Below are 72,089 nucleotides of genomic sequence, written 5' to 3'. Positions count from 1 at the left end.
GAGTCAGGAATGCTCACTATCTCTGCTGCTGTTGAACATTGTTCTAGAGGTATTATCCAGTACCATTTAAAAAGAGAAAATAGTAAGAGGCACAGGAATTGGGAAAGTGAAGTAAAACTACTTTCAGATGTTGTGATAGTTTACTTAGAGAACCTAAGAAAATCAATGATACACTAACACAAACAATAAAATAAATGTATTCTTTTTTCAATGCTAAAAATAATGTTAACTAAAAAATAATTTCAAACTTCAGGAAAGCTGCAATAGCACACTTTTTTCTGGAACCATTTGGGAGTAAGTTTTGAACATACTGTCCACGACTAGTGAACAGTTTAGTGTGTAACCCATCAAACAATGAAACCCCATCTCCAGATAACCACAATATAAGGATCAAAATCAGGAAATTATCATTGACACTTACTGACATTGAATTCCCAAACTCCATTCAAGTTTAACCAATTGTCCCAATAATATCCTCTATAGGGTCTAATCTAGGATCATGTGTTGCATTCAGTTGTCACATGTCTTTACTCTTTTTTCGGCCTGGAAGAGTGCAGCGTGGGTGGCCTCTCCTAAACTAATTTATCCTCACTCCTGCCCACTCTCCGCCAGGGGGAGGGAAAAGGCAGAGACTGACTGCAACCAAAACCCGTCCTGCCAGACACATAAAATGAATAATTGCTTGAGTGTGTAGAGAGAAGACTGGAAGTGATGTCATGCTTTTATCTTTTATTTTTACCATAAAAGTTTTAAAGCAGCCTGTAAAAATAGAAATATGTTAAACTGTTACTCTTTGATGAATTCCTCCCAGATAGAATATTCACAAGAAAAAACTGTCTCCTTTCTAAAATGGTTCTAAGACAATCTCTCTTAGGTTAGATTTAACAATATAGCTCTTAGATCAGCATATTCTCAGGTCTGATTGATCTCCAAGTAAATCTCAGTTAAGGAGCCTGTTTGTAGATTAAATTTTACACAGGCACCTAGAGAACATAACCATCCCCATTGTGTTGGTTAAAAAAAAATTCTAATCTAACTCTGCCTCAAAATTCTGTTTGGAATTCTTGGAAATCTGTCAGATTACCAATAATTCCATGGGATGGTAGTTTGAATTTCTTTAGATGTAAAGCCTACAACTACTTTTTCCTAATTATATTTTTTATGGTAATCAAATCATTAGCTTTCATTCACAGTGATTGTCTGAAGGTTTTTGAAAGCATGATGGACAGGAACACAGGTAACCATCGGGCTGGGCTTGTTTGATGGACCTTTGTCTCCATTATGTTTTCTGGTACATTATTGGATATTCATTATTTCTTTAGCTCAGATAGCTTTCTCGAGCTAGAGTAAATACAGTCTTGTGCCACATAACAACGTTTGGGTCAACAACGGACACATATACCAAGGTGGTTCCATAAGATTAGTATCATACCACCTGGGCGTGTAGTGGGCTATACCACTCAGGTTTAGGTAAGTACATTCTATGATGTTCACACAATGACAAGATCGCCTAACAACGCATTTCTCAGAACGTATCCCCTGTCATTAAGCTACCCGTGACTGAAATCATATTGAAAGTTCCCAGTTCTTTTTAAACAGCAAATTCTAGATTTCCTTGAGTGCTTGGGGCCCACGCTTATTGAAATTGACTCAGTGGAAGTATTTATGAATATCGACATCCTATTTTCTAGTCATCTCTTTAGTGGTAGAATACCACCCCTCCCCCTCTTTTTTTGCTACCTTTCTTTGCAAGAACCATTTTTCTCAGAACAAGCTAGAAAGAAGTGAGGGGGGAGATTATGGGAGGGGTCAATTCCTCCTTCCCGCTTCCTGGAGGCAAGGCAACACCAGGGAGCTTTTTGAAAATACAGATTCCTTAACCCCACTCCAGACCTTCTAATCAGAATCTGTGAAAGTCGATCCAGTAACATGTATTTTTAAGAAGTTTTCCAAGAGATTCTTCCTTGACTAACATTGAGAAGTTGTGTTCTACACATTAGTTTACCAGAATGATCCCTAAAAAAACTTAAAAGAGTTTGAGAAATGATGCTCTCTCTATCTCCTTCTTAGCAAGCCGTGGCTCATATTAGCATATGCATTTAAGGAAATGTCCGTTTAATTTTGTTTAATCCAGCATTTCCCAAATTTATTTGAGTGTAGAACATACCTTTTTTCTTGACATAACACATATTGCTATAGCACACCCAAGAGCACAGACTTTGTAGAAATATTGGTGTAGAAAATATGACTCCCCACGTCACCTTCTCCTTATTAACAGAGTCAGCATCTCTTTGATGTTTGGCAACTCAGTAATGAATGTACCCGCAGCTAGTCATCAGGACTATTATACAAGGTTTCATAAGGCTTTCATGTCCAATATTATCCTCTGGCTTTGTCTCTGCTCATTCCTAAACTTTAGATGTTAAAAAAACTGACACTACTTATGATAATTAGTATGCACTGATTGCTTACCATGTGCCAAGCTCTAAGTACTTTGCAGGCGTTATACCATTTAACCCACAGCCCTATGAGTAGGTTTTATTATTATAACAATTTTATAACAGGATTCTGAGGAACAGAGAGATTAAACAGATAAACCTAAGAAAACACACAGTAAGTGTTGAAGCAGGTGTTATGGACATTAAATCCAGGTGTTCAGACTCAGAGCCTGTAGGATTAGCCACTCGTTATTCTGTTAGAGCTTTAGTCATGGGTCTTCCTCTACATGCTCCTCCTAGGCAGTCCCACCCAGCCAAAGCTTCACCTTGTCCATGGCTTCCTAAGCCCTTTCTGTAACTCCTGCTCTGTCTTCTGAGAGAGACTCACCTCACTAACTGCTTGTTAGACGTCTCAATGAAGAACTATAACTGAAACCTTAGACTCAACGTATTTCTAATAGAATCTCATCTTTCCTTCTCTAGTTTTGCCCTTCCTCTTGTGTTCCCTCTTTCCAGTCATTCATGTATTTCTTCACATGACATATGTGAGCACCTACTGTGTGTTTGATACTGTGCTCTTTGGGGATGTATATAAAAACGAGCAGGACTTGGGTTTTTACTCCTAGCTTCTATTGCCCCATAACTTCAGCGAACACATGCTTCCTTGTGCCCTCCTCCCCTTTCTCCATTGTGTCCTTCCAGATTAATCTCCAGCAGCTTCATTTTTTTCTAGCAGCTTATTTATCCTTTAAATTGTTCTTAAATTATATTCAATTGCGAAGGAATTTGATTGTCCTGGATTATCTCCCTATGACAGGTCACTGGCACATCAAAGGTGGCAGATTATATTCTAAGGATGGCCACACCATCCCACATGCTCTTCTTGCCATGTGATATCGACAGCCCTTCATCATGAGGTGGGGTCTACATTTCTTCCCCTTGCATCTGGGTGGACCTGTATCTGCAGTGGAAGGGGTACTATGTGCTTTCAAAAGCTAAGTCGTAACAGGCAACACAGCTTCTGCCTGGCCCTTCAGGGTTGCTTGTGCTTGGAATCCAGGCCCTAAGCCAGGAGGAAGGGGAAAGACTATACGGAAAGTATCCCAGGTGACGGTCCCTACTGAGGACCCAGCTGGTACCCAACCTCCAGGCTAGTGAGTGAGCGAGATTTCAGATGATTCCCAGTCCAGGCCTTCAAGCCACCCTAGCTGATGGTGAGGGGAGCAGAGACAAGATGTCCCCTCTGAGCCTTACCTAACCTACCTCCCTGTGAGCAACATAGATGCTGTCATTGTTCCAAGCGACTGAGTTTTGCTTCTTAGGTAGCAATGGATACCTTTGTTTTAACCAGCTATTGACAGGGGCAAGGTCACATAGCACAAAGCACACTGCCTGGAAGGAGTTGCTGCCAGGGAGGCAAGCACCATGATTAAATGTCAATTACGTGCCATTCTTTTAAAATTTTTAATCCTCTATAACATATAAGAAAGTGTTTTGGATGGAGTATACACGGAATAAATATTTACTGAATTGAACTGAAGTGTGCTGTGATAGTAGGCACATGCATTTTGCCATTAGGTATACTAAATTTCAAACCACAGCTCTGGATGCTACAGCTTTGCAGTAGAGAGTAAATTGCCTCCCCTATCTATCAGTTTCCCCTCTTCTGAAGTGGATGTGAGGATTAAAATATCTAAGGCGTGTGAAAATGATTCATGGTAGATCTCTCTCCCTCCTCACTCTTTCTCAAATTTTTAAATAGGAGAAATAAGGATAAAACGAGAAAGACTGAAGCCTGATTGTGAAGGCTTTTGAATGCATGATTAAGGTTCATTTTTCAGTCAATGGGGACTCATGAAAGAATACAGAGATGTGACACATGTAAGGCAGTTTTTAGGAAGAGTAAAGTAGCTGTAACGGGTAGGACGAGAGACCAGATATACAAAAACCAGTTAGGAAACTAAAGTCAGCGTCTAAGCATGTGAGGGTCTAAATAGTATCCAAAAACTGTAGTCAGGGGGATGTCAGGTCAAGATTAAATGGCAGGATGATATTCCGAAGGAAGTTTCCATATACTTTGAGTTGGAGTCTGCAGAGGGAAATGTTGGTATAAAGGAAAATAGAAGTCCAAAGTTGATCTTGAAGATTTGACAGCATTTATTAAACATTGTTCACATTGGATACCCTATGATCCAGCAATCTCACTTCTAAAAATCTGTCTTGTAAAGAAATAATAGCAAAAGTTATACCTGCAAAGATATTTACTGCAGCCTGTTTGTGATGGCACAGTGTTGAAAAACTGAAATAACCATGAGTAAGGTGATGGTTAAATAAAGTATGGTATATCTATACAATGAAATCATGCAAAAATTGGGTAAACCTAAACAAACTGACCTGAATGGGTTTTAAGTGAAAAGAACAAGTTGTAAACCAATATACATAATGTCATCTGATTTTTGTTAAAAGCAGAAGAAAAGCCCAAGTGTCAGAAAGGAAAGATACTAAAGTTTATGCTCTTTTCCTCTGGGGACTGGGAATGGAAGGGTGTGGGGGTAGGGCGGTCTTAAAATATTTACTTTGAATAATTTGTATAATTTTACCTTTTGTCATTCTTTTTTTTCTTTATATAAATATATATTTATATAAATTTTATATAAATAAAAACATAAAAACATTTAAATTCACAAATTTCACACCATTACAAGCAAGCGGTACCATTAATAGAAACAGTAAAGCCTGAAAAGATTGTTGGATTTGGGGAAATAGAATGATTCAATGTAGATGAGTATGTATTTGGTAGAGAGGGTTGAACTGTGGTTGGACTTGTGGTAGTTGCTGGCAGCGGTCCAAGGTGTGCCTGGGCAGGCCTTGTGGCTTCTGATTCCGGCGGGGCTCAGACAGGAGATGGGGTCGATCTGGTAATGCCTGCTGCTATGACTGCAGAGTCCTGAGTCACGTCGTGGGAAGCAGCAGCAGATCTTTTCTACTTCTGCCTGGTCCCAGGGTTGGAAGGAATAACTCTCTGACTCAGCCTTTTCACCCTAAATGGTATCTTATGCCATCTTTGAGATTCCCTAGTAATTAACTCTAGGCCTTCCAATCTAATATGAATGTTGGTAGGTAGTACAGCACCCTACTGGTGAAACTAGTCTTCACGACTTTACTTATCCCCACCTTGAACTTATTTATATTTTTAACCTGGGATATATCTATATCTACGTCCATATCTGTATTTATATCTATATTCACATCACCTATATATCTGTCTAGATAGGTGGATGGATAGATATAGATAGATATCCCTGTCTGCATATTCTCATATGAAACGATAGGTATTTATTCAAATTTAGCCTTGAACAATACTGGCCATGGGACATATCAACTAAAGGGTAAACACACTGTAAAAATGGATTCCACCTGGGGTATTATAGTGGTATGTTATAGAGCCAGGGTTTTATTACAGGATTACTGACTTCTTCAGATGGATTTAAATTGATGGCTCTAAGAAAATTTTTGCAAAAGGGCCCCTTCTAGCTTATTGACCCTAGAAATGTGCTTATCACTGTTCCTGGGAAGATCCCTTTTCCCTTCATGGCTTCAAAATGCTTTGGGCAAAAGAAACAGTGTGCATTTTGTTAAAGGAACATTACTTCCAAAGCCCAATAATAATTTTTTTTTTTTAGTACATGAAAGCCTCTTTTAAAATCTGTTCAATGTTTAACACACATTGCATTAAATAAGTACTAAATAATACATTTGAAATGTAAAAAAATGCATATGCAGAGTGATTTGCAGAAGTGCCTATAATATTCGTGATTCTACTATCTATAATTTCCTTTTATTTATCCTATCTCCTGTAGATTCTGAACAGATGCAGGGATAACAAAAAACGATGTCACGATGCCTTTTTCTTTTCTTTTTTTTTTTCTTTACAAATCTAGAAAAAAGGCATGGAAGTATAGTTAGTTGCCTAAGATCCCACAGCCCTGACACTGATATTCTCAGATCTGGGATAAGTTGCCTCTTTCTGCAATTTTCCTTATTCATGACATTTAGAAACAAAGGATTTATACACACACAAGAAGTTATATATATTCATTTTTTGTCACTACTATGAATCCATGGGCTATCTCCTAAGTCAATAGAAAAAGTGCTGCATTTCAGGTAAAGAATCTTAGGTTGCTTTAACTTTGTTTGTGTCTTTTTTTCTGAGCAGAAATACCAGCCCCCGATTTCCTGCTTGTGCTCACGCAGTCCATGCTGCCGAGCTATTCCAAAAGGATAATGGAAGTTCCTTTAGAAATTACTTCATGCATTTTCTATTAATCTAACAGAAGTATGGAAGCGGGAGGAAGAAGAGAAGCCGCTTTTCTGATGATCAGGAATGATGCTGAGACCGTGGAGGCCTGCTCCAAATTTTAGTAGCTTTATGTACATCATTTAATGTAGCTGGGGGGAACGAAATTACAAATTTTTCCATAATGGTTTGGCTGAAAAGTTGAAGTTGGGAGTAAACCCTGAATCTGAATCTCTTAGGAATTAGAATCATATCTAATCCCTGATTCTTTTGAATAGTTCTGTACATTGGTGATAAGAAGATATAAGACAAAATGAAGTCAAAACAAAACAAAACAAAAAAGCTATTCTGAATTTAAGACCTAGTGAAACCATATGGCTAGTCTTCCAGAATCTAGTTAAATAAAATACAAATAGAACTCTTAGAAATATAAGACGTCAAGATTTTATTTTTTTTTACAAAAGCATAATGGAGGATCCGGGAAGCCAGGATAAGAGAGGAGTACATATCATGCCTTCGTTCAGGGAGGTGAAACAATCCATCCGCTAGTGTGAGTTGTTTTTCAGTTGTGGTGACGGATTGGAATAATCCATCTGAACCCTTTCACCCAGTTCCCCTTTACCAATTGCAGGCCTTATGAGATGGGGCAATATGGGCTATGAGAGAAGATAAATAGCTCCTCAGTGGTTTCCATGACCTTTATCATTAGTGTCTTGGCTCTAATTAATGCTGATGATAGCAGAAGAGAAATGTCTTAAATTCTGGGTGAACAGTCATTTAACTACTCAGAAAAACATTTGGAAATTAGAAACGAACTTGTAAATATTTGTCTCTGCTTATTTGGATCTCATAAGTGACCGAGTTCATTTTTCCCTATCTACGAGAAAAGACCAGGTAGATGCTGAGTGGATTGTAAACTCCAGAAGATCGTTCTGATGTGTTCATCTTTATACTCTACTGTGTTTGGCACTTGGCAGGGTCTCAAGAAAAGTTTACTAGGTTTCATTGAATTAATTGAGGAAAAGAGGAGGTATAGTCTTTTAGAAGCCAAAACAATTTTAAAATCCTGGTAAGAAGTTGATCTGAGTACGTCATTCAATCTGTGTTCATAGACCAACTAAAAAGTGGGAACTAGCGAGGGGAAGTCAAAAGATAATCCATTGACTGAAATGTAATTTGGGGGTATCTTTGTGAGCCACACTTCCTGTCACTTGTGAGAAATATCACCAGCATCTAAATCAATCTGTGCATGTGAGGATATTGGGGAAGGGAGCAGAGCGACTTCCCCTGGCTCCATGTTTGCAAGTCCAAGTGACATCAGTCGCTGTAACCCTCTTGGCCTCTCTCCCCTACTTGACTCACTCTGTCCTGGAGGAGAAGAGGCAACTCTCTCATTGGTGCATTTGGGAAACAAGCTGGATCTGCAGAGTTTGGAGCCAGTTGACCTTAGGAACTGCACATTCTGCTCCGCTCCTTCAAGTCCTAAGTCGTGCAGAGGCAAGTCCTCTAGCGGGAAGTTGTGCAGTGGCCGGTGGGTAAATCTACCTAATTCTGGAGTGCAGTTTTGGGAAGTCTGCTGTTGTCATGCACCTAAGCCATGCCCTCCTTTATCAGCTTTATCAGATGACGATAACATTTTTATCTCTTCTGCCAGACTTCCATGTGTACCTTTTCATTGTTTTCAAACTTGATTGGGAAAAGAATGTTATTTTTTGGTCTCTTTCAAGCCCTGTAATGCTACCTGGCTCCAGCAACTCTCCAAAACTGTATACTTTGCATCTGGTTATTTGATGCATATTCATTCATTTATTCATTCAACAATTCATTCGGAAACAATTATTGAGGTCCTAAAATGTGCCAAGCACTATGGTAAGTCCTGGGACCCCCCCCCCCATAAGTAGCTCACAGCATAGTGTGTTTATAATGCCATTTGACAAGTGAGTGAGCACATAGCTTCCCAGGACGTAATAGTCTGGGCTGAGTTGCTCAGTTTTTTGGTGTTTTCTTAACCGAGTCATAACCGAGTAGGATTTGGCCAGAAGGTAGCCAGGTCTACCTGACTTGCTTGATCTGCTCTGGTCTACCAGATCAGAGCTGAGGCTGGAGGGGAAGGCAGGGGCTCAGTTCTCAAAGATCCTCCCTAAAAGCCAGAGCAAAGGCCCTGGACTCTGCCCAATAGGTAACAGGCACCTGTGTGAGACATTAGAGGGGGGATATGGTCAGATTTCTGTCCTGAATAGGTCACTTTGGTAGCTTGGAGGATCGATGTGAGGAGGACAAGCCTGAAGAGAACAGTTTGCAGATTGTTCTAGGTGAGAGATTATAAGGATATGATTTAGCAGCACCTCTGCTTATTTTTGCTTTTCCTTTCCTTTGTTCTCTTGGCAGTCTTGATATTTTGTAGGATGAGCAGTTAGGGAGATATTACCACCTTTGGTGGTGATGATGATGATGAAGAAAAAGAAGATGATGATGGCCAACACTAATAGAGTTCTTGCTATAAACTGCCACTAGGTAAAACACTTTTGTGCATTAGCTCACTTCATAGTCACTGAAAATACAGGAGGTAGATGGTATTATTCTTCTCCATTTTACATATGAGAAGACTAAGGCTTACAGTGGTGTAATAACTTGCCCATAGGTGTACAGTCAGCAAGCACAGACCTGGGATTTCAGCTCCAGCCTGTCTGACTTCAGCTTCCATTCTGATAACTCTGTGCTTTAAAGAAAGCTTCACAGCACTTTACCAAGCACTTTCTCACCCACTGTCTCTCTAAAGCTTTAGCAGGATCCTTAGGTTAACCTTAAATTCACTCCAAATGGAGTTGCTTACTCTCCTTTAACAGAACCATATGCTCATGAAAATAGTTTGTGATGTATTTTGAAATCACAAAATATATCGCTTATTATTTGTACATAGATTATCAATTTAGTGCCTTCTTGGCCAAATTTTAATAGTCAAATGTCTTCACCTGACCATCAAACAGATTCATACAGAATGAATTTTAATGTTAACTTTAAATAAAAAAGTAAATATTCCATAAAAATCAGAAGTGATTTCTGGTTTATCTTTTGCTATGGGTTATTCATTCAATGTTCAACAAACACTGAGCACCCAGTGTGTGTTAGGCACTATTTCTTGTAAGACTTTGGAAGATAATCAATGGCTTGTTTAGGTTTGCTGGATCGTGCAGAGCCTAGCTCAGAGCCATCGTAAAGACGTCCCTAATATCTGCTTTCAGAACAAATAACTCCAGTGAAAGACAGTAAAGGAAGTACACAGTACAGTCCCAAGCATCAAATAATTAAATCAATTAAATTAAATCACTGTACTACCTTAAAATTCCTGGTTCTATTCTTTGGAAATCTTCAGATTAGGTTTTTTTCTTCCCCATCCACATTAATGAGGTAAAAGGTGATCGTGTTGCTTTACATTCACTGAGCATTAGCTCAGATAAATAAGACATCTATTTATCCAGAATTGTGAGTGTTTCAACATCTGTGTTAGTGTTACTTCCAAACCTCCCACTTTTGAATAGAAACCCTGAAGTACCATAAAGAACAACTTGTCGTTCTCAGGGAATGGACTTTTACGTGTTACAAGTAAAGGAATTAACGATGAAGGATGTCCTTGCTGGAATCAGCCCTACAGTGAGAAATTACAGTAGCCCTGCCTTGCTCCCGGAGTTAGGCCCTGTCTCCCAGAGGGTTCTGGTTCATCTGATCTTCACTCTCTGCCCACACCCCCACCCCCTCACTGCATGACCGCACCTCCCCGGGCAGAAGTGCCAAAGCAATGTGGGATGGCAGAGTTCCTGCATTCCTTTCTTGGCCATGGAGCAAAATTACAGCACTACTGCTGGGCTTTAAGGATTTCCTCTTGTTCTACTATTATGCTTTTTTGTGTTCCGACTCTACCTATTCTAGAGTAAATGTAGGGTCCCATTCTCATTTTAGCTGCCAGGACTCCTTGGTGCTTAGGCAAAGGAAGGAAAAATGGCACAAGTGTTTAAAACTGGCCATATGCCTCAGAAAACTACACTTTCTAGATGTGAATAAAGAGTATGTGGGTAAACTTATCCCCAATGTGTCAGGTTCATCCCTTTGAATAATTGACTAATTCCAGCAATTACCACATTGAAAGAGTTTTGCCTGACTGGTGTATTTTTAAGGCTTCATTTAGAATACTGTTCGACAAGACAATCAAATATTTAGTTTTATATTGTACTAATATTAATAATAATAAACGTACTAAAGAGAGATGACAAAGATGAACTTTAGGGTAACCCAAATTTTGTTCCAGAAAACTCTTTCCTAAATTAAGCTTCTTAAAACAATCAAAGAGAAGTCAATTGATTGTATTTCAACGTTCCTTTCCTTTTCCAGCTGTCTTATAGACTAATGATTTAAGTGAACCAAAAACTGAGAACATTCAAGTGAAAAAACCTTCATAATACTGTAGCACTTAAGGGGTTATTTAAAAGGAAGTGTGGTTTGTGTGTCCTTCCAATGGAAAATGCCTATTTATCTTACTCTACTCCAAGAATTTCCCACTATACTTGGCTTCATTAGGAGTTCAAAAAGATGAGCATCTTTTGACACTATTAAATATCTTGATGTATCCCTGCAGATCTCTCCTTTTGATGGTGTAAGAATCTTCATATATCACCAAAGTAGAAATGTGTTGACTGAGTTAAGAATCTGGATCCAGTTTATCAGAGAAGATCTCAGGTTTGTGTATGTTTGTTGAATTGTTCTACAGTGATTCGTGTTTGTGACAATTACCTAGATTATGGAAATTTGTGGGTTTAAGCAAGTCTTTTCCTTTTCAGTATTTCTGTTTTCTCGTCTATGCATTGTTCATAATGCTAAAGCTAAGAAAGCTTCTTGGGAGTATGCCATGGGATAGCCATTCTTTTAATTTATAGGTTAGATGTTAAGTTCTTAGTGTAAGCACATGAGGCTATCAAGGGATGGTATAGGAGGGTAAAGACTCTAGAAGTAGAAATATAAGGAATAAATCTTCCATGGTTTCAAGAACACCCAAGCTGAATGAATTATTTATGCCTCTATGACTGAAAAAGCTAAACTGATCGGTGGCTTTTCTTCTCCACATTGTGCGTACTCTAATAAGGGTTTGTATCTGTTAGGATACTCTCAATCACAAGTCCATCAAGTTAGTTTAAACCGTATAGAAAGTCATTGACTCATATAACTGGACATCACGGATTCACTGGGCTTCAGTTCATGGACTGAGATGCATTTCGTCTCTGAGCTCTGCTAAACACAGGCTTCATCCTAAGGGCAGTTTTCCTCATAATTGCAAGAGAGCTGCCACCTGCAATCAGGGCTACATGCTTTTTTCTTCCATTTCCAGTTTAAAGGAGACTCGCTTTCTGAGGCATCCCCTAAGGACAAGGATACTTTTTCCCTGGAAATCTCTAGCAAAAGCTCTTTGAGCCCCATCAGTCTTATGTGGGTCACATGTCCACTCCAGAACCAATCATGGGAAACAGTTATGGGATAATCCTTTGACCTATCAGGCCACTGAGGGACATAGGCTGTGTCTGCAAGGGGTGGACACCTAAGCGGTATCACAGTTCCTTTGGAAAGGAAGAAAGGACAATGAATGCTGTAGACCAGTAATGTCCACTCCAGAGTTCCTGGGAGGAACATGGCTATACAGGAAGTACAAAACCATCATGACCATTAACACACAGTAAGATTGGGCAGTTGAAGCTAGCAAATGAGTCAGATAAAAAATCCATTTATAGGGAGAAGTAGTGACCCTTATTCCTGGGGAAGCCCGTAGCTGACAGCATGCTTGTGAGGCTGTTTCTGGTCCAGACTGCCAGGGGAAAGTGCACACACCAGCAAATGGGTTGGAGGATGAGAGGATACAGCTAAGGATTTCTTCAGCTCTCAAGGAAAGGAAAGAGCGTGGTTACAAGTTGTCTGCAAATGGGGAAGTAAGAGAGCAACGATTCTGTGACCGACTGCTCTGCTCTCAAGTATCATTTGTGTCCGAGCTTCTTGCATCACAGCTACATGTGACGATCCTTCCACGTGCGTGAGACAGAATTGTAAAGGTGATGAGACGGTCAGTGACCAGCTTCTGACATCCCAAACGGGATATTTGAGTCTGCAACAAAGCAAGAGGCTCGAAAGCCAGATTTTTTGGAGAAAAAAGTATTTTTGAAATTTCTTTCTTTCTTTTTTTGTTTCCTTTAAGACATCAAGAGGTAAGGCCTGGTGGATTCGATCATACAGTTTTAGAAAAGGGATGTTTGAGTTAGGAGGAAAAGGAAGTTGAGTCCTGCTGGACTGTCTGGAGAAGAGGGAGAGAAACGTGTGGAGAGCAGGCCGGCAGTCAGCCCTGTGCCTGGCCTCCAGGGCTGCAAGGTGGTGGGGGTGGGGTGTGGCAGGGCACTGTTAGACTGAGGAGAAGCCCAGGGTCTGTCCTGCTTCCTGTTCTGTTTGGGTTGCTGGAAGGAGTTCCCCCCACAGCGCCCAAGAGATCCCAACTCCATCCTGGGGTAGTGTACTAGTTTCCTGGGGCTGCTGTAACAAAGTACTGCAAACTGGGGGGCTTAAAACAACAGAAAGTCATTGTCTCACAGTTCTGGAGGCTAGAAGTCAATAATCAAGGTGTCAACAGGGCTGTGCTCTCTCTGAAACATGCGGATGAGAATCCTTTGTTTCCTCCTGGCTTCTGGGGGTTTGCCAGCAATCCTTGGTGTTCCCTGGCTTGTGGCTGCAGCGCTTCCGTCTCTGCTCTTGGTGCCACATGCATTCTCCCCTCATGCGTCTGTGTCTCTTATAAGGACACCGGGCATATTGGATTAAAGGCCCACCCTATTCCTGTATGACCTCATCTTAGCTAATTACATCTGCCATGATGCTATTTCCAGACAAGTTCACATTCTGAGGTACAGGAGGGTAGGACTTCCAAATATCTTTTGAGGGGGACACAATTCAACCCTTAGCAGGTGGTCACATGAAAGTAAAAGTAGTGCAGATTAGACAGAGACAGTCCTGGAATTTAGCTTTGTTCCCGAGTGGCATAGATAGACTCAAAAATTCCAACTTGCCCCAGGAGGGGAGGTGAAATTTTGCTGAAAATCACCAGGTAAGGGCAAAGCGGCTCTGGAGTGGGGGGTTGCAGAGTCAAACAGCTGACCTGGGAACCATCGGGGAACAGTCAGACCTCGAGTGGGATGCACAGCACCCCTGAGGACTGAGGAAGGCTTGAATCATCAGGAGAAATTCCGGGGCCCAGATGAACTGAAAGAATGGACCATAAATTATGAATTACACCAGCTGTGGCCTTCAGCAGCAGATGCCAACACAATCGTCAATCTAGGGAGCAGCTGGGATCAGCCACTCCACAGAAGAGACCAGCAAAGATCCAAACAGCACAGTGTAGCTCCTAGAACCAGGCCTCCTCTCAACTACCTCGATCTACACGTCTGCATTCAGGTGGCATATCGGAGATTAACAGGGGGAGGAAATGGGGCTCTGAAAGACTGAGTATTTTTGTGAGTAACCAAGCTGAGACCAAGGTACCTAAAGAGACAGATAAGACTACTGGACTGAACTAAATCTCCACCCTGTCCTTCACCATCCTCCCACCCCCGACTCCTATATGTACACACACACACACACACACACACACACACGTGTGCATTGCTACTCAGAGGCAAGGGGGCTGGTGAGGAACATCAGGCCAGTCACAGAGAAATCAAGAACATACACATTTTCTTCACATCTCTTAGTGGTATATGAACCCAGCATACATTTCTCCATTATGTAATGACCAGGTCATTCCAAGGATCCAGAGGATGTTAATGCATACTGATCACGATTTCACATTTGTCCCCAATTTAAGTTTTCTGTGAATGTGTCTATCTAGGTGCAGGTGTAAAGAGACAGGCCTTTGCTAGTTTTATGAAAGCCTGGAAGACTGTTTGGTCAGTGTGGACCTGAGGGCTAGCGAGAGAACTTTTGCAGACTCTACCCCATAGTTCTAGATGGCAGAGTCACTGGCTACTCTACAGATGATGCTTGAGATTAGTGATTAGGGGCATTATTTGCCTTGAACCCTTATCATCTACAGATACATGATTCTACAACTGATTCAATGATAAACGTCTTTTCTGCGAGCATTGTGACATGGCGCTGCTTTATTTGAAATTTCTGAGTTGAGTTGCTGCACATGAAATACTATCTAGAAATCTCTAAAAACATCAGAACAAGCATTTTCTCAGGCATACCAGCCCAAAGAACAAATGGGGTACAAATTGCAGAACATCTACCATATCTCAGCTCTCATTTGTGGAAACTGTTGGAATTTCAGTTCTTTAAATCAATAACCAATATCTCTGGTCTGAAGTGGAAGGGGTGATCAGGGTATTTCACAACTCACATCTTCTTCCTCGTCCCTGAGGACACCTGGCTCATAGGCTACTCTGGAAGTTGTCCTGGTTGAGCACCCCAGCATCACCTGGTGATCCCATGGGCCACTAGTCCTACTGCTGCTCCTCACCATCCAACAGCGACATCATCTTGGAGGCGTCTCCCAGGAAAGTGAATTTCTTGGTGATCTGAAGCCCTTTCTTTGCTGCCATACTATCCACGGCATAAATCTGCTTTTCTACTTAACCAGATATATTATAATTCTGTGTATATTTGTTTTTCTCCAGGGCTAGACAGCAAGTTCTATGAGGGCCGGGGCTGTGTCTTTTATTTCTTTATTTATACAGTCAGGCATCGCTTAACAACTGGGACACATTCTGAGAAATGTGTTGTTAGGTGATTTCATTGTTGTGCAAACATCATAGAGTCTACTGAAAGGGAACAATATTTGCCACCTCGAAATGTGTCTCTTTAACAGAGGATTATTTTAGGCTGATTAGTTTTAAGAAACAAAAGACTCAGAAAGTTTTTCTTGTTATCTTCCCCCTTAACTGCCTAAAAAATTTAAAAACCCTGTCTCAGGAAGCGAGCTATCACCTTAGCATGGCATGAACTAGGTGGTAGACAAGGAGAAACCTAGAAAAGCCTGTTTGTTGAGCTTCCCTCTGTGTTCTTCTGTTTCTGTGTGGCTAAATAAACACTTGTTTTTCAAATTTGCTCCTTTTCCCCTACTTGTGAATTGCCTTCCTTCCCTTTGAAGCCCCTGACTCTCCCCTCCCCCAACATCTTGTTTTGTTTTTAGCTGAGGATGTTATTTAAGGTGAGAGCCTTGGCTGTTTTGGTGAGTTACTTGGGTTTCCTGGGTTTCTCCCATGTACACGTCATTAAACTTTTGCTTGTTTTTCTCCTGTTAATTCGTCTCATTCAATTTAATTCTTCGACCAGCCAGAAGAACCTAGAAAGGTAAAGGAAAATTTCTTCCTCCCTTACAGTACTTACACAAACCTAGATAGTATAGCCTACTATACACCTAGGCTATATGGTACTAATCTTATGGGACTACCGTCATATATGCAGTCGGTGGTTGACCGAAGTGTCATTATGTAGCTCATGACTGTAATGCTATGTCAGGTACGGAATATGTGATCAATAAATGAAGGAAAGGATAAATGAAGCAGGAAAAGTTTTGGTGATTTTGGTATTGGTCCTTGTCACTGATTGGGACCAAGGAGGGGAGATAAGAGTGAAAAAAGAGTGCAAATCATCAACTTAATCCCTCAGGCTTCCTCTTCTGCAACTTGCCAGTCTTTTCTAGAGCTCATAGGAAAGGCTTCTGTATCTTGACTTTGGTCTTTCTTATTGGATTTTCTCTGCAATGGGAAAAATTCCCACTCTTTAAGATGGAGTGAGAAAATTCCAGAAACTTGAGGTGGCCTGGAGACTGCTCAGTGGGATTTTCAGTTCTGGGAGACAAGGCTACTTTATACGCCCACTGAAGCTTCCTGAGTTTCCTTGACACTCTTAGAATTGAGAGGAGTCTGAGAGGTGTCTCTTCGGCACCTGCCTTTCATTTTTTGAAAAGAAACAGCTGCTTGTATCCTGGCAGAACAAGTTGTTTTCAGTGTTCAGTAGGTCGTTCAAATTTTCTGAGTCTTAATCTTACCTTTAAGTGGGAGAAATGACACTTACTGTCTTGTATTTTAAACTAGAAATAATGTATACATAATGTGCCTGACAGTGTTTGGCATATAGAGTTGGTGTTTAACCCATGCTATTATCATTATATTTAATATTCCCTTCGCATCCTGTAAATTTCTTTCTCTTTCCTTCTTTGGTTGGTTTATGTTGAACAGATGACATAGCCCCTGTGACTTCTAACTTGAGTGTCTATAAAGTATGGTAAATTTTATTTGGATTCTTAGAATCCTTAGTGAATCCAGGCTATTTATATAGATAGAAAAAAAAGTATCTTTCACACTTTATATATATAAATAAGTTTATATATAAATAAATTTTGTGTATATAAAATAAAGAGGATATTTTTTTCCCTGATGCACAGCACAAAAGAAATAGAGAAAAGCAGCCTGAGAGAAACTAATACCTAACTTTACTACCAAAGGTTCTGGCTTCAAAAAGTAGACTGGAAAGATAATCAGTATAGTTATAAGTAACTGGGCCTGTTTTTATTTATGGGGCTTGACATACCACTCCAATTTGCCAAATATAGGATTTCCTGACAATTGAAATTCAAACTCTTCCTGTGGAAATTTGGGCATGCCCAGTAAAGCCGTTACCCCATGGAATCTATATGTCTTTTCAGTACTGACATTTTTGCCTGCCAGTAGTCTGGAATGGGAATAAAACCTAGAGTTTCTGACCACTAGACAGCCTCCCCTAGGTTACTGATATTTTCCTAGGTAGAGTAATAAGACGGACATGTTCAAATGCAACTTTAAAAAATGTAGTAGCACTTGGCAAACGAGGTCTTATTTTTATATTGTTACTGCTGTTGTACCTAAGAACAGATTCACTGTCAGGGAGCCTGTGATGGTTAATTTTTTGTCAACTTGGGTAGGCCACAGTATCCACATATTGGGACTGGATGTTGATGTGAAGGTGTTTTTCAGAAGAGTAGACTTTGAGTAAAGCAGCTTACCCTCCATAATGTGGGTGGACTTCATCCAATCAATTGGAGGCCTTAAGAGAAAAAAGACAGACTTCCCCTGAAGAAGAGGGAATTCTGCCATCAGACTGCCTCTGGAATTGAGATGCAACATAAATTCCTCTCTGGCTTTCTAGCCTGCTGGCCTATACTGCAAATTTTGAACTTTCTAGTCTCCATAATTATGTCACCCAATTCTGTAAAGTAAATCATATATATTTATTTATTTTATGATAAAATAGATCATACATATTTACACTGAACCCTTCCTTGAGGACACACCAACCAACCCTGAGCCGGAGGCCTGGTCACTGCTCCCTTAAAGCCAGTGACCGCTCCTTCGTGGTACTCTGCCCACCTGGCTGGTGACATGGCCATCGGTCCCACTGGTGCTCAACTCTATCTCCTGCCCACGGGCCCCCTCCCTGGGCCTGTGACACCCTTCATTCTGGAACTCTTCACAGTGCGTGTTTCCAGAGAGGGCCCTGCAGTGGGTGTTCTCCAGGGCAGCTGCAAGTCTGCTGTTCTTGGAGACAAGGAGGGGAGAGGGCTGTGGCATATAATATTATATATTATATTATTATATATATTATATTTTATAATAATATTATTATGTATATTATTATATATTATAATTATATGTATTATATATTATATGTATTATATTATTGTATGTATTATATACACATATATAATACAATATGCATAATTACATGTAATACAATATAATATATAATATACATTATATATGCTATATAATATATATAATTAGATATAATATATATAATACAATATAATACTATATATAATATATAATTGTATGTATTGTATTATTTTATGTATTGTATACACACACATATATATATATTGCATGTATATAATATATACACATATTCCAAATGTTCTATTTCTCTGGAGAGCCCTAATACAGAGCTTTTACACATTCTCTCCTTGGAATCATGGAAGAGCCAATCTCTTGGCTCAGGCTCCCTGGCCCAGCGTCTTGAGTCTTAGAAGAACTTTGAGTCTAGTCCAGCCCAGAGAAATTGTGCAAAATCCATCAAGGTGTAAGACATCTGTTTCTTTGGATCCTATCTTGGGAGAGTTGCTGAAGGCAGATCTGATTCAGCTCAGACTCACACTGGAAGCTCAGAATCATTTGGGATCCTAAAAAGAGACCCATGTGAGATGTGAAAGGAGACTTTCCCTGAAGTCTCCAGGAAAGGAGAACTTTTGTGAAACAGATCTTTTGTGAAGATGTATTCTCTCAAAGATACATACATCTGGGTCTGAGAGGTGGCCAAAGGGCAACTGCTTGTGGGTGCTGCGGGTTACTTGTAGGTGTGGGCTAGAGTGAGGCACAACACAGTGTTAAACAGATCTGGGATTGAAAAGAGAAGGGTCTCAGACTGGGCCAGGGCTAGCTTTCCATGCATTGCTATGTTCTGGAATGGAAATCTAAGGGGTCTGAGAATTCTACATTGAACCTCATTTTCCAAGTAGTTATGAAGGTAGTTTTATCAAGGTTGGAAGATAGAACGTATTTACTGAACCATTTTTTATCTTTATTTTTAACTTTTAAATATTTAGACATTGTGGTATTCATTTTTACTCTTGACCACCTGTGTCAATCATTACAACAGTGAAGGAATTTGTGACTCAAATAAAGGTTTACACTTGCTGATCACTAAGTCCTCTGCCAACTCTGTAATTCTACATGTAGTAGCTAGAGGTGGAAGAATATGGTCAGACTCTCTCTGGAAATCTCAAGAGAAACAAAGGAACAACCTCAAGCCAATAGGTCAAGGATGGTTTGACGTTAGTGCAAGTTTCCGTTTGGTTAGACTTTCTACTTGGACGCTCGTCTTCTTCAAAGCTTCATGACCACTAAAGCCTGAGAGACATTTCATACCATGCCAGATGTGGTTGCTAAATGAGGTCTGACAGCCCTCATCAACTTTGCCTGGTTTCCAGCTCAGTAATTTATGTGATAACCATGGATGCATCTTGAGAATTAAATTTGCAAACCCCATTGAGGTTTGTCTATCTTTGGAGTACACAGATAAAACAAAATCAAAATGAGCCATGGTACAATAGTGGGTATCTTCTAAAGGATAAATAACATCAGGGTTGAGAAAATAGTGGGTTTGTTTCCTGAGAGGAAGCATAGTATATCCACAGAGAATCTACTAATTATAATTCTAGGACACCCACTTTTGTTTTTTCGACATTTTAGGCAGCTTCTCAAAATTCCCTGTTATATACATTTTCCAAAAAAGAAAAAACAAACAAACACACTAGAATTTGAGATGAGGCTCTCCTGTACCCAGTGTCCCCTAAGTGGAAAGCAGTCAGTGTAGTGGGATAGCTCTGACTATTACATGAATTAAAGATGCAGACAGGCCTTCCACTTCAGATGATTAGACGTGAAAGAGGCTAAGTGGCCTTGAATTCAGATGGGTTATCTACTCTGCTTTTTTCAGATTCTCATGCAGAAAAATTGGTTAGAATTCCTCATCTCTGAAGTTAAGAAGATTTATCATTGTGAACTAGGATAGACATGAACACTGGAAGGTAAATTGGAAGGGAAAAGCAACAAGATCTGTGAAATAAAACTAACTTCGAGGAAAAGACCATTTAGTTTAGTGACCAGAGTTTAAGATGTGTAGGAATGATTGCGGCACCGCGTGTAGCTGATGCCAGAATTTCCTCGAGATTCAGCCAGTCTGCACTGGTGTCAGCCTTGCGGAAAATGACACAGGAGAGCTGCAACTCTGGTGACTTACTGTTGGGCATCACTGTAGCACTAGCAAAGGCATAACTACAAAGAGATGTGAGACTTTGTAGGACCCATCTCAACAGCGACAGTGTGTGATATGGAGAAAACACGGCAATTGTGGTCCAATCTGACTCTCACCTTAGAGATGGGAAGCGGGACTGGACACTCGGGGTAAAGTCAATCCCTAGAGTTCTTGGCTAGTGGGGCGAAGTAGGAGACTTGAGTTGATCACAGTAGGATAAAATGGACCTAGCACTAATAGCTCATGTTGGGGGAGAGGGTAAAATGAGAGACAAAAGAAAAACTATGTGACCATATTTTGTGAACATATTCGAACTAAATTTAGGAAGTAGATTGTATCATTTATCTAACATGTGGCCTCCAAGAGGATCTCACTTTCCTGGTTTCAAACAAGGGCCACCATATCTCCATTTGCAAGGCCACTACATCTCTTTCTGATTCTTTACTGAGTAGAAACACAAACACACATGCAGTTGTTTTTTATTTCATTTCAAGTGAGAGTGGCTTCCAAAACTCATTTCTATGAGTCAGCTTATATTTAACAGGAACCACAGATTTCTATCAAAGGCTTTCACAATCTCAATCAATCTCAGAAAGAGCATAACTGTATTAAAAAAGATGAGAAAAACATTACTGAATAAAAATAAGGCGTCATAGCGCATCAAATAAGGAATAAAGGCCTAATGGACTACAAAATTCAGTTTGTCTGGTACTTAATAACTTAAATAATCTATTACCAGCCTATCTTCTCTCCTAAGAGACCTATTACTAGTAAAGTGGACAAAAGTCACTATCCTTTCTACTCATTCTGAATCAATTCTTATAATTTAGTCATCTAAGCAGTGTTATTATTAGTCTGTCTATAAAATCTGAGAAGCTACGGTCCCTGGCGGTCCAGATAGTCTGAGCCTATTTTTATATGCTGGGCTACCTCCACCTGGGGAACCATGGTGCTAAATATAATTGGCTATGAGATAAGAGTTTGGAAAGGTACAATAGAAATGCTCGAAAATATGCGAAAAGAATTTCGGTCAAGGGATTCAAATTGTTCTTCAGCCTAATCTGAAGAGTAAAGAATTAAAAGGTGGAAGTGATAAAGGGTTTAAATGTGGCGTCCTCAGAAAGTGACCTTTCCAATGATTCACTTCTATTATGGAGAAAGGATAAAGAGCAGCAGCTGTGCTAATTTTAAATAGCCATGGAATAATAAGCCTGTATTAAACACTTTCTATGTGTTGGGCACTCTGCTTAGTTTGCAAATATATGAATTTAAATATATATTTATGTATGTATATATTACATATATAATTGTCCCAAACCAATAAGCAGTAAAACCAGCCCATGCCCTTAACCAATCAACAACTCTTGGGTTTTGCTGTTTTTTATATGGTCCGTAGAAAGAGAAAGAGGTTTTTGCTCCCCCTTATACCTATAAGACAGCTGGTATGTAACCTTGTTCATTTCTTGGGTACAAGAAACGCTCCTGCTCCTCTTGTGCATAAAATAACATAAGACATCAAAGCACAAAACTTAACATCATGGGGTACAAATACAAAAATTTGTTTTCTAATTTTATTCTAAAGACTGCTCTAACCTGTTCATAGTTCTTTATCTACTAGATGGTTTTTCCAAACCTTTAGTCATTTATTTGCACCCTTCCTGGTTTTTACCATACTATATTACTACCTGGACCATTATTTTGCTTTAAATTAACTCACTATTTAATATTTAAATTAATACAAACAAATTTTATATCACTAGTATAAAATAACTAGAAGCAAACAACAAAAATAAATACATAGAAAATCATACAATTTATTCCATTCCAGTTAAATATTCTTGCTTGAGAAAGTTGTAACCTGAAACCTACTCTCTCTTTATTAAAAAAGGCAGATTGGGAAGTGTTAGCGAGGTGGTGGAAGACGCGTAGCACCTCTCTGAGACTCACTTCTTGATGTAATCAGAAAGACAGAAAGAGAATTGAAAAGAACCTCACTTTGTGACTCGTTGTTATTTCATGCCACATGAGTGTGCCATTTAAAATCATCTCTCCCACTGTCAACAGCCAGTACTCTACCTTTTAGGAACCATTGATGTGAGCCTATTACCTATTAACTTGGGGTATTAGTTATTTAAGCTATAAACCCATCACAATTACTGCAGTTAGACTTGGCTAGGTACTAATTTCTGCACTAGGTTTTTTAAAGCACACACCAGGTTTAAAGTTGATGCAGTTGGGGTATTTTTCAGCCAATGGAAAAGAGGCACACACTCTCTAATGAGGCTTGAAGCATGGTGAAAACAGAGGCCTGCCCTGAAAGCCCTAGGTACTTTTCTCTGCCCACATAAATGCTGCCCCTGGTTTAAGGGCAGGATTCTCAAGCTTCATGTGCCTAAGAATCATTCAAGGAGCTTGTTAAAATGTGAATTCCCAACTTCACTCCCACGGAGTCTGATTTGGAAAGTCTGGAGTGAGGCATCTGGTGATTCTGGTGTACAAGGTAGAAGAGTGACATCCTGAAAGACCCAGGAAAAGGGAAAGTAGGTTTCAGTTTGGAGGGTGGAGGAGAGAGTCAGATGGCCTGGATGGAGCTGGTGCTATGAGTGCAGGTCACAGGGATGCCCCAGGGGTAGAAAGAAATAGGAAGTGAGAGGTGGATCCAGCACAGATATGGCCTGGCCTTTTAAGTGGGCTTCAAAAGCTTTCTCCTACTGGAGTGAGAAGAAATAAGGCTAAATAGAAGTGTCTCTAGGGACTTTTATACCAATGTATACCAATCTGTAAGGCTTCTAGAACTCAAGAAATGTTTAGGATAAAATAATAGGTTATATTCTACTGAGATCTGAAGGGAAACAGTTAGACTAATGTTTGGAATAAAAGACAATGTTTAGTCAGAGGGTTATCACATTATGCTAAAGTATTTGTATTTCCTTAAAGTGTACTGTAAATTGCTATGAATAATGACAACTTTCACATTTGGTACTTTAGGTACCAAATTAGTTACTTTAGGAGCCTCACATCTGCCCTGCAAGGTAAGTGGTGCAATTCCAGTTTTACAGAGAAGGAAACTGAGATTCTGCAAGGTTAAGCTACTTGTCCAAAGTTACATAGCTGCCTCTCTTTATGATTATTTTAGAAAATGTTTTCCCAGTGATAAACTTATATTTAGGTAGCTGTTCGAATAAATAGTTCTATTTTTAATAGAAGCAGCATAATTGGGCAGGGAAAGCAGGCTTCGCTCAGCTGCCTCCCCTCTCAGTTATGTGAGCTATACTTCTTTCAGACCAATGGGATGTGGCTCAACTGTTCCCTCCATGGGGTAGACGCTCATTCAAACAGGAGGAGGTAAAAAAGCACATATATTGATGAGATAATTCTAATAAACTAAATGAGCAGTCATCTGAGTGCTGTAATGTCCTCTTCAGCAACAGTGTCTCCAAACTTGAGGCCAGTCTCTCCCATTTCCTAAGTCAGTTATGACTAAGCCCAACCCACGTTAGGGGCCCCTTTGGATAGATGAGCTGATCTTTGCCTCCCTCTCCCACTCCCACGTGTTCTCTGAGGCCCTCAACTCTTGTGCTATTCTCCTGGTCTGAGCCACAGCTGGTTTGATGTTCTCACTCTCCTCACCAGTTCTCACCTCTCCTTCTGGCCTGCACAAAGACCGGGTCAATGTGCTTCTCATCATTCACTCATTCACTTATTCATTCATTTATTGACTGCTGGCTATGAACCAGACTAGATCAGAGGGCGGGGATACCACAGTAAACCCCGTTCTTGCCCTTAGAGAATTTAGAGTCTAAGAGGGAATATTGCATAAATAATAACAACGGTGTTATGGGAGCTGTGAAAGAGTAGGCTATGAGAACATACACCAAGGGCACAGGTGGAGAGGGAGGGGAGTTTAAGCTGAGACCTGAACAGTGAATAGTAAAACTTAGGGAAGTTTTGTAAAAGGAGAATTTTCCTTGCAGACAATAGCGTGGGTAAGATGTCTGGGAGGGATGCATAGAGTGAAATTTTATCCACTGTCATGATTTCAATCACCACCAATATGCTGGCAAGTTCCAACAACCCGTTTCCAGCTCATATGTCTCTCATCACATTTAAATGTTGAAAGATGCCATAGGAAGCTTTGCTTATACATTAATTTTCCTCAAAATAGGAGTAGAGATAGGATACTAGGTGGTTGTAAGTTGGGAGTTGGGTGGGGAATATTTGGGTGGAAAGGTAAGTGGCAAAGACTTTTATCCCATTTCCCCTAGTCAACCTTGTTGAATGGGATTTCATAGCAGGTATATCAAGACAGATTTCATTTCCTGAACCACCCATTCTCAACCCATCCTTCTGTCATATTATCCATTTCTGATCATAGACTTTGGAGTACTTCTTCTGTTTATTTCTTTCCTTCCCCTTCTGCTTTTTGTATAGTCTTATACGGTCTAACCATATGTCTGAACCAAGGGAGTCAGTGTCTCTTGGTTTTCAACCCCTGCTTACCCCTGGCCAAGTTTTCATCTTGTGTCCTTGTCTTGGCATATTCAGACAACCTTCCCAACTTTAGCAAGTTCTTGGGCTCTTCCCTTTTCATTTAGGGATCATGAAGCTATCACTTCCTAACTCGTGTTTTTGGCTTTCAGGGAAAACCTAAATATGGGTGGAGTTTTGTACCACCCTTGCCTCCCATGATTCCTTGGATCAGGAATGAACATGTGTTGGGTCAGAACTTCTAATTCTCTTATCATTTTGGCTAATGGTTTTGTCTTGAAGATTTTTTAATATTTCTTTTGTTCATAGTGACACATCACCTATAATGTTATTTAATTGGTTCTTTGTTATACTTAAATTCATTTTTAAAGAAAATAACATCGTTATAAATAAAAACTAGTATCACTCACAATAAATAGATCATCTAAAAGTAAATACAGTGAAAACAAAGCAATGTTATTAATTTCAGCTACATTAAACACTGTGAGCTAGAGATCCGTTATGTGTTACGGGAGATTAATAACTGTTAGAAAGGTGATAAAGATAATTTAGCATCTAAATCCAACTTTCTCCTTGTTGTGATGAGATGTTACTTTGTGCAGCATCCTTTGTCCTTTGTGACCCCAAATCAGATTCTCCCTTGGTCGTGTGTTCCACTTTTGGGAAACACTGGTCTGGGCCATGTCCTCATAGCTGGGCTGTGATTGGGTCTGTTGGAAGCAAACTTATGTTCACTTCAGGCTGGCACATTGTGGGAGTCTTATTAAGATCTCCCTTTGAGCACAATATGGAACATTTTGAACAAAATATACAGAATAAAAAGAAGCCCCTTAGTAGATGGATATGGTTGGGTTGTCTGAGACAGACCTGGCTTAGTGTCCCCCTTTCACTTGCAACAGTGTCCCAGTTTGGATGACAAATTACACATTCACCCTAATTAAGTGGCTTAAATATCACACTCACATAATGAATCATAGGCTTGGGAATACATAACTTCTTTATTCAGTTCAAAAGCTGATGGCAAAGAAGAGAAAGTCCAAACCAGGTTGGGGCCTCAAATACGCTTTATAGTTTTTCCAATTGGTTTATAGTCATTAGCAATTTCTGGCACGCTTCCACCTCCCTCTCCTTTAGCTGTTCTCTCCACATCTTTGGATAATTTCCAATTTTGTGTACCATACTATGCTTTGGACTTTCAGTCAAAACATTTACATTCTAGCAGAAGGAAAAACATCATAAAAACACAGAGCCTGATAGGTTTGCTTGAGTCTTAAACCGTGACTTTTTTTTTCTCTCAATTATTTTACATTTGTTAAAGATTAACCAAAGACCGAAGGAGAGGAGACCCGAATACATGGAAAAATGTCACTGCCTTTCCCCCTTTTCAAAAATTTCTGAGCTGCTGAGACACCACAGAAAGTATTGTACATTTTTTCTATGCTTGAATGGAAAGTTTCCATCAGCAGGAGTTCTTTTACTCACATCTGCTACAAACTACCGTCATAAGCTTGAGTGCTCTGCTAGATTCAAGATGATTGAGGACTTGGCCTCTCCTTTAGAGAAGCTCCCAGTCGAATGAGGGATAGTTATGTAAATAAGCATCACAAAGCAATGTGATAAAGCTATTGGAGAAGCATCCTGCCCATCTTTGTAATGTTTTCCCCCCAAAACCTCCTTTTTAGGGCCACATCCCTTCACCCCTAACTATGGCTATGAAGTCTGCCCAACTGTCCTCCCTCTCTCTAAGCTTTTGGGACAAGATTTAAAAATTGACAGAAAATGTAAAAAATTAATTTGTCTGACTCCAAGCTATATTCATTAACTTTCTCTCCAGAAAGTCCAAGGCAAGTGGTATTGGATGGAGCCCCAATCTGAATCCTTCCCTTGGGGACCTGTCTCCATGAAGTTGCTTGGAACAGTCGGGGTGAAACCAGGCAGCAAGTGACGGTCCTAGGATGATCCATAGTAAGTGAACTCTTATCCTAAGCCTGGAGATGGCCTCATAGGGTCGAAAAGGCCAACTGAGAATGTCCTAATGAGGTCATTACTCCTCCCTCCTTCATTGATGCCTTCCAAAGTTTAGCAGCTGCATCATTAAACCTTGGATTATGAAAAAATCGGTTCCCTGGTTCTTCCACTGGATCATGGAATAAATTTACTCAGATAAATCAGACACCAGGTGTTTATGCTCTGCTCCCCCATTCCTCTTCCAGAGTACTGTTCTTACAGAGTACTAACTTTTGTATTCACTATAACTTTTCTAAAGACACAATCCATGTACAGCATCCTTCCCTTCAAGAAAACTTCTTAAGTTCCATTGATATCAATTGAAAACAGACAGTGATCACAGAAAGATGCCCTGGGTATACAGATGAGGTTCTAGATGACTGGCAACATCCTCAAAGAGGATATAGTGTTTAAAAAAAATCTATCTAGGCTGAAGCACACTAGTGACCTTGGAAATGGAATTGGAAATAATAGACAGCAAAGAGGTCCTAGTTTCTTGTCTGAGTACTGGAATTCGGGTTCTGAAACCTCACAGGGACATGGTTGGTAGCAGGGTGAGAAGGAAGAGAATGGAGAGTGCTAAAGGAATATTGCAAGTCTCCCACCTTGGGGCATCATTTTGAACACACAAACTGGAAGTGGAAAATCACCAGCCTACACAGCATGAAGGTGGCAAAAATGAATACTGCTCAGCATCATTATTTCCTCTCTCTCCTGGACTTTATCACAATGGCAAGGTCCAATGTGCTTAGAGTGAGCAAAAGATGTTTGTTTTTAATAATTCCGCTGCAGATAGAGGTCAGAAATGTAGGTCTAATATCACACTTTGCTTGGATGAACCTGAGAAAGGTAGAATTATAGGATCTGAAAGGTAGAAAGAAGTTAAAGATCATCAGTGTTTCTTAAAGTGTGTGTGTGTGTGGGGGGGGGGATGGCAGGAATCTGTTAACTGCCTGTATCACAATCAACAGGCTGTCAGTAAATAAAAAAAATTCCTAGATTTTACCACAAAACAACTAAATCAGAATTTTGGAGGAGCTACAGATCAGAAAACCTATATTTTAAATAACCTGCCAGTTAATTCTTATATACATTAAAGTTTGAGACTAACTGGCCTAATCCACCCTTTCATTGATTGATGTAGAAGCTGGGCCATTTCTCCAACAAGGCTAACTGGTGCAAAATATGCATGAGACCAGAGTTCTCTTGACCCTGGTCCAATACATTTCTTTGTGATTCGGTGAAGAGACTTGGACTCTGCTCTAGAAATGATTACATCCTGTTTGCAAAGCTTCCAGTTTTGCAGGTACCGTGATTTTATCAGCAAGATGCTGAAGGGTGTACATTCTTTCAAGAGGCTTTAACTTGCAAGACCAGTTGCTTAAATCCCCTGAGAATTACCCTGATGACTAAGGATGAGACACTCTGGTTGAGTCTCTTCATGCAGCCAGGGTCTTGTTTGACTCCACTCTGTTCCATGGTAACCACAAGGTACAGCTGCTCTTACAGATTCTCCTGTGTGATAGCAAAGATGTTTCCCCTGGCGGTTTCACAGGGCATGTACTTGAGCCACATGCCCAGGATGACAGCTCCGTGAAATCTCCTGTGTGTTTTCTCATAGGGCTGGTTTGGTGCAGGAGCAACTGTCCACTCCTACACAGACTGAACACATTTTCCAACCTTACCTCCCAGTTTATTTGGCCTCTCATTTATTTCATACTATATACTAGATATCTTTCTAAAATTTATTTTGGACAAAAGATTCTATTGTCAAAATCAAGGCATTTGTAAAATGTTGTATTAAAGAGTAAAACTGACTTCTGCATTTGGGGATTTTCTGTGTGGATTGCTGGGTGATTGCTATGGACTGAATTGTGTCCCCCCAAATTCATATGCTGAAGCCTTAACCTCCAATGTGACTGTATTTGGCGTTAGGGCTTTTAGAGGTATTGACTGGTAAAGAGGTCATACTGGGGGAGTCCTAACCTGATAGAATTAGTGGCCTTATAAGAAGAGGAAGAGAGCTCTCTCTCTCTCTCTCCATGCACTCAGTGAGGATAGGCCATGTGGGCACACAGCAAGAAGGCAGGCTGTCTGCAAGGCAGAAACAGGGTTCTCACCAGAAACTGACCCTATTGGCACCCTGATATCAGACTTCTGGCCTCCAGGACTGGGAAAAATAAATTTCTGTTGCATAATCCACCAGTCTATGGTGTTTTGTTATGGCAGTCCAAGCAGACTGGATAGTTATGAAGAGAAAGCCTGGTTTCAGAAATGCACATGGAAACACATAGTAGTCTGGCCCCAGATGGCTCCCTTTCCTGGAACACATATTTCCCATCTCAGATACTCTCTTTGGTTGGTGTGTATGGCCTCTTCGACTAATCTGTTATTTGGCCTGTTAGCTTCCAGCTTCTCTTAGACAGCTCCATGGCAGTGTGATGCTGACACCCCAATAGGGTTTCCTTGGGACTGTCAGGAATGACTTGATACAGTCAGTCCTGCCTTACTATGTTCTTTTTTTTAGTCTTAACAAATTTTTAAAGTGCACAATACAATCTTGTTAACTATAGGTGCAATATTGTACAACAGATCTTTGGAACTTATCCATCTTGCATAACTAAAACGTTATACCTTATTATATCCTTAAGGCAGTTTCTAACCTCTTTGTACACTCTTTGATTACGTCATGACTATTGTCCTCAAACCCCTACAAGTGAGTAGACCAAGGAACTTAATTTAAGGTGACTCTTACTTCAGGTAAATTATTTCATTGGCCCACCTTTCTTCCAACCTTAGCACCACCAGAAAGCTGAGCTACCATATGACTGGTTGACCTGCCAGGCCGTGCCTTAGAAACAAGGAAGGGGAAACTTATTAAAGAAAAACCAGGGACAAAGACCTGATATATAGTTACAAATTGGCATTAAAGAAAGAAACTCTGTCTTAAGAAACGAGAGAGTGAATGAGTATATAGATTTTGTGGAGAAAAGAGGAGGAAATCACATTTGTAGCTGGGAAGTGGCCCATTGCCAGACTACGGATAGGCTCTCGAGAATTACTGACATGCCACAAAACCACAGGCTTGGAGGTAGCATTCTCATAAGGGATGAGGTTGAGCATAAGGTCACCCAGAGGCAGGGGAAAATATTTATTTTACTATTTGGAGTTGTTTCTCTTTCTTTAAACAAACTCTCCTTTAATTCCATAGCAAGAGCTTTCTCCTGGAACTTCTGGTTTATGTGGATTTATTAGTGACTTTCCCAAGAAGACCCAGCATCACACAAAGGTTCCTGAGCATTTCACCAGGTAATGATTAATGTTACAGCACCACTCTGCAAGACCATGGTTGACCAATTAGTAAATCAGTCAGGGTTCTTTTATTACCTTATCTGTAAAGGATCGTAATTTATTAATGTAGCCTTTCCTCGATTACAGCTGTCAGTGCCTTCTGGAAATTATAGACTGAGCCATTCTTGGGAAATGTAATTTAAATACACTGCTCAAAGATCAAATATATCATTTATGTGTATGTGCTAATGACTTTCACAGAAATCTAAACCTTCATTTTTGGAGTTATTTAGCATTAGTAATAGAGTTGTAGATGAGACCCTACATAAAGAATTTGCCCGTTATTATATTAGTCATGAGAATTACAACCATCAAATTACAGTAACTTGAAAAGACCTCAGAGTTCATAAAATAAACTCCATTAATTTTGAAAATTAAATATTTGAAGATCAGAGAGGGTAGAAAACTTACTCAGGCCTCCTGAATTTTTAGAACTTTTAAGTTAGAGCAACAGTCCACACAGATCTTATTTGTCTTCTTGAAATTGTTACTCACGTGAGACGTACTTATTGCTCAAAAATATGTGTTTAAACGCCTGTTTCTGACTGAAGAGAGAAAAGTGGCAGCGTACGATGTGGAGGTGGAGGACAGCCTCCTCTTTCCAAGCAGAATGACATTCCAAGCTAATGTCATTCATCCAAAGCCCTCACGCTTGATTGCACAAACATCCAACACTGTTTAGAAAAATGAGAGGAGATCATCTGTGGACGGGACAGCCGGGTGGGGACAGAGAGGCTCTGCGGTTTGCCTCTTCCGAAGGTGTCAGAAGTGCTACACCGTAAAGACAGTTTAATCCACGATTTTGAACCGATTCCCTAAAACCCAGGAAACAAATCAATTTTTCAGTTTGGCCCCAGCCTTTTCACAATGGCTATACATTAACATTGCCAGGGAAACCTTTAGAATCCCCAATGCCCAGACGGCTCTTCAGACCAATGAAAGCAGAATTTCTGGGCTGGGTCCCAGGCATTGGTAATTTTTAATACTCCCCAGGGGACTAATATGCAGCCAAGACTGAGAACAATTGAGCTAGGCATAAAATCAGGCAAAAGGAAAAAAAAAAAGATTATTCATAAAATGTTCTTCCTACCAAGGAAATAAAGCAACATTTCAGTTAACTACATTTAGTGAGTTATTCCCAACTTTGCTGGCACTGTCTTTGGTCTGTGGGATTCATTTTTCTTTTAAAATTTAAATAAGTCAATGTTTAAACCTTAATCTTCAATTACCAAAGTGTATTACTTTCCCTCCCTCTGTCCTTTGTCTCAAGATGGACTGTGCTTTAAGAGATTTTCCAGTCAACAATAATTGCCATGTATTAAGCTCCTCATGTTTGCCTAGCCCTGTCCTACGCATTTTGTACCCTTAATTTCTTCCTCACAACAGAGCTATGCGTTAGATATTGTTATCCTCATTTTATATAAAGAAGAATTCGGCCCCAGAAAAATTGAGTTAGTTGCCTAGAGTACACAGCTAGAGGTGACAGCAGATCTGATCCCCTGAGCCATGTTTTTTTCTATTCTGGCGAACCATGTCCTGACAATAGCATGGGGTTGTAGAAAAGTCCTGGACTGAGAATCAGCAAATGTAGGCTCTTGTCCTGGATCAGCTACTAACGTGATCTCAGACAAGCCCCACACCCACTCTGGACTTGAATTTCTTCATCTTAGAAGAGAAAAGGAGAAAACAAAACAAAACAGTAAAAGAACATGAAAAAGAAGCCAGTCACAGAAGACTACATTTTGTATTAGATAAAATTCCATTTATATGAAATTTCTAGAAAAGGCAAAAGTATAGAGACAGAGAGTAGTCTTGTGGTCACCTGAGGCTGAGGGTGGGAGAGAGGAATGAGGGAACCGTTTGGGGCGACAGGAGTGTTCTTAACTGAATTGCGGTGATGGTTGCATGACTGTATAAATGCTTCTATGAATACAGTTTGTGGCATTTTCACAGTCGGTAACTTTAACTGCTACATTTTTAACATTTTGGCCTACTTTTTAATGCACATGTTAAGTTGCTAACTCTTGACAAACGTATGCCTCTAAGTAACCCTCACTACAATAGAGATATAGAACATTTCCATCATCCTAAAAGTTCCCTGTATCCTTCCCAGTCAACCCCCTACTCTCCATCCCTGGCCCCAGGCACCACAGACCTGCCTTCTGTCACTATAGATTAGATTTGTCTTTACCAGAGTTCCATAAAAGTGGAATCAGACAATATGTTCTCTTTCGTGTCTGGCTTCTTTCACTAAGCGTGTTGTTTCTGAGATTCATCTATGTTGTTGCATTTATCAGTAATTGGTTCTTTTTATTGCTGAGTAGTATTACATTGTATGCATATATCACAATTTGTTCTTGGCCATTATGAATGAAGTTGCTATGAATATTTGTGTATACATCTTTTGTGAACTTAAGTTTTCATTTCTCTTGGGCAAATACCTATACCCAGGAGCGGATTTGCTGGATGGTATGGTAAGTATATATTTAACTTGTTAAGAAAATGCCAAACTGTTCTCCAAAGCAGTTGGATTATTTCAATTTCCACTGGCAGTGTATGAGAGTTTCAGTTGCTCCACGTCATCCCCAACACTTAGTATTATTCTATTATTACTGTCTTTTATATTATTTCCTTTAATTTAGCCCAAAGCTGATATTGTTCTATTATTTATATTAACAAATTTTTTTTCTTAATGAAATTTATGACAAAATTTTGACGTTTTCTCAAAATAATAAGAAATGTGGCCTACTCTTTAGAAGCTCAGTGTGCAAATGAAGTCCTACTGGTTGTTATCAGAGTTGTTCGAAAATTCAAATAAATACTGCAGTTTAGCAAAATTCTCCTATAAAAATTTCAATTATATGCCTTAAGATGCAAGTGGCATAAACTGTAATTTTAAGTGAGGAATAAAAGTTTAATTGGGCAAAATCTGGACATCATAGAGTAGAGTAGAAACCAATTTGTCAATTGATGTGGGACTAGTTTTTGAAGGTTTAGCTCTATTATCTGTGTACTCGTGCTGCAGATGGGATGTGATAATGTCCTCTGAGCTGGGAAAGACACATCAGAGCATTGGGACCTAGCATGATTTAATTTCCTGCACCCCAAGCTTCTTCCTTTATTTCTGGCATGTTGACCTGTACCTTGGAGGCTAATCATAGGAAATAAAAAATTCGTTAAAACTTAGCTAACTCTCTTCTACCTCTAGTAGTTAGGCGATGGTGGTAGGAAGAGTGTTCTGAAATAGAATCCAATAACATCTTCCTCCACAGGCTTTAAAAAATATCTCCTCATAAATTCTTCTAAGACTTTTACAGAAGAGACCATGCATTCTCCACGGAGGCAAGACTACCCCCAAGGGGGTGAAAATTAGTTCTTGGCCAGGAGAGCGAAAGAAGTTTACTCTTTTTATACGTAAAGCACAGCTATACATACAGTACATAATCAGATATAACAGCGTATCTGTGGTATTAAATTTCATGAGGGAGAAAAAAAAGAAAAAAAGTCTAAAAAGGCTCTTTAGGGGTCTGATAATGAACAAAAGTTTAGAGACAGTGGAACAGACTGAGGACAAGAAAGGCCATATAAAGAGTTTCAGGGGGCTAATTAAATCAAGTATCTTCTAATGACTATATGCATTTGGCCTGGGATTGATCCCTCAGAACCTCCTCGTCTGAAGATAGCTCTTGGCCTGAAATTATTAGCTTTGAAACAGAAAGGAAGAAACCTAAGATTTGTTAAGAAATACTTGTAAATTGAAATTTTTTGTTCTTTATCTCTTTTTCTTTTAAAACAACACTTGCAAAAAAAGATATTGACATGTCCATTTTTTTATGAATGACGAAACTAAGATTCAATGAGGTGAATACTTTCAAATTCTACAAAGAATACAAGGCAGAGTTGAGATAAGATTCTGGGTTTGTTTGGTTTCGAAGCCCATGGTTTCCCACACCCCATATGATAGCCATTTCTTGCTGGTTGGTGGGATGGTGTCCCATTCAGTTCACTGAAAATTGATTCAAGTGCCTGAGTCAGGAATTGACGTGTTCTCACAGTTCAAATTCCAGGGATCACTAGCAAGTGGGGGTGGGGCTGTCACTGAGGTATGTGTGGGGGAAGGTGGCACGGTGGGGAGGTGGCGGTCCTCAGGGAGGCTCAACTGGACAGGAACTAACAGGAATCCAAGAGGTTTGGCTAGAACAGAGCCAATCTCAAGACTGCAGCAAACCCATTAGTCACAAGCTTACATTCCATTCTATATTGGTCTGTGAGGGAGAGGCACTCTGATCCCAACCAAAAGTTGAAGAATTACATGAGTTTTGGCTAGTTGCCTATTCTCTCTGCTTCACAGCAAAAGGTGGACCTTTTGTCCTCCATGTTCTCCTGTTTTCTACTCCCAAGTAACACGTGCATCGAAGAATCACTGCTGAGTCCAAAATGAGGTCGATGGCTGGGTAATGATGAACATGTGGGCAACATTTCTGCTTTATTTTTGTGCCTAGAGATTAGTATAGGACTTTTGGTATAGAATCTCCTATACACATTTACAGTTAAATCTTTAATCTCCTTGGTGCTACCTGATATTACATATCTGCTTTATTTTATATTTCTGCTTTTCTGTTCTTTTTCCAGTGACAGGTTGCCATTTTAACTGTGATTAATTATCTATCTTTGGGAGCAATGCCTTAACCCTTAATGTTTCCTGGGAGGACAAAAACCACATGTCCCCATCACCCACCTTCCTTATATCATACTCCAACCTCTGGGCAAAAAAAATTCAGTGCAAGAAAGACTGCTTGATTCCCTTGGTGGGAAAGAAGAGAGGATAATGAGCTCAGAGTCAGAAGATGGAGGTCCTGGTGCTGCCGTCACTTCCTCTTCTTTAAAAGAGAGATAATGCCTGATGTTTCTGTAACATTACCTCACTGCTGTAACAAATGAACGCCTGTTCAATATGAAAGAAACCTTAGGATACATTCACATATCACCCACAAGCAAGGACCAGCTGTGGTTGCTGTTATTTTATTATTAGCCAAATTAATAAGCCTAACATCTGTCCTGAAGGACAAATACCAAGCGTTTCACAAGAGGTTATGAGTCATCTTGCTCTAGCTAGCCTGGAAATAAATTAGACTTGAGAAAACAGGAAATAAATATTCTAAGGTATCGTGGAATACAGCAGAGGCACAATGGAGGCATTGGCAGTTATTTTGGATTCTCAAGCAAGACTTGAGGTGCAAGGGCTACTTGGGGGGCATCTAGGACAACAGAGAGGAAATAAGGAACCTCTTGGAAGGTACTCTGCCCTTGATCTTTCTCTTCCCTGCTTGTACAGTGATGTGCCCCTGAATGGCAGGGTTACATTCTGAGAAATGCGTTGTTAGGCAATTTTGTTGTTGTGCAAACATCATAGAGTGTATTTACACAAACCTAGATGGGATAGCCTACTACACACCCAGGCTATATGGTACTAACCTTATGGGACCACTGTCCTGTATGTGGTCCATCGTTGACCGAAACGTCGTTATGCAGCACATGGCTGTACTACACCCCTCACGGGCCAGAGCCTCAGGAGTCAGAGTGCAGTGACTGCTGGGCTAACACTTGGCCCAGCTGCTTCCAGTATGTATGTACAGTGCTCTGTGGAGCCTTAGAGAGAGCTGGTGGTGCTGCACATTTCGGGGTGGTAGCTTGACGGACTGGAGAAAGCCCAAGCTAGGAGCCTAAAATCTTGGTGTTAGTCTCAGAACTCTGCTTCCTAGATATTTGAACATTCTTTCTTTTTTTGTGTGTGAGGAAGATCAGCCCTGAGCTAACATCTCATGCCAATCCTCCTCTTTTTTCTGAGGAAGACTGGCCCTGAGCTAACATCTGTGCCCATCTTCTTCTACTTTATATGGGACCCTGCCACAGCATGGCTCAACAAGCAGTGTGTTGGTGCGCGCCCGGGATCCGAACCTCTCAGAACTCTACTTCCTAGATATTTGAACTTTTAATCTAAGGTACTTAAATTTCTCAATCTTGATTTATTTATCTTAAAAACTTTTTTAAATTGAGGTATAATTCACATACTGTAATATCCACTCTTGTTAAAGTACATACGTCTAAAAACCGTATCAGTGGTTTTTAGTGTATTCACAAGCTGTGCAACCATCAAGACTTTCTAATTCTATAACTTTTTAATTGCTGTAAAAACACCAAAACATTCATACCCACTAGTCACACTCCATTCTTCCCTCCTCCCAGCCCCTGGCAATCACTCATCTACCAACATTCTGCCTCTATAAACCTGCTTGATCTGGACATTTCATACACTTACAGTCGTCCCTCAGGTTCCATGGGGGATTGGTTCCAGGACTCCGACAGACATCAAGATTAGGAGATGCTCAAGTCCCTGACATAAAATGGTGTGGCATTTGCGTAAATCTATGCGCATCCTCCCGTATACTTTAAATCATCTCTAGATTACTTATAATACCTAATACAATGTAAATGCTAGTAAATAGCTGTTATACTGTATTGTTTAGGGAATAAGGACAAGAAGAAAAAGTCTGTACATGTTCAGTACAGACGCAACCGTTGTAGGCCTTTCCATCCGTGGCTCGTTGAATCTGCCATGCAGAACTCTCAGATAGGGAGGGCCCACTGTAAACAGAGTCATACAATATGTGGCCTTTTGTTTCTGGCTTCTCTCACTTAGCATAATGTTTTCAAGGTTCATCCATGTTGTAACATGTATCAAAATTTCATTTCTTTTTATGGCCAAATAACATTCCATTGTATAGATATACCACATTTATTAATCCATTCACCTGTTGAAGGACATCTGGGTTGTTTCCACTTTTTGGCTCTAATGAATTATGATGGTATGAACATTTGTATTCAAGTTATAAATAATATTCCACTGTGGTTCTTTAGTCACTCATTCGTTCAGTCATTTATTGTCACTCATCTTTCATGGAACACCTGTTGTGAACCAGCCTTATCTTAGGCTCTTGGGACACATTGATTCATATTTGTTGTGTAAATAAATGGAGGCATACATTTATTAATTAATATATACAAATAATTATGAGACTGTCAGTTAAAAAAAGCAAATTTAGGTGAATGGATTATTTATGAGATTTTTAATTTTGAGAAGTCTTTGTCCACATAGGTAAAAGAAGAGCAGAGCATAGCCTTGTTAGAAGCATGCTTTTCTGTATTCTGTAGGGCTTTTTCTTATTGTAATCATTTTTATAAAAATGGCATTATAAATTCATCTGTTTTTTTATAATATGCAAAAATAGAAAGGAGAAAGGCAGAATTCATGACCCATCCCATTTCTTAAAGGCCTGGGTTATTTAGCAATTTGAGCAACTGGCACAATGTGATTTTGTACGTTTCTTAACACAATTATACAATAGTGCGCAGGAAAAATTTAAAAAGATTAGCCTCTAGGGCCGGCCTGGTGGCGTAGTGGTCAAGTTTGCATGCTCTGCTTCAGTGGCCCAGGGTTCGTGGGTTTGGATCCTGGGCACGGATCTACACACTGCTCATCAAGCCATGCTGTGATGGCATCCCACATACAAAATAGAGGAAGATTGACACAGATGTTAGGTCAACAACAATCTCCTCAAGCAAAAAAAGGAAGATTGGCAATAGATGTTAGCTCAGGGCCAATCTTCCTCACCAAAAGAAAAAAGAAAAAAAAATAGGCCATGTAAATTATGTAGCTGGTCCTCAAGGGAATGAACATTTGTTAAGTGTCTACTTTGTTCTGGCCACTTAATCTGACCCCATAGCCCTTGCATTTTCAAAAAGTAATGTTTCTTTATTTTTAATATGAGAAGATTAGACTTCCTATTCTTTAAAGTTGCTTCTACGTATATAATCCTCTACTTCTAGGTCCTGTAAAAGGCAGTGTGATTGTACCAACTATTTCTTCTTTTTCAAGATTCTTCTTAATTGTTATGTTTTCTTGGAAATCTTCCTTGATCCAGCGTAATTTAGTAAGCTTTCATCTGCTCCCCCAGACTCCCTCTGTGTTACAAGATCTTTTTATGAACTGGGTTATATAGAGTAAAACTAGTTTCTATCTCTCCCCTGGCATTTTGTGCTCCTTAAAATCAGGTGCTTTGTCTTCATCAGCTTGTAACTTGGAAAATGTTAGTATTCAATGCTCCATAAAGGTAGGTAGAATAAATGATTAGTTGAAAGACTAAGGGTCATGTAAAACTTTAAAGTTTGAACTTCAATTTAGCAGGAACTTTAAAATGCACTATTTTAACAGATTTCTGTGAAGAAGCTAGAAGGTGCTTCTTAAAAAAAGCAGGATTAAAGAGTTTAGTGGCAGAAATGAAAAGTCAGATTTGCCAGTGCGTTACGTTATCAGAGATGGGAAAAACTAAGGCAAATGCACAGCACACAACAGAGTCCCTGGGATGTAGAAACTGAAGACATACAATGAGAAAAGAAGTTAGGACATTTTCTCAGGTAACTTCAATTTAAAAGCACTCTAGCTTTAAAGTGATTGATGTATAATAGTCTAAGAATCTAATAAACAAAAACTAATACCTACCCATGATTTAAAAATAATCAAAAGGTATAGAAGGGTATAAAACTGAATAGTAAAAGTTCTCTTCACCCCAAGCCACACTCTGATTTCGCAAAGATATACCCCAATAAGAGTTTCTTGAATGTCCTTCTAGAAATGCTTTACGAATAATATATTTATACTATCTTGTTTTCACATGCATAGGATTCTATATATACATAGTTTGTTCTTTGCCTTTTCATTTAGTAATATTTCTTAGACCTCCCATGTCGGTGCCTGTAGATCCTCTTTATTCTTTTTCGGGAGTGTATAATATTCTACCAAATAGGTTGAACACTGTTAATTAAATCAACCCCTTCTGAAGAATATTTATGTTGTTTTAAATTTTGGAAAATTACATAAAAGCACAATGAAGATCTTCACATAGGAACATATCCAGAGGATAAATTCCCAGCAGTGAAGGTGTTGGAAGTCTCTATGATCTTTTTGAAGGAAAAACTAATTCAGGGCTCAACTTAATGACTTAGAGACAACTTCAAATTGTTTATTCTTGTCCCCCAACTGATTTTAGAAATATTTTCCAATTGGTATGACTTTTTTTTTTTTTTGGAGTAATTCCTGGTTTTAAAAAAATAATTTCTAAATAATCAACTGAAACCTTCTGCTTCCCTAATGTGAAGAATTGAAGTAAGATTTAATTTTCTTTTCTAATACTTTTTTCCCAAAGATAAATTCAGAGACTACTATGATTTTTACATTTATACAAGTCCGTTTTCAAATTGCGCCGCCACCATGGTAGATTTTGGGGTGAGTTTTTGGCCATGTGGGTTATCTCCCGCCATAACAGAGTGTGAGTTCTTACAGTCCTGACTCTGCTCTAGCTCACCATCCTGGCCCTCATGGGGCCCAGTAAACTCTCCTTTGCATAACAAGAGTTCAGTAAATGTTTTATAATTGTTCATTTTTATTGGAAAAATGAAAAATACCAGAAACTAGAATTGTTCAGATTAAAGAGAAAATAACATTTTAAATAAATGCTTTGGTCATTTCATTGCAGTTTTGTGGTCCAGATAATTTTCACTTCATCTGACTTGACTACAGAAAGCAATATGAAAAGTAAGTGCAAGCAAGCCTAGAAAATGTGAAGATTTCCCTGCACAGAATTTTTTTTTTTTGTTTTTTTTTTTTGCTGAGGAAGATTCACCCTGAGCTAACATCCGTTGCCAAGCTTCCTCTATTTTGTATGTGAGCTGCCATCACAACATGGCCACTGATAGACAAGTGGTGTAGGTCCATGTCCGGGAACTGAAACCAGGCCATGGAAGCAGAGTGCGCCAAACTTAACCACTAGGCCACTGGGGCTGGTTCCAGAATAATTTGATTTTCAAATATTTTTAGGTCTTGCTCCTTTGGTTTCTTTAGCTTGATAGTAACAATTAACTTTAAAAAAAATCCTTTGAAAAAATTAGAACACTTTCAGATTTCGAATGTTCCTTGCTTCTTTTTTTTTTAAAATGGAAAATTTGGGAGCCAATTACTGGCACCATGCTTGTAAAAGCTCCCCTTGTTACCTGTTTTCCATTTCTTTACAGCTGTGTAATCACATCTGAGCGGCCTTGGGCAACCACTTCATCTTTCTGAGCCTTGGTTCTGTTGTATGTAAAGCTAAGAGGACCTAAAACGTCCATTCCAGTTCTAAAATTGTATGATTCCAAGGTGGGGGTGGGGGTGGAGAGGCGTGGTGGAGCAGACATGGTGAAAGGGGAAAGATTATAGGATGTACCCCGGAGGCTGATTCTTCTTAAAGTTGATTAAATGCAAGGACAAATATTTCTCAGTTTGCACTTGGTAGTAAATAAGTATTTATTTCTGACATATTCTTCTATTATTTCAGCTTGTCAACATATTTGGTAGATTTACAGAGGTCTCCCGAGCATCAAAAAATGCCGCAGAGTGGATGAATTTAAAAAGGCGCAGATTGTAGCAAATATAGAACCAAGGCATTTCTGTTTCCGTCTCATGACAGACTGTCTCATCAAATCCTTACACATGGACTAAATTTCTTTCAAGTACGGCAGTCAACAATAATACGAAACAGAAATGCTGTGGTAATGGCTGGGTATCTAGTGACCAAGCATCTGAGCTAAGAATTAGAAAAGGGTGGGGCTGTTCAATAATCCACAACAACTACTGTGTGTGTGTGTGTGTGTGTGTGTGTGTATGAATACCTGCCTAAATAGAACTTAAGCCATTTAAGCCTGCATATCTTTCTCTTTCATTCGTTAATTTCTTGAGTGTCTACTACTTCTTGGGCACTGGTGATATGTGGTCAGTGGGGGAAACAGATATTGAATACATAATCTCACCAACAATTAGATAATGAATTGTGATAAGGCTAAGAAGGACAATAAAGGGTATAATGAGAAACTGAGACGGGGTCACTCATTTAGATTGTGGAATCAATGAAAGATATCTCTGAGGAAGTAGCACTTAGCTAAGACATGAGGCATGAGCAGGAGGTAGTCAGGAAAAGATTTCAGACAGAGGAATAGACTAAGCCTGAGGTAGTGAAGAGCTAGGGAGAGTTTGAAAACAAATGAACAAAACTAGTTGTGTAAAGCACCTAGAGGAAAGCAGCAGAGAATAAGGCTGGAAGGCTTGTAGGCCTTGTAGACCTTGATAAGGATTTTTAATTTGAATATATTATTATTTTTATTATTTCATATCTTACTAATTAGGGATGTAACATATCAGATTTGTGTTTTTAAAATCCCCCATAGGCTGCTTTGTGGAGAATTCATTAGAAGTGAGAAAGTGTGGATTCAGGGAGATTTGTTTATATTTGTCATTATACAACAGTCTATATAAGAATGATGGCGACTTGAATTAGGTGACAGCAAAGGAGCTGAAGAGAAGTGGATAGATGTTTGACATATTTTGAGGGTAGAATCAACAGGGCAATGTCTTAACACCTCTGAAATGTTTTTTTAAGATATTAGTTTGCTTCATCTTCACTACTCTAGAAGATTCTGGAAAGATGGAGAGGTATTTTTCCATTTCCCCTCAAGAACACAGGCCTTTATTTATTAAAGCTAAGCAAACTGAGGCATGGTGAACTATTCTCCAAGAGGAGGAGGAAATGCAAGTATTGGAGGAGGCGGTGTGGGTAGGAAAGAAAGTGGGGTTTCCCAAGACTTGAAGATGTGTGGAGGCGGGTGGTTTTCTCAAATGCATACTTACTTTTAAACAAATACGGTGGGATCTTTGTTCTGCTCCCGTGTAGCTCACTGGAGATGGATAGATCTTTGATGGAGGCCATTGTGGAGGCCGGTGTGGAGAGCTTTAACTAAAGGTCACCAGTTCCAACTTTCCACAGAGAGAATAGAGGCAACTGTATTCAAATGGACACAGGGCTAGGATAATGTGCACTTCAGTGATGAACTGAATTTCCTAGTTAGGGTACCATCCTCTTTTCAGCCATTTCTATTCTCGTATCATCTTTGGGAGGGAAAGGCACTCCTAAGCATTGCTGAGATGCAATTTCCCTTGAGTGGAGGGTGGAGGCCTAAGCATATCTTTCTGATTCAAAAAAATAAATAAATACTAGTATATCTGAGGGTTGAGGAGCTACTCTTATTTCTATACGTGACACTTATGGCGTCTTAAACAAAACCAGACATTAGTTGTTACCATTAATGATGATAGTGGTGGAGAGAAGGCGGTTTTTAGAATAGTGTTGACAAATAAAATTTGAGAAAATGTTACTGAAAAGAGGACTGTGGCTGGAGTAAACATGGAGACAGCTGGAGAGCATGTGGTTCTCTTCACATCTGGGAGCCATCGAAAACAATGGCAATAGAGGCATTCCATACGGTTCACCCCTCAGCCAAATGCCACAGCCCCTGCTTTGTATCCCATCTTCTGGCACCAGACCAAAGTGGGCAGGCCTTCAGCAGAGATGAGAATGGTAAAGGTTGACCAAATGCCTTGCCATTTATGGATCAGGGACCAAGGTTCATTCTGTATATTACAGCCGAGGTGGATCAAATCCAATCACTTTAGCTTTACAGAGTAATTCAAGATGCAGTGAAATAGGCACTTGTACATTTTGGTGAGAATATAAATTGTTTAATCTTTCTTGAGTGTAGACCTGGTGATATCTATGCATAACCTTAAAATGTACATTTCTTTCCCTCTCCTCACTGGAAATGAATTAATCATAATCTTGATGCATTACATACACATAGTCTTTTGTTTGTTTACTTTCTTGCTTATTTATTTGTGATAAATCCTTAGAATGCGTCACCCAAAACAATTGCTTAGATCTTGATGGTAACTGACATCTAACACTAAGATCTCTGCATTACATCCTGTGCTTCCCTCCCATCGGAGGGAACCTGAATCTCATAGTCACCACCCCACGCTTTCCCTTTTATAGAGATTTTTTTGCAGCATTTGTATTTCCAAAATTTTATTTTTTTATATATGTGCATATATTTATGTAATATATATATATGTGGGTGTGTGTAAAATAAATAAATATAAATAAATAAAATATCTCTATGGACTTATTTTTTTCATTTAATAGTATATTTTAAGATATCCGTAGTTTGCATCTTACTTTGATTCACTCATTTCAGCTGCCAAATAATATTACACTTTATATAGCATGGCTCATTTATGCCCTCTTTTGATGGGCATATGGGCTGTGTTCAGTTTTTACTGGCTTAACTCCAATATCCCAACAGAAAAAAGTCAAAATGGATGAACATGCATTTCAAAGGAGAGGAAACGTATGTGGCTAACAAAAATGTGAAATGCCACTTAACATCAACAGAGATCAGGAAGTGTAGATCATGATTATAATAAAATAGCATTTTATAACCATTTGATTGATAAACCTGAAAAAATCCAACACCACCAAGTGTCAGAGAGGCTGGATCTTCAGCATCACTTCCACATTGTTGGGGAAGTTTGAGTTCGTGCAACCGCTTTGGAAACCAGTTTGCATTATCTTGTAAAGGTGAGCATTCGTTTACCCTCTGACTAGGATGTCTGTACATTGCCTAAACCAAAACACTTATGAGAATAAAAAGGGGCATTAATAGGATGAGTCCCTGGGTCAGCAGGAATTACCTGGACTGACCTGGGAAAACTGAGCCATATGATCATTTATCTAAGGCCGGAAAATCCACTCCCAGGAGACAAACCATCGTGTCTGCTCAATAGGAGTCCTATATAGGAAAGTTCAGAGCAGCCTTCTCCACATGAACAAAATCCTGGTCATAACCTTTTACTCAAAAATATCTATAAATTTATTGTAAGGAAATGATACTAGCTAAGAACAAACATTTGTCTAGAATGTTATTCATCAAAGTATTTTCATAATACTGGAAACTATCCAAATATTGACAATTCAGGTTTGGTTAAACGATTGTGGTATATTCATAAAATGGATTGTTAGGCAGCCAGTTAAGATTATATTACAGAGGAATATTTGTGGGAAATGTTTATAATATATTAAGTGAAAAGCATATTACAAACCAGTATGCTCACTGTACCATTTAAAAAAATGATTATGTACATTAAAAAGAGACTAGGAGGATGCATTTTACAGCATTAATAGTAGATATTGGTAGATTTCTGGGAAATGTTTAATTTTTTAATTTGCTTCTCTATGTTATTATGCTTCCCTACAATAATCATGCATTTTTTTTACAAATAAAAAGAAGCAAACTAATGACAAACGAATTCCATCATTCCAGAGCACGGTTTGGGCTAGAAGCTGTTCTACTACTGTTATTCTCATTATACGTCATTTTATGTCCAGAGTGCCCTGGATAGGGAGCTTTCCTTACACTAGGCTTGCTTCACCAAACAAAAGTCTCTACGGTATCCATGACAGGACATCTCCCTCCGTCAAAACACTACTTAGGTGGCCACAAACATCAATCAGTTCCCTGTCAGAGTCTGGCTCCTTAATTGCAATCCCTCAGCAACCTACTGAGAGAGTCCTACTGCCTTAAGTGCTGTGAAGAGACTACTAATTATGTGGATTAGAAACTTCTGGAAGGTAAAGACTAAACTTTTCAAGGACTTTGGAGCTTGGTTCCTTATCAGGGGAGAGACATTTACCTGAGAAGTTTGAGTAAATCTGCTTTAGTCAGAATGGAGGCATTTGGAGCCTGCCTGGAATCAAATGGCAACAGAGTAAGTCCCCATATTGCTACAATAGCAGGGGTCTCTCTCTTGGCCACTCTCTAAATGGAGAATAGCCTTTAATTCTGATAGGGGATGCTGAATAGTCAGGGCTATGCTATGAGGTCTTCAGAATTATGAAAATCCAGAGTCTGGCTAATTTCTGAGTAGGAACAAGACTTCCACCTCCTAGTAGCTGACTGAGCTGAAACACCTCTGAGGTGATGGTAAGATCCGGGGCAGTTTGAAGTATCCTGTCCCCCTACCCCTCATTAGGCTCCTCAAGCTCATGGAGACACTATAGCAGCTATTCTGGTGATGGAACTCCATTCCAAAGTTCTCAGATGGCTTTGGCTGGATAGACTCTGACTGACCAGATCATGGACTTCACAATATGGTGGTGGTGAGAATCAGAGAGGTCGTTGTTTCCAAGATTTTTCAGGAACTCAGTTTTGCATTGTTCAGTTGGCTAAAGATAAGGGTCAAACAAAAATGCTCATAGCACATAGCCCCAGTGACAGTAGCTTGGCCAATCCTGGCAGAGTTAGTAGTCATTGTCACAATGTTAACCACCATTTATTGACCCATTCCCTATAGCGTCAGACATTGTATGAACTAAGTGCATAATACACATTATCTCATGTAATTCTTAACAACCCTGCAAAGTGAGTTATTATCATTACCATTTTACATATGAGAAAACTGCATCTCAGAAAGGTTAAATAACTTTCCTGTCTACAAACCTAGTAAAGCAATTTGAAATCAGGACCACCTGCGCCCACAGCTGTACTCTCCTTTGTTAGAGTACATGGCTTCCCATGTGTATATGGCACAGCATTTAATTCTTTCTCTTTTTTTATGTGTAATGTGCTTATTTGTACTTATAGCAAAACTATTTTATTCTTATAACCTCTAAAATCATCCAGATAGGAAGACACATGCTAATTGTATAACCAAATATGAATGATGTTTCCTTAATTGTTGGTTGACAAAATGACAGCCTAGTTCCCATAGAAAGTATATTATCACACCTTCTAAGGAAGAGGGCTAATAAGAAGTTCTATTGAAGACAGTAGTCTTTTCTTCAAAGGAACTCCTAATCTGATGCCAGGAATCTGATAGAACCTTGAACTACAGGCATAATTTGTTGTTTAGCAAACCCTTTCTGGTTGTGAGGAGCATTTCTTTGTCCAGAAACTTGCAGAGTGATGACTGGGAAAGACAAAGCTCAGTCTGCAAAAGAGTCACAAAGGGATTTGACGCGTGAACTTTGACGTTCCTTTCTACAGATTTGTCTCCAACAAGGGGAAGAACCTAACGCTCATCATGACCCTTCTCTGCCCACAGTCTTGCAATGCTTTCCCTCTGCCAACAGAGGAAGAAGAATAAGATATTCCTTTATTGAGCATCTATCATCTATCTGTCTGTTGGGTGCTTTCCCATATGTTATCCTTTTAATCTTTAAAGCATCGCTGTGTGGTAGGTTTATCCATTCCAATTCTGCCTCCTCCCGTCAGTCTCTTTTCAGAGAGAAAGAATAAAAAGTAGATAGATTGGAGAAGCAAAACAAGAGAAGAATCAAATGTTTTAGAAGGGCCTTTTCCTTTAGAAAGTGTTGAATTAATGTCATTTAAAATAGTATTGACATATCTTTTCTCTTTCTGGACTTTTCTACCTTTAGAGGATGAAGGCCTTGCCCTTTAATAGCGGGACCGACGCTCATGAGTTCCAGACCTACTTCTGATCTGGACCGAGTCTATCACTACGTCGGTCTTAGTTTTCTGTCAGAGGAGGGTGAGCATGCAGATCTACCCCCAGTGCATTCATAAGACACAGAATAACACCTACCCACATTGCCACTTTGAAATGGCGTTAAAAATAAAAAGGCATCATTCTCTCCACCCGCTAGCTTCTTTGCCTGAGTTCCCACATCTAAGGCTGTAATATCCTTTAACCACATCTAAGGCTGTAATATCCTACCAACTGTCTTCCTGGAAACTAGTGACCTGCTCAGGCCAGAATGCATGAGGCGATCATATTGGCTCAAGTGAGGAGCCTATTTGTGACTAGGAGTCTTGGCCCATTTGCCATTCATGCTCCCATTCCACTCTTTGTCAGATTAGAGGATTCCTCACCATCTATTTCTAATATATTTACTGAAAAATTTACTGCTTTATTCTCAAAGGTTTATTTTGGGGGTCTACAAAGTATATATTTGTTTAAAAACTGTAGAGAAAAAGTATTGTATCTTCAACTTGATGTTTTATTTTAGAGAAATATGTAATAGGGTTGGATCCACCCCAGAATAGTCCGGGTGGGCTGCCAGTGGCTCTACCCTGGGCTGGTCCTTTCTTCTTGACTTTGGCTGTGGAATGCATCCTCTTTCTCTCATGGTGGCCTATGTCTTCTTTGAGGTGAGGTGGACCTGAAGGGAAATGGCAGGGTCAGAGGCAAAGCCCCAGAGAACAAGGGAGACAAAGCCCAGAGTCAGCCCAAGGCCACAAGCCATGTCTTTGGAAATGAACAGAAGCAAATTGAGCACAACGGTTCCAGCTTGAAAGTGCTCTGATCTGTGGCAGGTGCTCGGCCACAGTCACACATCATGAAAAGTCAGGAAGAGAGTCTATTGATGACACAGTGGAGAGAGCCCTCGCTTCCAGCCTTTGAAACCCAAGAGAAGAAAAGTATCCAAAGAGAAAGAAGAATATTTCACTTATAAGGACCATTTGATTTTAAATTAACTGCTCTTGAAAGAAATTCTGATAGCGTAGCATGCTATAGAGAATACAATAAATATCCACAAATGGTGAATTATTGAACTATTTAAACAGAGAACACATTCACCTTGAGCAACTGGGAGTCATGAGGATAAGAATTGTAAGCTGGAGTTTTTCAGGTTATATATGGAGTAATGTACCTAAAGGCCAAGTAGCTCAGCTCCAGTAGACTATAAAGGCCAGGAAAACAGGAGAAGTAGGATATTCCTCAGGAGTGGGAGAAACACCCGTAGTGTGAAGTGTGACATCCTGATGGATTGTGTCCTTGTCTTCCCCATGCTGTGTCACATCAGATCACTGGTTCTGCCTACTGTGGATGCTATCCACTTATACCATACATCTAAGGTCTTTATTCTAGTCATAGCTTTTTTCTGGCCTCAGAAGAACTCTTTATTTCTAGTCTTTTCTTTGTTCCATTTCTGAGAACTCTCTAGGGGTACCCTTAGTGGATATAGAAGCCTGGCTTGGCTTGGGAAGTTCTTTGAGATGGGAAAGCATTTGTTAAGCATCAGCTAACTATCTTCTAGGGCAGTGATTCTTGAAGTTTGGTCCCTATACCAACACCATCAGCATCACCTGGGAACTTGCTAGAAATACAAATTTTTGGGTACTCAGACCTACAGGAATCACAAACTCTGGGATGGGGGTCAGCACTCCATGTTTTAACAAGCCCTCCAGGTGGTTCTGAGACCACTATTCTGAGACATGATTTTCTCCCTTGCATACCTGGGGATGTGTTCTTATTGGAAGTCTAGTAGTGGGAGAAACAATCACACGTGTCAGGGTCCTGTTTAAATACTCTGTTCTGTCAGCTAGTGTAGTTTCTTTTCCTCTATTCTTGATCAGGTACTGCCAGGAACCTGAAACAAAAATTGGAGTTTCGTAATGTGGGAGAATCTGAGGGCTTAGTGCCGTACAAAATATAATGTGAAAATCCTTCCCCAATAGTTTACAGGCCCTAAGAGGCAGATCATATAACTATCTCTGCAAAGGCCAACTTTAGATACTAGATGAACCACTTCCCAGCATCACTTGAATCAGCACTTTGCCATTACAATCGCACACGAAAACATAGCTACTTGTTAATGGTACAGATGTCATTGGACCCTCTCCTAAAACAAAACGTGCCTTTACTGAGCAGGTTACTAAAGTGTAGAAAGGATGTCTCCTTGGGTTTTATTTATACCATACTAGGACCTCTTAGATGAGCCAGCACCATGGAAAATGTCTACAGAACGTAATTGTCAGGAGGGATTTATGGCGGTTGTTTGTGGTTTGCTTGATTGAGACTCCAGAGGCGGCTTTAATCTTAAACAGGCAGTAGTGATTGAGTCTCTGCCTTGAGCCTTGGGGGTATTGCTCAACACGTGTCTTTACAGAACTATTGGTTAGTCCTGGTGAAGTGGGTATGGTGGGCCAGTCTTTCTCCTGATTTAGAAGCATGTGCATGATGTAGAGCTGGAAGCGTCTTTAGACATCATCTAGACCTAGTGTTCACAGACTTGGATAGAAGAGGCATGTCTCTGAACCTACGGGAGTTAAAGACTCTCAACACAATTATCACATTGTATTGGAATCATTAGTCTGCTAGGCTGTCATCACTACTAATCTGTGAGATCTTTGAGAGCACAGACTTCATCTTAATCATCTTTGAATCTCTAGTACTTAGCATAGTGCCTGGTACAAAAGAGGTTCTTAAAATTTTTTGATGAATAGTGAATGTAGGAACCTTGGATTTAACCTCTGGATTTGCTTCTAGAGGCTTTCAGTCAGTTAAAGCATTGAAATGACCAAGGTTTATTAGAACAGGCATATGGGTTTTTTTGGGAAACCTGATTATGTAGTTTGTTTCGCCTATTTATTAAACATAGAATTATAGTACCTTGGACTTTGATGTCACCCTTAGATCATCTAGTAATGATATTTTAGTTCACTTCTCTCATTTTAGGATGGCAAACTGTAGTACAGGCAAGATAAGTGACTTGCCTAAAGTTCTACTGCAAATTACTGGGTGGTAGGGCATGGCTAGTGCACCAGTGCCCTGAGTTAGTGCTCCTAATGCTCTGTCTTATCCTCTTAGTGTAATCCACTTTCAGAACTCAGGCCTAATTTTATGAAAGCAACAAGGCTTATTTATTAGACCATTTTCTTCAGGCAGGTTAAACATAGTTCAGAATCATAAAGTCTTAGATTTCAGAAGAGGCCTCAGAAATCATTGGTCCAACATCCCAACCCAAGGCAAGGATCTCCTCTACAAACTTTCTGATAGAATGATGTTTAGTTATTATTTGAACTCCTTCAGTAGTGGGAATGCCAATACCTTGTTTTGGAACATATCTAATTGATAACAAATTCTTCCCTTTATTTAAGTGAAATAAGCATTGCTGTACATGTCAATGCACCACAGGCTGACATCCTGAACTACACAGAATGAATGTAGTATGTCTTCATGGCAGTCTTTCCTAAACCCGAATCTAATTTTCCTCACCAACATTAATCTCTTCTCCAAGTAAAACATTCCTTGACTTATTCCTCAAAGACAAGGTTTCCAGAACCACCACCATTCTGTTTGCCCATCTTTGACTACCCTTCAATTTGCCAATATCCCAATTTAGATGTAAAACACAGATCCAAATATTTTAGGTATGGTCTAATGAATAGAGAATGCAATAGAATTTACTTCCTTTTTTGCCCATCTAGATTTTTGTTAAAGCAGTTTAAAATTGCATTAATTTGTTTGTCTGCCTCACTGCTGCTTCTTGTATTTTAGGTCAGTTAAAAATTCTAGGTCTTTTTTTGAGGGGAGAAGAAAAGCTTCCTATTATATTCAATTTTCATAGATAAATTCCAGATGGATTAAAAATATATACATAAAAAAAACAATGAGTACTAAAGGAAAATGTTATATTTTATTTAGAGATTTGAGAAGATATTCTAAGCACGACTTCCAAAGACATAAGTCATACAGGAAAGACTGCTATATTTGAACCAAAATTTAAAACTTCAATATGGAAAAAAAATCATAAATAATATTAGAAAATAGAAAAGTGAGAAGTAGATTTCCAAAATATATAATAGGGGTTAATAGACTTAATATCTCAAGAACCCTTGTGAATCAACTAACACAGACCAAAGAAAAAGGCCATAAACAACTGAGTAACAAAGAGAGAAATAAAATGGCTCACAGACATGCAATGAAATATTCAAACAAACTAGCTACCAAAGGTGCTGGCAAATTTAGACTGGTAAACATCAAAATAGCCAACACGCTGTGTAGAAAAGTATCTGGCTATACAGGCTTTCTCACACCCAGCTAGTGGGACTATATATTTGTATTACTTATTTTAGGATAATTTGGAAATATATGATGAAAGTCTAATAAAGCAATAACCTTTCTTCCTATTATACTACTTTTCTAAATTTATCCAAGTAAAATAGTAAAGATGTGTGTGAGGAGTGTCCTCATAGCATTAATTGTGATATAATAGGGAAAAGAAAGTTCTAAAAATAGGAATGGTTGAGTAATGCATGCAATGTCCAAGTGATAGACTGTTATTATGCAGTTATAAAATACACGTTGGGGGCCGACCCCGTGGCGCAAGCAGTTGGGTGGCGCGCTCCGCTGTGGCGGCCCGGGGTTCGCTGGTTCGGATCCCGGGCGCGCACCGACGCACTGCTTGGCAAGCCATGCTGTGGCGGCGTCCCATATAAAGTGGAGGAAGATGGGCACAGATGTTAGCCCAGGGCCATCTTCCTCAGCAAAAAAAAGAGGAGGATTGGCGGATGTTAGCAGAGGGCTGATCTCCTCACAAAAAAAAAAAAAAAATACACGTTGTAGAAATATATTTACTTCACAATATAATGAAGTGAACCAATATGTTACAAAAGGGAGTGGTGACATTTTCGTAATTTATTTGTATATGATACATATGTACTAAAAATCTGGGAATTAACACACCACAAACACATTTCTTCTTATTTCTGTGTTCAGAAATACCAATCTTATCAGTCCAAATAAGTTAGGTTTTGCTGTAGCAAGAAGTAAGCCTCAAATCTCAGTGATTTAACACAACAAAAGATTAGTTCTTGCTCATGCTACGTACCAACCTGCTCATACCCACTCAGAGACACAGACAGATGGAGGCTCCAGAAGCTTCCATTAGCACTGAGGCAGGTATAAAGGATGAGACAACTTGTGCACAGTGCATGACACTTCTGCTCTTTTGTTGAATCACAAGGCCACGTCTCACTTCGAAGGTGGTAAGGAAGTACAGTCTTACAATGCGCTTGGAAGGAGAGGTACAATTTTTGCAGAATTCTAATGACTACCACATTGACAATTTTTTCTTCTATTTGCATGTTCGTATTTTCGGATTTTTCTAAATCAACATATGGAATTCCTGATTTATAAAAATTACTGTTCAGACATGTGTCCTTAATCATAAGTTTGTGGAATGTTGGCTATTACATTTATTGCCTGTTAAAATATTTCTCAATCTTGATCTTGATTCTATTAACCAACATATTTTCCCTCCCAGTTTAGTGCTTTTGGCAGTTTTGAAATATGTCATCTAAATCCTCATCCACGTGATGCCAGGCAAGGTGAGCACTCAGACATGCCCGGGAGACTACTCCTTCCAAAGGACATGGAGCCACTACCCAATTCACTTTAATATGTTTGCTCAATTGACTCTGAATCCACACCACTATGTTTTCATAAAGTCTTCAGTTTACCATCTTGTTCTTAATAATATGATAATAAACTTTGTCAAGAGCTTTACTGAAATCAAAATTGAATTCCTCTCTGATATTCATCTGATGTAGTGTTTTGAGTTTGACAAAACCTGATTTTAACAAAGCTCCTTTGGAACAAAGGCAAGATATTCTGACCCAATTGCCCACAAATTGGCTATTTAATGTTCAATTCTAGAATCTTGCTAAGGATCAACAGCACGTTTGTCAATCTCTAAGTCAGAAGACTACTTCCTGTCTCTGGAGTGCAGGTACGTTCATAGTTATGTGTGCTTCTCTCAGACGTGTTTCTCTTCCTGTGTTTTCCTTGACTGATCTGCAGGTTTGTTCTGAATAATCTGGACATGGAGACTTGAACACGCTTAAAGGAGATGTTTGTCTTATCTCCTAACCTTGATCATGCTTCAGTTCATTCCTAGCAATGCTTGTTCTAGTCTTTCCTTTTAAAGAACTTGTCACTGCTAAGAAAAGTAGAAGTAAATTCCAAAGCAAAGTGGACATTTTAGATGCAATTGCCTGTTGAGGCTACCCAATTCAAAGAGAATGATTCTAAGCAAAGGTAATCAGGAGTTGGCTCTTCTCCTATTACCCAATAGAGGATTTGCATATATTCATTGGAGGACTCCAGGAATGTCCTTCCGAACAGTAAGGATTTTCCCATGACCTTGACGCTGAAGCCACAGACCTCAGAACTCCCACAAGCACAGTTTCTAGAAATAAACATGTAAAGCAAGAATTCTCAAAAATTTGAAGTACAGAGAGCTTTGGAATTTCAGAAAGTGCTGTCCTGGAATAGCCACTGGGGACAGAGGAGGGGAAAGTAGATAGGAACTAAGAAGAAAAACAAAAAAACAAAACTGGAAGAAAGACAAAATTATATTTGACATAGTATGTAAAGATTAATTCAAACTATGCAATAATATGAAAATATATATGTAGATAATCCTGAAAAAGAGGACATTGTGTGTAGAAGAAAATTTCTCTTCTTTCTGAATATGCTGAGAACAAAAACAAAGCTCTGTATATCATCTCATATGTGCTAGGCCCTTGTTCAAAATGGTGGGAAAGTAGAGAGGGTCATTGCCCTCTCGGATTTACCACTGATCAGAAAGACAGACAATCACTAAGCAGGAACAGAAGATCTGCTGGGATCAGTACTTGGTGCTACAGAAGCTTTAATAGAATTTTACCTAGTTTAAAGGGGAGTAGAGAGGGTCAGGGAAGGCTGTCTGGCATAAATGGTGTTTAAACTGCAACCAAAAAGATAAGCAAGAATTTGCCACGGTGGAGAGGAGGGTGGAGAGCATTCCAGACTAAGGAATGATAAAAACAAAAACTTAAGAAAATTAATTAACTATGAAAGCTTGAACTTGAACTCTTGAGCTCAAAGAGTGGTCAAAATTTCTGGGAGCTCGTGCAGGCACAGAGCATCTCTCGGTTTTCCCACTCTCACTTTATGTTTTGCAGCTGGGGAACATGAGCTTTGAGATTAGCTCAAGGTTTGACACAGTTGCTGGGAACCTGGTGTCCTTTCCAACACTGACCATTTAACTTGGAATAGGAGGCCCCATATTTACCTAAAGTAATTTTCAGTAGAGATCTGGACATTCGCTATCAAGTGCAAGGGCAGTCATTGCCTGTCTCCACATTCTATTATTATTGTCATTTGGATGCTAATAGTGAATAGTGACTTTTAGCTTTATAGTTTGTCTCTCTCACCATATCTTGGCCCTGGCCTTGGATCCTGTCCCATTCCCAAGATGCTAAATGAGTGAACAGAGTTTTTGCCTCAGGGAGATAGAACTTAAGTCATTCTCTCCTTGCTTATCAATTCAAAATAGGCAGGTGGCACCATGGCCCTTTAATAGGGCCCAAAATAGGCAGGTTGCATCCACAAACTGGGGTAATTTGGTGCTAGAGGCGATACTGCCTCTGTCTACAGCTGCCACTTCATACTTCACATCCAGAGGACTGCACTTCATCTGCACTAAAGGGAGTATTTGGACCACTTGAGAAAAGCTTGCGAAGTTCTCTGGATTCTTTTCTAGACAGAAAAAAAAAAAACCCTCAAAACTTCTGTGCTTACGAATTTGAGAGTTGAGAGTGTGGGGAGCAAGGAATGTATGTGCATAGCAGAAGGCTGGGGAAAACGAATGATCATTTCTACCATGCACATGAGCCTGATCTTTATGTGAATGTCCACAAAGGAGAGATTCAATTGTGATTTGATAAAAAAACTTAGAAAGTAGAAGGAAAGAATCCTAGAATGAGCTTTTGGGATGAGGCCATTGTTATTGGGGAGATCCTGATAAAACCCCCCAATTAAGTTCAGTACTGGGGCAACACATGAGTATTCCAAACTCTCCTGGCAACACTGCCTTAAGAGGGCCCTTGATACAGAATTCGTTACAAAATTTGGAGGAAAGGGAGAAGGATGAGAGACATATGGGCCACAGGTGTGGGAAAGGAGTTTTCTTGGGAGTGTCAAAGTAGATTTGGGTGTGAAGAAAGCAGGTAGAGAGAGACAAGGAGATTTTAAAGAAGCGATCACCATGGTCAATAGCTCCCCTTTCATAGTTCTTCAGAAATAAGTAAAGAAGATATATTTTGACATTTTTTTAGCAATTAGGCTTTTCTTTAATTGATATCACTCAGTCACTGGGCCACAAGGATGTCGGCTTGAATCATAAAAGCTGAAAAATGACTTCAGAGCAAATTCCATACATTATTATGGTGACAGAGATAATGTCAATGGAAAGATTCTAAGTAACTACACAAATATAAAGGATGATCACCATGCGTTCATTGATCAAATACTTACAAAGCATCTACTATGTGTATAGCTCTGCTTGGCCCAGGAGGAAAACCGAGATTTAGTGTGCTGTAAACACATGTGTAGAATAGATGATCTACTTGTGAAGACCCACAGATAATCCTTGATTAACGCTCAATTAATATACCCACCTATAAAAACACTTGTCAACATCCCTTACAGATTTTGTCTCTAATTCTGATGCTATTGCTACAATTGGGTCCATGCTCTTGCCATCAAAGCTACAAGTCTGCCGTAGCCCATCATGGTTTTACCTGAAGAATCTCTATGAGGTGAGAGTTCTGGGCAACCCGAGTTAGAACTATGAATGTGCTTTCCCCTTAGTGTGATACTCTTCAACATGATTCTGAGATGCTGTATTTATTAATAATATGTAGTATGAAGCCAACAAATATCTGATTTATAAACAAATTTTTGACAAATATCTGACTTATAAATAAACTTTTGGCTCACATTTTGTAAACCAAACACATGTCAGAGTCCTTGACTCATGGCTCCATCTCTAAAATCTAAGTAGCTAAATATAGGGCTACATAACCCAATCCTTCATTGGCCACAGCTAATTGGGCTACTTACCCTGAATATTCCAATATATAGGATGTCCAGGGACCTATGTAGCTAAGGCAAAAAAAGGATGTGGGTCAGAAAGTTTTTAAGAATATAGATTTTGGGAACCTGAAAGGTTGTAGATAAGTAATCAGTGAAAACTCAAGCAGAAATGTCGTATTCTAGAACAATGGTTCTCAAAGTGTGGTCCCTAGACCAGCAGGGTCAGCATCACCTAAAAACTTGTTAGGGCCTCCCAGACCCACGGAATCAGAAACCCCGGGAGTGGGGCTCAGCAATCTGAGTTTTACATGCCCTCCAGGTGATTCTCATGCTGCTTTAGTATGAGAACCAGTCTTTTTTTTTTTTTTCTCTGTTTCTCCCCAAAGCCCCAGTAGATAGTTGTGTGTCATAGTTGCACATCCTTTTAGTTGCTGTATGTGGGACGCCACCTCAGCATGGCTGGACAAACAGTGTGTCGGTGCGCGGCCAGGATCCGAACCCTGGCCGCCAGCAGCGGAGCGCGCACACTTAACCGCTAAGCCACGGGGCCGCCCCCAAGAACCAGTCTTTTAAAAGTAGCCAAAGAGAGGCTGCATGAGTGGCCTAATGGACAACACAGAAGCTAAAGGGAATCACTAAAGAACTTTGTGTGAGCAAAAGAAAATTGTAGGTGGAGGAGAATGGATCAGATGACAGAAGAAGACTAGGGAGAAAGCATGATCTCCAGAGATCTCTCAGTTCCGGTTTTTGCCCAGGTATGACTACACAATTGTCATGGTTTCTTTAGGGATTCAGAATGGATCTTGGGTTTCTTAGGACCAAAATGGCCTATCTTGAGCCCTGAGTAGTAAATAGAGAGGCTTGGTACTCTAAGTACAAAGGCCGTGGACACCATAATGAGAGCTGAAGCACATTTCTCATGAGAGCATGAGTTGTCCTCCAGTTTCACTGAAACTGTGGTCAAGTGCAGTGTTCTAGAAAGGGCAGTTTCAGCCCTGAAGCTGGGTTGGACACTTGTCATATTTTCTGCAATCCTTAATACAGCCCAGTAAGGTGGATCTATAACAGTATCTAAATTAGTTTGCTAAGGCTCCCATAACAAAGTACCACAAATTGGGTGGCTTAAACAACAGAAATATTGTTTCACAGTTCTGCAGGCTGTAAGTCTGAAATCAAAGTATTGCAAAGTTGGTTCCTTCTTAGGGCTATGAGGGAAAGATCTTCTCCATGCTTCTCTCTTGACTTGTAGATGGTCGTCTTCATGTTCACGTGGTGTTTTCTCTGTATTGTGTCTGTGTCTAAATTTCCCCATTCTCTGAGGACATCAATCATCTTGGCTTTGATTACCTTTGTTAAGACCTTATCTCCAAATAAGGCCATATTCGGAGGTATTGTGAGTTAGGACTTCAACATATGAATTTTGGGGAGGACATAATTCAACCCATAACAGTATACCTATTTTCAAAATGAGAGGTTATATGACTCCTCCAAAAAAGTAGGTTGATTGTGTGGATGGCATGCAAGCCCGGAGCTCTCCACAAGACTCTGCTGACACTTGTGCTTATAAAATATATTTTCTAGGGCTTGTCATGTGTGGTCTGGATTTGCCAGAAGCTAGTCCATTTACCTGGAAAAAGAGAGAGCAATGACGTAGAAGAACATCTAACATCTATATGGGGTAAAACCTATGCTTCACACTTGAAACTAGTTGAAGGATTTAGCACACAGGATTTTTGCCCAGTAGAATAGTGCCATATATTTCTTTGGGGGGGGGGGCTCAGATGAATTCAACTGTTGTGATAGGACTCCTAATTCTTTTCTATTTTGTTAAACAGATGGCATCAAATAGCAAATTGAGAATATGATGCATATGGGCGTTACCACAAGCCAGCATCATTTTGAAGAAAATAAATATGGCATGTAATTGAAGGAAATCACATCAAGATGAACAGAGAATGAAAGATCTGTTTCCAATAATCTGGAACCAAAGTGTCTTTGATCTTTTTGTTCTCCTAAGTATTCATATTTGAGAGAGGACTAGTCTGATTTATGATACCGTACTAAATGTCCCTTTGTTAGAAAACAAGAGAAAAGAAATACCATAAATTCTAAGCCTAAATTTTAGAGCTGAATATTAACTTCGAATTATGTTTTGTGTGTTTTGGATTGTCTTATATAGAAAGAAAAGAAAGAAAGAAAAAGAGAAAGAAAGTATAAACTTATTTAGGAAATCATAGTGGTTTGACTTTAATAATTAATTCCTTATTATTGTATAGCTGAGAGACCTTTCACTAGCAAGAACCACTATGTTCGTAGAGGACTCATGTTCTCAGAACTTCCTGTGACATTTGGTGCTGCCTTCTCATCAAAGCCCTTCTGTCTGGGCTTCCTGTGTCCTTGCATGTGACTGCCTCTTGGCTTTCCCTTTTTTTTTTGGTGAGGAAGATTGGCCCTGAGCTAATATCTGTTGCCAATCCTCCTCTTTTTTGCTGAGGAAGATTGGCCCTGGGCTAACATCTGTGCCCATCTTCCTCCACTTTATATGTGGGACACCGGCCACAGCATGGCTTGATAAGCGGTCCGTAGGTCCGCACCCGGGATCTGAACCCACAAACCCCAGGCCATGGAAGTGGAGTGCTCAAATCCAACCACTATGCCACTGGGCCGGTCTCTTGGCTTACCTGTTTATCTTCTCTTCTTTATGCTGATTCGTGGCTTTTCTTCCTTTGGCTCCTAAACTGTGCACACTTTCCAAATTTTCTTAGCTTGACCATAAGCTTCTTAAGGCTAAGATTCTATCTTCTATTTCCTTAGCAATATACTTAAATGTCTTCAGCCTAAGCATCTTTGGATAGAATGTATCTTCTCTAACTGAGAAAGAATCAAAAGGAGCAAGGATAATAATTACCAGTGGCTCCAGGGCCAGTTGCCAAATCTAAAGGAAATGCTATGGTCAAGCTTCCCCATGATGAAGGGAAGGTGAAGGTTATGTGCAGCGCCAAGGGGGAACTGTGGCTGCTTTGTACTCTCATGCTGGCCTAGATTCTTTGAGTTCTGCATCCAGGTGTATGAATCATTACAAATCCCTTCCTTCTCATTTTCCAGTTTTCTAAGATAGGGTGCAGTTGATGTAGTGTTTTGGCAGGAAAAGACTTACCCTCAGGAAGCTGGACTTTCTGGGATGCTAATGGGAGATCCCAATTGGATCAGCTTGGAGGGTGAGGCATAATTGTAGGAATGTGCACTCAGATAGTAAATGAAGATTTGCTTTACAAAGGAGATATCACAGCCTATAAATCATAAATAATTCAGAAACGTTATAAGAGTAGAAAGGGACTTTCTGTAAATTGAAATGTTGCCCTATGCACTGTACTAAAGAAAGATTTTGCTTTTCTAACTTCCTCCCATTTCCTGCTCTCTTTCCTCCCTGCTAGTCCCACTTAGTTGACAGTGACTTAGAATAGGACTCAAGAAAGTTTATATAATAAAGGGGATTCTTGCCCAGATCCACTTATACTCCATTTACATAGGTAATTCCACAGTTCACATTTAAATAAGGCCTATTCTTCAAAAGTGCCTTCTCAAATAGCAGTTTTCAGGGTTTCTCATTCTAGTTATTCATAAGCATCAGGCTGGGGGCTTGCTCTGCGTTATTACACTATACTTAAGGATCTCCTGCCTTTGGCATTGCTGTGGGGGAACTCAATATCTCTGAAAAAGACCTAATATGTTCCAAAACTTGCACTGACTCTGAGAATTCTTCAGGGCTAATTTAATAGCAAAGCCATGAGGCACACTTAAACACCTTATTTGAGAAAAGAGTGCCCACTTCTGTAAACTCAATGCAAATTCGGGGCTCTCATTAATTTAGCAATAAGATATAAATGGGCTTCTAAACACGAAATTATAGAAAAATATAAGAATTATGCTAATTTATTTACTAGAGAAAAAGATATCTAAAATAATTATTCTCTGGGTCAAATTTCAAGCCAAAATTTCACTATATTCAGTTTTATAATTACATTTCTTGCTCGTTCTACTCAACTTTCCTTTTTATTTAGCCTTCAAAATAAACTGGATTCCATGCACATGAATTACATGACATTAAAAAAATGTACAATTAGAAGATGGTCTGGGAGAGGCTGCCAAAAATCTGGATTAGCTATCATTTAAGAGTTTCCAACGCCCTTTCTAACGCCTTTTCTGCTATCAGAGTGCTTAGGGCTATTTCAAATTCAGATCACACCTTCAGCACCCATACTCTGCATCTTCCCACTCTTACTTCTTGACTAACTAGTCTTTCTAAACTATCATCTACGTGCCCTTCTGTTCTTTTCTCCTATGCTTACTCATCTTTTTAATCTATGGGGGGAAATTGTCTTGACCAAATAGATTAGACCTGGGTTCTTGGGGTTTCTTTTCTAAGGGTATGACCCCACCATGCATCTGGTAAAACGATAGGCTAAGTCATTTTCCTTTGATCTATCTGCTCCTTGGTTTCATTTGTGAATGATGATGTTGATGATAAAGTATCTACTCATAAGATTGTTCGGAGGATGATATACCTATAAAGCCACCAGAGCAGCGCCCTAAAACAGAGTCAGTGCTCAATAATTGATAGCTATGATTATCATCATTATTGGAAATTCTTATGATAAAACCCCATATTTTCTTTATATTGTATGCAACAATATTAAATATAAATCTTAATTTGGTTCCCCTGTTTCTGCAACTCATTCCTTCTGGCATGTCTCTCCCATCAGATGCAGGCTGAAGCCAATCCCTTGAGGGAGTATTTTCACGTTTCACGGCCATAGTGTTTCTTTCTCAGCAGCACAGAGGGAAGCTGAACTGGGAGTGAAACCACACCCGAGCTGTGGAGCCGATAAAAGAGCTGGATAATGAAAATATTTCTCCTAAGGCTAGGTTTGGCAAAAGCCTCTGTTTAAATTAAAAACACCATGAAGTTTGGGCCCAGTAAATTGAGTGTTCTTTGAAATAGAAAGAAGTTAACATGACAAAAGATGTGCCAGAGTTAGGATATACACATGATTAAAATTATTTCAAGTCAGCTTTATTTCAGCTTCTTTTCCTTCTTTTAAAAGAAAAAAACAGAAAAAAAGCCATGAAAACCTCCCCCAGCCCTGGCAGCAGTGCCCTTTCCCAGGACCGTGTATTTCTTCTCACATTTCTGGTCCTGGCACTTCTGTAGTCAGCACATCTCAAACCAGATGTGCCAAGCTACTCAGCACTTTCATCCCCAGCATCTTCCTGCTGGTCTCCATCAATTTCCTGGTGATGGAGAGTTCATTAGCATCAGAGCTTACGATCAAATTTGTTTGTTTCTTTCTGACTTGATTAATTCCTAAACCGTTAAATTCTCCCTGAAGGGTCACTAGTCAGAGGGTAACTGTAGCCTAAGAGCAAGTTCAAAGAAACACCTGCTGTGAAATGCATTCCAGAGGCACGTCGTCACCCGGATGCCGCTCAGCCTCACAGAGATCTCACCTGAGAGCTCCAAGAGCCCTCAGCAGGAGGGAGGGGCAGGCAACAATGATGGGCTCTCCCAGGCCCCGACTTTCTCTTCTCTGCTGAGTCTGTAGTCCCCGTGCCCACAGAGCAGCAATATGCAGAGGGCTGCATCCTCATAGTGCCACTGACAGGTGTCCTAGACCTTGGCGAAATGGAGAGGCCACTTTTGTGCTGAATATATACCAACTAAGCGCCATTTGCAACTTTCTCTCTAATCAGGCCAGTGTGGCTCCTTCCTGCTACCTGCTGTCAGCATGGCTTTTCCAAGGAGGAGTGAGAAGACAGTGCATAAACAAGTGTCCAACTCAAGAGACAATGGGGCAGCATTTGCGATGATGCCCTGCTGTTTGGGGGTATTAGGAATAAAGCTGAAGCTGCAACGAGGCCTCATATGAAACCCGTGTTTGTAATAAGTCTCAATAGTTCACTGAGAACAAGCACAAAGCCTTTGCTAAGTTCCTGAAGGGTGAAGCAGCCATGTTTATTTATTTAATCTACAAAAGTGTACTAAGCAGGCACTCTGCCAGGCAAGGGATATACAGAGACATAAAGATAATAAGCCGTTGTCTCTGCCCAAAAGGGAAATTCAGGTGAATCGATCATGATAATCCAATGGTGCGGATGACATGTGAGGTGGTGCAGAGAGCACCGAGATGTGGAAACACACTTTGCAGAAATATCGGGAGGCAAGGAAGGCGCTATCTAAAATCCAACTTTCTCTAAAGCTGGTGTGAGAAATCACTATGTCCTGGGTCCTGAAGGGACTTCTAAATACACGTTGGGATCCACGGTCACGTGACCCTTGGCTGTTCTCTCGTACATTCGTATCAGGCAGTGGCTCTCATACTTAAATGCGCATTGAAGGCACCTGAGAAACTTGATAAAAAATGAGATTCCTGAGTCCCACTCCAAGACTTTCTGATTATGTTGCTCTGGAGCAGAGCCTGGGAAACCTTGTTAATTTTTATTAACACGCTTTTCAGGGGCTTCTGCTAAAAGACTGCACTTCGAGTAACGCTGTCGGAGCATTGAATTTCCTGCTTGTCTCCTTCACCAAGGGCTTGTCTCAGATCTTTACAAGTTCAACCCTAGCAGCAAAAAGTAGTTATTTATCTATTTACTGGGGTTGTTTGCTTCTGTGCTTAAACCCAGGAAAGATATGCTGGGATTCAGAAGCGTCTGATTTGCATGTGAGTGGGAGTGGATAAAGGAGGGGTTCTCAGCCTCAAATAAGAGTTCTCATCTCTCTGTGGAAAAAACCCGAACTGCATTCCTCGTTCATCCCAGCCCTTCTCCAGGGGTGCAGGCCTGCAGGGTCTAAAGAAAGCATGCAGGGAGGGGCTCTGCGAGGTGTTTCTCTTATGAAATCCTGTCTTTCCCTGAGGCCTGTGGACATACAAGGCAAACATGAGCTCTCAGGGTGCAGCTAAGCCCTTTGATGAAGAAAGCTACCTGGGACGTTCTCTTGTGGGAACTTCTACCTGTGAACTTGAACGGAGAAATATGCTAACAAATCAAGAGGAGAGTTTAGACTTGTCCGGGTCCCTGGCACAAACTGCTTTTTAAAAAGTGTGTCATTCCTCAAACACTGTATGATCTCACTCATATGTGGAATATAAACCAACACATGGACAGAGAAAACTGGACCGTGGTTACCAGGGCAGTGGGGGTGGGGGGTGGGCACAAGGGGTGAAGGGAGTCATATATGTGGTGATGGACAAACAAAAATGTACAACCCAAAATTTCACAATGTTAGAAACCATTAAAACATCAATTAAAAAAGTGTGTCATTCCTGGTGTCCAGCTAGGACGGGGCTGATCTAGTCACTTACCAGCCTAGAGACCAGAGAGCAGACAGAGCTTTAGAAAGCTCTCCAGGTTCGGGGTTAAACCTGTCACTTTTGTCACATCGACATGCTGCACACTTGCATGGGTTTACACATCTTCCCCTGTTCTTCCTTCTTCTTACTTCTCCCTCCCCTATTAAAAATCATTCTCTTATTATAGAAAGTATAAAAATGATTTATTTTTAAAAATAAGTTGGAAATATAAAATTCAATCTTTTTGAAAATTCAAACTGTAGAACTTTTCCAATGTCGCATTGGAAAAGACTTCCCTCTGAACAGGGTCTCATTTTGAATAATAATACTAATAATATCATAGATTTTGAGCCATTTTAAATAATTACTTGTTCTCGCTAGTGTGAATATGAACTTCCGTTCATAGTTCAGGTAAGAGAGAAGTAATAATTTCTTATAATGATGGTAGCCTTCTATTTTAACAGAGCATTTATCTTTTTGGGGGGCTGGGAGTATTCTGTACAAAATTCAAAAGGTCATTTGCTAAAATGCACAAAGTAAAAAAAAAAAAAGTAATGAAAAAATTTATCTTTATAGAAAAGGCAGTTAACCATTATATTTGAGGTAGGTGAAACCAAAACGTACGCTTCAAGCATGACTGTTTTGGGATTAGGAGATGCTTTTCAAGAAGAAACATACTCTTTACTGTTACAGATTGAATTATGTCCCCTAAAAGATGTTGAAGTCCTAACCACCAGTACCTGTAGAAATAGGTTATTACCATCAGGTGCTGCATAATGACATTTTGGTCAACAACGGACTACATATATGATGGTGGTCCTATAAGATTAGCACCATATAGCCTAGGTGTGTAGCAGGCTGTACCATCTAGGGTTGTGTAAGTACACTTGATGATGTTCACACAATAATGAAATCACCTAGCGATGCATTTCTCAGAATGTATCCCTGTAGTTCAGTGATGCATGACTGTATTTGGAAATAGGTTCTTTAAAGATGATCGAGTTAGGATGAAGTCATTAGGGTGGACCCAATCCAATATGACTCGTGTTTTTACAAAACGGAGAAATCTGGACACGGAGACAGACACGCAGGGAGAACACCATGTGAAGACGGAGGCAGAGATTGGGGTGATGCACTGCAGGGCAAGGAACACCAAAGATTACCAGCTAACCACAAGAAACCAAGGAGAGAGATATGGAAAAGATTCTCTCTTGTAGCCCTCAGAAGGAACAAACCTGCCTACAGCCTGAGCTTGAAATTCTAGCCTCTAACTGTGAAACAATCAATTTCTGTTGTTTAAGCCACTCAGTTTATGGTACTTTGTTACAGCAGCCCTAGGACACTAATACATTTATCCAGACACAACATCTTCTTTCTCAAGGCCCAGGATTGCTGAGGTGCCAATCTGAGTGGGTTGAGCTGTACCAGAACTGCCATCAAAAAGGGGACCGCTACACACTGGTGTGTGAAGAGTCTGGGGGAGGAGGCCCTAGGCACCAGGAGGCTGTTGGGCTCCATGTCTTTTCTCACCTCCACTAAAGTCACCTCACCAGCCTCTGCTCTAGCTTACTGGATTAGCACCAATTACTGTCTTATTCTGGGGTCGCTCTTCACTGTGGGTGATCAGATCCCTTATTTAGCCCATTGGCATTAGGATTTTTATCATCGCCACCATTTGCTCATCTTCCGAGAGAAGACTTACAGCATATACTGGTGAGTTCCTGGGTTGAGAAGTCAGATTTTTACTTTTGCTTTCCAGTTCCATCTCTGTGATGTAGGAATCATATAACATTGGCAAGTCACTGCTTATCTCTGAATAAGTTTTTGCACTTGCAAAATGGGTACAGTGATATGAGATCTCTCACAGTATTCCTGTAATACCAGAAGTTAAGGTATTTTGTATACTGTACAGCATTTTCCCAAGTGTGTTTCTATAGTTTTATAACCCGGTATTGTGGTGTGTGTGTGTGTGTGTGTGTGTGTGTGTGTGTGTCCAAGCCAAGAAAATTGTTTCTCGAAAAAAAAAATAGCATGAAAGTCACAGATTCTCAGAGGACAGCCACTTTACATTTGCATTAAAAGTAGTAACAAATAAATGTCAAACTAAATTCACAGAGTCTTACTAATTGGTAATCTCTAAGGGAAAGGGTAGACACACATGTACACACACCAGGAAATCAGGAGAAAAAGTAATGAGCAAACAAAGATCTAAATACTTGCTTAGGGATGATAAATGTTTCCCCAGACAGAGTTTCTACATCCCGAGGGAGCCTGGTATCTGGAAAAATACATTGATGATGTAATGAGAACCTTTCCTAGAGGAAGCACCTTCCGCGGAGGGAAACACGGGCCCCTGGATGCAGCCAATGACTGTCAGCTGCTGGGCTCTGGCCCATCTTTCTCATTACCTCAGTTTTCCATTTATGAACTGATGATTCCACTCCTTTCTCTAAAACACTATATAGGAATATTGGAAAGTGAAGTAAATTTTGTGAAATCATATGAGAGGCTAAAAAGTAAAGTAAGTAAAATCAACAATAGAGTCTATGGGTTAGTTTATCTTTATCTTCTAAACTGTAAGATACTGTGGCAATCATCAGTCAAATATATCCAGCCCACCAGGGGTCTGCATCTCTGTCCATCTAAACCATATGTGTTTCATCAATTTGTGTCCATCTGCATGAACACTTACTGAACAAAGCAGCTGAAGATCATAGAGTTCAGAGACAGAACAGAGCACAGGGAGTTGGCAGACAAACGTTCTAAAGAAGCAGATTGTAGGCAGTATTGCACATTCAGAACACTAAGAGGGTGTAGTTTTTACAAGTGCATTTTTCAGCCTGGGAAACCTTGGAGATGAGACAATCCAATCCTCCAACACCCCGTTCCCTGGAGGTTGAACATGCTTAAGCATGCCATCAACACTTTAGTCCTAGGCCCTATTATTTGGGAATCTATTGATGAGACTCCAGCAAAATCTTGATCTAGAGCTACAAAATGTTCAGCTTGGGGAAAGACAGATGATGAAATATTTGGTTGGCAGAGGCTTGTGAGATAAAAGAGCTTGTCATTACAATCTCTGGGATGTCAGATATGGGGAGAGGATGGTGTCTGCCAGTGCCGGCGAGCAAAGGTTCTGACCTAAGTGAAGATGTTTATCTGGACATTGGGCTCCTTCCCAGACCATGAGGCCCTCATAATTTGGACTGGCTTTCTCATTCTCCTTTTGGCTGTGGTGCTTTGTAAGGAACTTGGAGGGGACAAATTCTTCTCTCTTCCATAGACCAAACCACATCGAAACACGTGGGGTTTCACGCACAAGATTGAGGTCACTTATATACTAAACTCAACTCAAGCCCACAGGATAACTGATGAGTGCTGCTCTTAGGTCACAAATAAAAGTCTTGTTAAACGTGGATCTTTACTAACAATTTCCATCTGGCAACATTCACAGCCACGTGTCTGACCAGGGGTCAGAGGTGAAAGGGAGGCAGCAGTTCACTAAAGGCATTGTTTTCATTGGCCCATAATTCAAGACTCAAGAAAGTGCTCATTGGTGGCCAGAGGGCTCCTTGGGCATTTGTGAATCTCTTTTCCAGGCAAAAATGAGAGTGGGAGTGGGTTGGACGGCATGTGGAAGCATTCCAGACATGAATCTAAGTATTGTCTCTGAGGACCTCTACATGTAGGCCCAGCAAGACAATGCAAAATAAGCTGGCAAGGCCCAGAAAACTCTAGGAATGTGAGTGGATTTGGGTGATGAGGGTGCGCAGGAAGATATTTAAATCCCTGGTAGTTATATGGACCTTTATTCAGCACGGGTCCATTAACATTGCTGTGGCAGTGACTCCTGTACTTGAGGACAGATCAGGGGGTGAGGGTGAGGGACTGACTGGCTAGCTGGTGGGTGGATATATGGCTCTCCAGAGCTCCCCCACTGTCCCTGAATTCTTGTGGCTGCTCAGTTCCATTGTTTTCATTCATGGGTTAGGGCTTGGAGTAAGAGCGAAAAGGGGTCCTCTTTAGCACCGTAGCTCTCACCAACTGTCCTCTTACATTTGCTTCCTCTACAAACGCACCATAACATTAGTCTGCTATTTACATAGAATAATAACTTCACTTCCATGTGAAAAACATTTGTTACAAACTTTATATACGTAGGTAACTCAGCCATTGAATGCAGGTTGACTCAACAGGATTTTATGTTAAAATCTCTTAGTTCTCTAAATATGTCACCACTTCCTCACTCTGCTCCAGGCAGAAATTCTATTTTATTCCTGCAATCTAGTTTTCCATCAAAATCACCCAAAACTAAATATAATAATTTGCGTGGATATTTCTCAGATTATTAACACAATTTATTTCCCTAAGCTCTTCCTAATAGGGGAAGGCACACCCATTTGCTGCTCTCTCCTCTTGCCTTTTGCTAATTTTCTTTTGGGTACTTCCAATCAGGATCAGCCATCTCCCTTTCTGATTCTCCTCTTCTAATTTAGCTTCCAAGCCTCACCCTTTAGCACATCCCACCAGCTCTTGTCAAATTCCACCTGCTTCCCCTATACAATCCAATTCATATACTACTCAATCCGGAGCTTAGAAAGTCAAGCCTAAATCACTACAAAAGTTAACATCTCTAGAGACAAATTTCATAGTCATATTTAAAAAATGATATTTTGGAAAAAAGCAGCTACAACAAAACATATTTCCCATTGCTGGTAAAAGCAATGGGCCTCTGACAATAGTTAAGGACATAGCCATTGAGAACGGGCTCTGTGATGGTCATAATCGTTACCATTGTTGAACTTTCTCTAAGTGCCAGGCACAGTTCTAAGCACTTCATCTGAATGATTTCATTTAATCTCACAACAACTAAATGCGGAAGTCACGATTATTATCCTCATTTTCAGATAAGCAAAATATGTTTTTTATGCTTCTCCAAACTAGAAAGTGGTGGAGTGATTTAAACCCTGGATTGCAGTAATTAAAAACAACCAACAACAACGCCTTTGCTCATATGAAAATGCTTGGTTCCGATTCTGAGTTATGCTACCAGAAATCTTTGATTTGCTAGTTTAGCAGCAAGAGTCTACAAGGGGCACACTTAGTGGAATGTGGAACGACAGATGTTTACAGATGCGCTTTCACTAGCAGGAGGGGTTCAGACCAGGAGACCCTAGGACTGTGAGGAGTTGTGCTTCACTCAAAGCTGAACACAGCTTCCTTCTACTTGTCTGCACCCAGATCCTTCAGAGCATGAAGTCCTGGGGAAAAGAAGACCTTCATAGACCTGGAAAAGTCCCTTGACCTTTTTGCACACAAATTCCCTGTCTCAAATCAGAGACGACCATACTGGCCCTCTACCTGTCCTGAGTAGCCAGACAGGGGCTTTGAGCCAGATGCCACAGTGAGGTGACCTTCTTAGTTGATGTGAAGGGACTCCTTTGCTTTAATACACCTTTTGGCTTGTTAACTCCTAAAACATAAGGATACCTGTGCCCCTGCAGCCCCCAATACCTAGTGAGGTCCCATAAGAGTTTATCAGATAAATGCATGCCTCATCCTAGTTTATGCTAAGTTGGGAAAATACTGCATTTGTCCAGGCTGGAATATTCCACACTTGGTAAGCACTTTTAGAGCAGGTGTTAACTTGGAGTCTTCAGAGGGTCTGTGAACCCTTTTAAATTATGTGCAAAACTTCGTATCTACACGTGGGAATTTTGATGAGAGTCTTTAGCATTCACGAAATTCTTAAGAAAGTTCTTAAACCAAATTATTTAATAATCACTGCTTCATGGTTTACAAAGCAGTTAGCTTCATCATTTTGTTTGATCTATACAACAACGCTACGAGAAAGACATTATAATGACCCCTAATTTACAGAAGAAGAAAATGTGAAATTGAGAAAGATGACACAGGTATTAAACAAAAAAGCCTGGTGTTCTGACTTTAGACTTCTATTCTTCCCATTTTCCTTGTGTGTGTGTGTGTGTGTGTGTGTGTTTGCAGAGGAAGAAATGACAACAATGAAATGTTAAAGTGGATTCTGCACTACTGATTGGAGGTTGGCCTTTTTCCCACCTCAAGATTCAAAGAATGGGACCATGTCTTCCCACCCACCTTCAGTTCTCAGGGAGTGCTGGATATAAGCTGGCTCTGGTCTTCAGCTCAGGCCCTGATGCCGCCATAGATTGTCCAACCCAGCAGAGCAGTTTGAGAGCCAGGAAAAAAGACACTTCACCATTTACCTTTGAGCCTCAGCCTCTTTATCTATATGGTGTAGTTTAAAACGCCTTACTCTGACCTGAATATGTTCCTGTCTCCTTTTAAAGGCAGCTGAAAGCATGAGTGATTTCTGGATCGATCATCTTTCCTGGATGCTTTGTACTGCCTGACATCTGGGACTCATTTCCCCATCTGAAGCTGAGGGCCTTAGGACGAAATGATTTCGTGGATGGCTTTTAGCTCTAAAGTGCTCTTTGTATAATACTATTGTGGAAGAAGCGAGGGGGGTGGGGGGAAGGGAAAGTGTAAAAGCAAAAGAACAGCCTCCTGGTTAGGGTTCCTGGAGTCATTACGTTCCCTTGTCTCCCTCCGCTGGTGTTTGGGTTCACCCATTTTTTTCTCACTGCACCTTGAGTGCAAACATCACGACTCTCTCCCACCTCTTTGGGAAACCCATTAGTCACACTAGGGTGCTTTAAACACAGGTGCTGGTGCAGCAAGGCCAGGGTAAAGGGTGCTTCACGTCTGCCCACGTCCCTCACCCTCCTTCCGTGAGAACAAGGTTGGTGAACTCTAACACTCCTTGGAAGCCATTGCCTGAGACTATTTTTGCCTGTTGACAAACGGCAAATGGGAACTGCCCTGACATGTTCCCCTGGGGCACTGGAGAGGGTTGGCCTGATGATCTGGGTAGGACTTTCAACTCTCAGAATCAGTGATTCTCCAATTCCTCCTCATGATTATATCACCAGGGGCTCAGCACTGTTCTCACTCAGCAAGTATGAATGAAGGCATGAAAGACAGAGTCTGACTCATGACAAAGAAGGAAGGTTAGAGTCCCGGTCTGAGAAAGTGGGCCTCATTTCTTGAGCTTTGGGATCAGAGCTGTTCTATTGCAGGATTCCAGGAGATGCCCAGTCTGTTGGATTCCCTATTAAAGGCGCCCCTTGGAGAACGCTGTTAATATAATATGACAGAAACAGTGCCCCTAGAATGAGTGATGCTTCTGCCTTGCTTGTGATGCCTCAACTACCTTCCTTCCATCACACAAAATTTATATCCTCTGGAGGTTGAATCTGAAGGTCCAGGGAGCACTTTCATCACAATTCCCTTATGATACCCAGCAACACCCCAGATCAACATGCACATGCTGGGACAAAAATGTGATTGATAGAGAAGAAAGGCTGGGTTGGGGGTAGGGGTGATGAGTAATTTATAAATGCAGACAGCAAACCAAGTTTAACACAAGAGGCAGAAAAATGTACAGAAGACTACGCTATTTTACCCTGCACACTTTGACTATATATATATTTTTATAAGAATCTTCGATGTTGGAATTATCTTAGTCAGTTGTGTCAAGTAGGGGGGTTGTAAGTGCTTTCAGAGGTTAATGGAATCTTCGTTCCTGTGATTAGTTTGCCATAAAATAACTCCCACTCCCTGGCTGCTGACCAAGGTGCCAAGGGCTTCCCAAACCTTACTTCCCTGGATCTTCCCAGTAACCCTATGAGGTAGGTGTTATTATCTCTATTTTATAAGCAGGAAACTGGATTTCAAAGAGGTCCATAACTTGCCCAAGGTCACAGGACTTAAGTAGAAGTGTCAGAGCTCCAAAGTTGTGCCATTACCAGAACACCAGACTGGCTCCTTTCTATGTAGGCATGATGCTTTCTTGAGCAAACACAGCCATAACTGCTCCCCTACTTGCCATGGGGCAGAAGTAGTAATAATAATAGCAACACACGTGGAGCTTCTTATGTGCCAGGAACTGTCCTAAACACTCCACACTCTATTAAATAACTTACTCCTGGTAAAATCTGACAACGTAGGGGGGAGCTCCATTTATGGATGAAGAACTAAGACATGGAGAGGTTGAGAAACTGGCCCAAAGCCACACACTCAGCTAGTAAGGGGCGGAGCTGGGAGTCAGCCAGAGAGTTGGGCTCCAGGGCCTGTGCTGCCCACCACTAGGCTAGAGCAGCTGTCAGAGAGACAAGTCACTCAAGGAAAACCCATTGTACTGCTCAGACTGGTCCAGGCTCGCGGTAGACACAGTCTGTGAAAAGTTGACGCTCTAAGAGAAAAGAATGCCAGTAAGTCAATGAGTCGAACCTCTAAGTCCTTGGATTCTGTTCCTGCTTGGCCAACACACCCAGTTTGAGGCAGGGTCATAAAGCTAAGGGCAGCTATGCTTTTCTGTCTTTGGGGGGTACCTGTGGAAGTGCTAAGAATCATGCAGTGCTGAGTGAGGGGCACAGGAGGAGAAGAGGATGGGCTCTCAGAGAGAATTATCCTGCATCAAAAGGGCAGGTAGTTTTAATTTTTCCACTTCTCTCATTTCTTCATCATTACTCTCCTTTTTCAGAAAAGCGAAATTAATTCTTTAGAATTCTTAGGAACCAGAGGGCTTT

The sequence above is a fragment of the Diceros bicornis genome, chromosome 15 (assembly GCF_020826845.1).
Source record: "Diceros bicornis minor isolate mBicDic1 chromosome 15, mDicBic1.mat.cur, whole genome shotgun sequence".
NCBI classification, from domain to species: domain Eukaryota; kingdom Metazoa; phylum Chordata; class Mammalia; order Perissodactyla; family Rhinocerotidae; genus Diceros; species Diceros bicornis.
Note: the sequence above shows the minus strand (reverse complement) of the source record.